This window comes from Excalfactoria chinensis, chromosome 6 (assembly GCF_039878825.1).
Source record: "Excalfactoria chinensis isolate bCotChi1 chromosome 6, bCotChi1.hap2, whole genome shotgun sequence".
In the NCBI taxonomy this organism is placed as follows: domain Eukaryota; kingdom Metazoa; phylum Chordata; class Aves; order Galliformes; family Phasianidae; genus Excalfactoria; species Excalfactoria chinensis.
Genome location: NC_092830.1, coordinates 36954458 through 37025542, shown reverse-complemented (window position 1 = coordinate 37025542; position 71085 = coordinate 36954458). Strand labels below are relative to the sequence as shown.

At 47.0% G+C, this 71085-nt stretch overlaps 1 protein-coding gene across 1 annotated transcript; it reads left to right on the top strand.

Moving 5' to 3' along the window:
• The first annotated feature begins 12651 nt into the window (after positions 1-12651).
• On the top strand, positions 12652-70016 carry TCERG1L (transcription elongation regulator 1 like). Its single transcript, XM_072340668.1, has 13 exons — positions 12652-12957; positions 13887-14033; positions 14563-14743; positions 24164-24328; positions 41320-41445; positions 48165-48259; positions 48952-49040; positions 52239-52393; positions 57066-57135; positions 61248-61383; positions 64742-64831; positions 68019-68137; positions 69043-70016. The coding sequence occupies exons 1-13, from the start codon at positions 12754-12756 to the stop codon at positions 69197-69199; spliced, it is 1734 nt and encodes a 577-aa protein (XP_072196769.1). The 5' UTR covers positions 12652-12753; the 3' UTR covers positions 69200-70016.
• Positions 70017-71085: the final 1069 nt, after the last annotated feature.

Genomic DNA, 71085 nt, shown 5'->3' with positions numbered 1-71085 from the left:
ATGTTAAATTACAATGGTTATGACCCGTTCATAACCATAAGAGACTAAAATGTTACAGTCAGTGAGGAACAGAGAGCAGGAGGCAAGGAAATACCTTGATTAAAATAAAGGAGGAGGGTGCCTGGGTTCAGACTTTGGCTCTCATAAGTTACCTCTATTAGGTGGGTAGGTCTTCCAGCCTGCCCAGCATCATTAAGTAAGGATGCTATTTGTTTATGTCCAGAAGATTTTTGGTGGGAACACTTGTGCGCCTTGCTAAGCAGGTATACAGCCTAGCTCTAAGAGAAGCTGATTTTTGCTCGGGGTACTAAATGTGATGCATTATTATTATTTTTTTAATACCAACGTTTGCAAAGCTTAACAAATGGGGGGTGGGGAAGAAGGTTCCAAATGATTATGGTCTCCATGGCTACTGAATCAAAAATTAATTGGTCACTGCTGTTCTTCCTGGAGTGATGGCCCTGTCTGCCAAGGGCCTTCCCTGGGTAGGAGCTCTTCCCTCTCTCCCTGGGGAAGAGGCACTGCACCCAATAGAATCACAGAATGGCCTGGGTTGCAAAGGCCCACAGTGCTCATCCAGCTCCAACCCCCTGCTGTGTGCAGGTCACCAACCAGCAGCCCAGGCTGCCCAGAGCCACATCCAGCCTGGCCTTGAATGCCTGCAGGGATGGGGCATCCACAGCCTCCTTGGGCAACCTGTTCCAGTGCGTCACCACCATCTAGATGAAAAACTTCCTCCCAAAATCCAACCTAAACCTGCCCTGTCTCAGTTTAAAACCATTCCCCCTTGTCCTATCACCGTCCAACAGAGAGGAGGAAATCACTCAGAGGTTCCCAACTCATTATCTAACAAATCAATGACAGCTGAAAACGCCTCATTTCCCCAGGGTACTCTTACTTGGGAGTGTGTTACTCATTTCTGTAGGTGAGCATCCAACAAGCAGTGTGAGGATGAGCCTTTAACTATCACAGAAATAGCCAAGCCACATGAGCTTAGATATTAATCACTTTAAGCTGCAGTGAAAAACTCTATGAACTGCTTCCTCCAAGATAAAGGTTTGGTAAATTGGAGGAAGCCATCTGAAGGGAAATGCTGACAGCCGTTGGATGAGTCCCTCCTTTGAGACCATTCTCACCTTAACTGAAAAGCAAACAAAACCTTACTGCTCTAAATTACACAAAAAGGAGTTAGATCAGATATTAGTCATAATGAGAGTGGTCATTATGGCTGTTGGTATGCCCTAGTGCAGAAATACCTTGCCTGAAATCCACCCTTCTTGATATCGGTGAATGTCAGCTGCATGTGGAGGAGCAAATGGGGAAGCAGTGTGCAGGTTTTAGTTCTCATTGTCTAATGCAGTGAGGGAAGAAGTTTGCTTGTTTTCTCCTTTGAGCAAACACAGATCAGACAGTGCTATGTCAGCAGGTTACTCTCTTTCTCTCTAAAATGCCACCTGTGACTCCCATTGAGAGAGTCACTGGTTGGACTCTATTGCAATTAACACAATTAGTGTTGCAATATGTTGGAGGCTTCATCAAAACCACTCAGCTGAAAACTTCTGACTAATTAAGTCAGCTGTGCTGGGGACACAAATCCGTTCCCTTTGAGCAATGAGGTGAGCCACAGATCCCAGCCTCCACACTTGGAAGGGTTAAAGGACCCAGCAGTGTGCAGAAATACACAAGCTGGGCAGACAGATAAGCATTGCTTATGAATAACATTACCCTATAACTCTCATCTGACTCTCTTATCCTTTCTCTGATGCTGCTGTAAAGATTGCAAATCAGATAATAGAGCCATTTGTAAATTAAGCAGGGTGGGTTTTGTGAGTTATTCTAATGTTTCAATCTGTTTCTCTTTCTACTCTTCAGCCTAATGTGGAGCTGCCCCTTCTTAGCTTATGCTAGTGCATCCCAGTGCTGGGGTCGCTGTGGAAGCCCTCCCATCCTGTTCTGCATGTGGGATTTTGCTGCTCATGATGCTTTGCCTTGGGCAGCCTGGAGGTGGGCAGGGGGCTGTTCAGGATGCCCCCCATACCTGGGTTGGTGCAGTTACAGCCCAGAAGGCATTGCCTTTCCCGTTCTAATAACCAACAGGTCTGTTCTCAGCAAGCTTATCTCCTTGTGCTGCATCCCTGGCTGCACCCGTACTCTTCATTAGGACACGTGCATGGAAGCCCACCCCAGGTAGAACAGCCCCATATAACCCCAAAAAGCCCCCTATGTGGAATCTCTGCAAAGCAACAGCAGCAGTGATGCTCCATCCCAGGCTGCACTGCCCTGCACATGGCTGCAGAGGTCGGGGAGGAGCCGCTGTGCGGAGGGTGTGATTCCACCTTGTTCTTCTCTAGCAAATTAATTAGGCTATTCTCAGGGCTCTGCAGCAGCAGGTTGCCATGCAGTTCTCCTGTGTGGGTGTAGTCCTGGAGGTTTTCTGAAGCTTTTAATTACTAGTCATGAGCGCGGCGAAGGCTTGTGAAGCGCTGTGCCTTGGAGGAAAACAGGAATGCTCTGTGGATGGGAAGCGGTGGGGGATGTTCCCAGCCAGATACCTGGAGGTAAACCTGCTTCAAACAGTCTCTGGGAGAAATAAAACCAGAAGGAACGATTCCACGTGTTTGAATTAACGTTACAAAAGCAGCGGGGTATATACATTATGGTTTTAATTCCAACAGATTAAAATCTGGCCACTACAGCAAAGGCTTCAGAGGGGCCTTTAGCACTGCCAATATTTTCCTCTCTTATAGCAGCTCTTCATGTGTTCCCTTCAAAAAAAATCCTTGTTCTCACTTGGCTAATCTGGTCTCTTACACAGATATTTAGAGGTTTATTGCTTAGAAACAGAAAACACCACATTTGTACACAGGCTGCGTTACAGTGTCAGATAGGAACAACTACTGAATGTTTTCCAGGTGCCACTGGGGGGGGGGGGGGGGGGGGGAAGTGCTTGTAATAATCATCTCTATCAGATGCTTTCTGCAACTGCAGGGTGGGGGGGAGCAGGGCTGGGCTGGCCTCTACCCCAGGTAACAGCAGTAGGATGAGAGGTCATGGCTTCACATTGCACCAGGGAAGGATCAGGTTGGGTATCAGAGCAATGGCTGCTCCAGAGAGTGGCCAGGCACTGGCACAGCTGCCCAGGGGTGGGCAGTGCCATCATGGAAGTGCTCAGAGCTGTGGGGATGTGGCTCTGAAGGGGTGGGCAGTGGGGGCTGGAGGGGGGTCTCAGAGGGCTTTTCCAGCCTGAATGGTTGGTTCTGTGATTCTATGCACAGCACCAGTCAGGACAGAAAGCCATCCATGCTCCTCAGCATGTGCAGGAAGGCATTGCTGGGGCAGTCTGTTGCATCCTTCATGTATTCCGGAAATCCCTGGTCTGTGATCCTTCTTTATATATTCTAGAAAATGAGAGAAGCATAAAACTTTGAGCTTTTTTTTTTCCCCTCTGTGGCACTGAGATTACACCAATGTTTTTCTCCGGTGAGGATCTGACAGACTTGGGTGCTTTGTTTTGCTGATGAAGACAAATCCCTCCGACTCTCAGCTGCCTGAACCTGATGTCTGAGTGTTGGTTTAGGAACACGGTGATAAATTGCTGCTGTTTGACACGTGTGTGGGCAACTGATCAGTACAAAGTTTGAGGGTAAGGTAGAAGTTATTTACCCATAGGTTGTGTAGGTTGACGCCACGTTTTGCTGCCATGATACCTGCTGAAGCTTCTCCTGACCTCATATTTTCAGAGCAGGAAGGGGCTGGGCTGGAGGAGGTGGCTCAGGCTCTGCATCCACTGGCCATGGACCAGGTAGGTGTCAGCAGAGCTCTGCCTGCTGGTCTCATCTCACTCATTCTATATTGAGATTGAAAGGCTGCTCAGAGAGGTTGTGGATGCCCCATCCCTGGAGGTATTCAAAGCCAAGTTGGATGGGACCCTGGGCAGCCTGGTCTAGTATGAAATATGGAGGTTGGCAGCCCTGTCTGTGATGGGAGGGTTGGATCTTGATGATCTTTGAGGACCCTTCTATAACCCAAGCTGTTCTATTCTATAAAAGCAGGGAAAAAGAGATTCAGAAAGTATTAACTAACAGATAATGTCTGTCCTTCCTGTAAATGCAGCTTGGCCATCTATGGAAGAAATATGATCTATTTAGTTTCATGTTTCAGACTTCTTCAGTTTCAACTAATGCAGCGGTAATGAATCATTGACCCTAGAAAAATATCACTGATTTGATTAATTAGCACTTAAAAGAAATCCTCAGATAGGAAACTTTCAAAGGTTGGAAATAATGCTGGTATTTTAGTTGTCCTTTCATTAACCAGATTCCTAAGAAAAAATCTAATACAATTTTTCTGTGGATTATGTTCTGGTTTGTGCAGTGTAGCTTCAGATTAGGCTGTTTTCATCGGAAATGTTGTGATATGTAGATTGCAAGGGCACTTCTAAGGGAAGAATCATGGAACCATAGAATGGCCTGGGTTGCAAAGGCCCACAGTGCTCATCCAGTTCCAACCCCCTGCTGTGTGTGGGATCAGCAACCAGCAGAACTGTCTGCCCAGAGCCACATCCAGCCTGGCCTTGAATGCCTGCAGAGATGGGGCATCCACAGCCTCCTTGGGCAACCTGTTCCAGTGCATCACCACCCTTGGGGTGAAAAACTTCCTGTTGAGATCCAACCTAAACCTGCCCTGTCTCAGTTTAAAACCATTCCCCCTTGTCCTATCACTGCCCACCCTCGTAAACAGCCATTCCGTTTATAAGCTTCCTTGATGTATTGTAAGATGCTGCAGAGCACCTGTGGCAGCGCTTGGCAGCAGCTCGTTCCTCACTTAGGTAAAAGGGGGCACCCAGATGATTCCCCAGCTGAATGAGTCCACGTGTGCAGTAGCACCACAGTTGCTCCCAATACCAGGAGTGCCGTTAACTTCTCAGCACCTTCCATGTGTGCAGCAGCCCCGTGCTGCACTGCGCCGTGCGACACTCGCACCCGACTGCTGGAGCGTGGCTGCCTGCTGACAAAGCCCAATGCAAGGGATCGGGAGGTTAATCAGGCACAGTGATTTTCCTGTAGGAAACTGCCAATTGCTTTCAAATTAATGGCTTAGAAGAGTTTCTAGTAGATTTAAATTGAAAAAGAAAAGAAAACCCTGAGAAATGCCGGGTTTCCTCCATAGAGCACTCGCAGCATAGCTTGCTGCTAACAAACAAGCAACGAAAAGTCTTTTTATCTTTTTTTTGTCTGCTATGATTACTATTCAACAAATAAAATAATCAGAGCTTCCAGGTTACTCCTGGAAGGTGGAAGTGTGAGACGCTGTGGAGGATTTTGCAACAGAGAGGGAGCAAGTGGGGGTTTCTCTGCACAGCAACCCCAAGCAGGTCCTGGCTCATAGGGTGCGGTGTGAGCTGGGCTGAGCTCTGTGCCTCAGCAAGGTGGAAGTGGCACAGGATATGTGAGACGTTTTGTGTTTGCATGCAGGGGAGTTGCAGGTTAAGGGATGCTCTTAGTTGTTTTTGTTTTAATGCATTGGAGAAAGAGAGCTGCTTCATTTTGCTGCCTTCCCCCACTGCGCGCTGTAGGTCAGCTGAGTTGTTTGCCTTTCCTACAGAGATCTGTCTGTAACTCTGAGGGACTTTAATGGGAGAGCTTTCAACAGGAGGCTGCAAACCTAACGGGGTAAATGATTCCTCAGCAATGGCACTGAACCCTCACCATCTGCTAACTGCTGTTTCCAAGGCTGGCAGTGCTACTTGGAAGTAGCTCTATTTGGGCCCTGCTCAGCTCCCTGCCCCAACAGTGCTGCACTGTGCTCCTGTCTGGGTGTGGGATCTGAGGATCCCAGGAAGGACTCTAAAATGAAACAGGATCAAAGCCAGACAGCTCAGGGCCTTCCCCCCCCCCCCCCCCCCCCCCCCTCTCCCCCCCAGCTCTTGGAGTCACAACAAGAGAAGCACAGAACTCAATTACTAAGCAGAAATCCGGCACAGGACATAATTGCCATCCAGCAGCAGCGCCCTCCTGCATTGATTACTTTTTCCCTTTAGGACTTTACCTGTCAGTTGAGTTTTGCTTTCATTAAAGTACTTTTTTTTTCTTTCAATTTTCCTCTGTTCAAAAAATATCCTGTAAAGCAACTTAGGGGTTTTCTCCTCCCCTCCTCATGGACAGCACTGCCAGCCGCTGCCTGCACTACCGACAAGTTAAACCGAGTGCAGGAATTTTCTAATAAGAAAGGATTTCAATTGCTATTACTCTCCCTTAAAGCCCAGCCTGGAGCAGACTATGCTCCCACTGGAGGAAGAAGGCAGAGAGGTCTGCAGCAACAGCATTGATGGTTCACTCCCTCCCTACCAGCTGTGATGCGTGGGGGCTCAGGAGTGGTGTCTGAGCAGGGTTTGGCTGCTCTTCTGCTTCCCCAGGGCTCATACATCCCTAGGAGGAATGCAGTAGGAGCAGCTCAGCCCTCTCCCAGCACACAGCTGCTGGGGACATGGGGCATCTTGGGGCGGAGGCTGTTGAACAACTCCTACAGCTTTAAGCAGATCTCCTTCCAAGCAACAGGCTTCTTTCTAAATGAGACAGTGACTTTCTGTAGTGTTTTCTGCCTGAATTTAAGAGGCTGGAAGTTGCAGCTCAGTCAGTGTTATTCGTAGCCTACATGAAATGGGGTGATCAATAATTCTCTCTTCCTTGAAAATTTAAGAGGCTGCTGTGAGTCTTAACAAGAAGCCTTTCTGCACGCAGTGCCACCCTGACCAGCTGTTTAGCTTCAGTGCCAGCCCCTCATCAAGCCTCACTGCCCTCCCCGCTCCTGTTGGGAGATTGTGGTGGGGTGGGGAGTCAATCACTGCCCCAGCTAACAGTGATAGGATGAGAGGTGATGGCTTCGTGTTGTGCCAGGGGAGGGTTGGGTTGGGTACCAGGAGAGGTTTCTTCTCCAGAAAGTGGGCAGGTGCTGGCAGAGCTGCCCAGGGGTGGGCAGTGCCCATCATGGAGGTGCTCAGAGCTGTGGGGATGTGGCACTGAAGGAGTGGGTGAGTGGTATGGGAAAATGGGGAGAGCCTGGTTCTGACAGTGCTGCAAAGGGTCCCTGAGGTGTGGAGCAGAACTACTTGCACTGAGCAACTGAATAACAGTATTGGGGTATTTGATACTGGCAAATTTAAATCTGAAGATTCATAGCAGTGAGAAAAAGACGACTTCACATCCCTCCAGGAGCACATGTAAGCAAGCTGGTGTGTGTTGCAGGCTCCTCTGCTATGCCCTGGTATCTCCTACCTGCCCTGCAGTGCTGTGGCTGTGAAGATGTGAGTGCTGCACCTCACCTCCTGGTCATAAGAGAGCTGCTGTGCCAAGGAAGACTGAATCTTCCTACTCGAAAACCTGCTGTTAGTCTTCCTACAAGTGGGTCCATCCAACTGCCCACCAAGATTCTCTTCAGAGCAGTAGGTAGATGGGAGATGCCACCATCTGTTGTTTGTTGCTTTGGAATCAGTTGCTGCTTGGCTGGTAAGATGTTTTGAGCTAATCACGTACATATTTTGCTTAAATCCATGAAGCAGTTGATTTCCAAGCAAGTTATCATGACGGACTTTGTTGATCTTCTGACTTCACTGGGAACCTGGGATGCTCAATGCATTTTCCTGGCTACCTCAGTGTCATACCTCAGGTACCCAGTGCAAGTACATGGCACCTGGTGATGATTAACATATATCAGAGGCTTCCTCTCATTGAGGATGAGCTGTAGCCATTCTCACCTACATGTTTGCTTGTGGAGGGGAGCTGGGCTGGTGTTGCTGCAGACTGCTCAGCCCCAAAGTAGTGTGGAAGCTTTCTGGACTCTATTAAAGGAGGAAGGAACTTGGTTCTCAAGAGTTCTCAGTATGGTCCACTGTAGATGCCTTTATATATTCAAGGTATTTTTATGCTTTTTTTGCTGTGGGTTGGAGCTGGGAATGGTGGAAATGAAGTGTGGTGGTCTTTCATTTGTTTTCCTTTTGCAAGCAATCAGTCTGAAACACTGATATCAGTAACATTATCTTTGCATAAAAATAACTTAAGAATACTGTGTAAGGAACAGGAAAACAGATCAATTGAAGTATAATAGAAAGGAAATGCATATTTTACAGTTAAACTTGCCAATTAATCATCTTTGTGCAATCATGTGCTCTAACAGCTGCTCCAAGTGCCGTTGGTTCAGCTGGCACCCAGCGAGGCTAAGATCAGCCGGATCTCCTCAGGGGGCACTTAAAAACCAGCAGCATGGAGACAGAGAGGAGAAACAATGGCTGATTAGGAACCACACAAGGTGTGCATGGCAGAGCAGCCCTGCGACCAGCAGTGGCATTGCTGGGAAGTGTCGACGCCAGCAGGATCTGACTGATGGCTGATCTGTCCCTTCCAGCAGGAGCAGGCTGGGAATGCAGGAGTTCCCCACTACCCTTTCCCCCCTGATCCTGAGATTGTTTTTGATCTGCTTCTCCATGGTTTGACATTTTAATTCTCCCCATTTGCTCCCTGTTGCTGCTTAGCAGTGCCAGCCCAATGGCCAGCTGCTGGTCTGCTGCTGTGCACCTCCACTTGGTCTCCTGCAGAATCACAGAGTCACAGAATGGCCTGGGTTGCAAAGGCCCACAGTGCTCATCCAGCTCCAACCCCTGCTGTGTGCAGGGTCACCAACCAGCAGCCCAGGCTGCCCAGAGCCACATCCAGCCTGGCCTTGAATGCCTGCAGGGATGGGGCACCCACAGCCTCCTTGTTCCAGTGCATCACCACCCTCTGGGTGAAAAACTTCTTCCCCATATCCAACCTAAACCTGCCCTGTCTCAGTTTAAAACCATTCCTCCTTATCCTATCACCATCCACCCTTGTAAGCAGGAGGGTTGGGAGAGGCAGACTTGCAGGGATCCAGGATCTCACGGTGACTCCCATCCACCACCTTGAGGTGCAGGGAATGATTTTGCTGCAGTGACTTTTATTGCACTGAAAGTACTATCCACGTGACTCCGATTTCTGAGATTTTTCTTAATGGCTTTGAAACAGGGCTTGATGCGCCAGAGATGGAAATTCAATGGGATTCAGCAAGAAATGAGTATGAGGTTATTTCACATGACAGGAATAGAACCAAAAGGTCACTTCAGGATTTTTCATTTGATGTGTTTGCCTTGAGGAACATGTTCAGCAGAGAACAGGGCTGTGCCCTGAGGAGCCATGGGAGCTGTTCTACCACTCACCACTCTCATGGGCTGTCCTTCCCCCCACCTCCCTGTGGGCATCAGCAGCTAAATCATGAGAACTTGATTGCTTTCAGGCATTGACCCTGCGCAAAGCAGGCAGTGGAAACTAGATGATCATTGTGGTCCTTTCCAGCCCAGGTCATTCTATGATTCATTCTATGATCTGGGGTTAATCCTTCCCCATACAGAGGGATTACAGTTTGGTAGTCACCATTTCCAAAAGGGATTGGTCAGGGCTTTAGGTGAGCTGCATGTGAGGATAAAAATAACGTCCATGGTTCTGCTAGGTGAAGTAAAAGACATAGGGAAAATCAGTCCTAGTGCTACAGGTTGAAAGGTGATATTTGCCCAAGGAGGCTGTGGGTGCCCCATCCCTGCAGGCATTCAAGGCCAGGCTGGATGTGGCTCTGGACAGATTGGTCTGGTGGTTGGTGACCCCGCACATAGCAGGGGGTTGGAACCGGGTGAGCACTGTGGGCCTTTTCAACCCAGAGCACTCTGTGATTCTATGGTTAGTTGGAGACATCTCATTTCCCATCATAGCACGGTATCACACAATTAAGTGCATCATGAGTTTATTTGATCCGTTTCTGATGGATTTGCTGTTTACCACCATTGGAAACTAATGACTGATGCAGCAGGTAGGGATTAACCCCAGGGAAGGACTATTAGTCTTGGTCCTTATGAGAAAACTCAACAGAATAATCACCAGCTGGGTCATTTGTTTGGCTGGATGCTTTGGCAGCTCTGCTTGGAAGACATAAGAGCTCCTGAGATAGGGCTCCTGATTGCTGTAGAGCTGTGGAGGGGTGAATCGAGTGGTTTAGTACCTGAGAAGAAAAAGCTGCCTATGTTCATGCTTGCTTTATCAGACAGCTCCTGATAGCAGCGATGACAGCTGAGATTCCCTCTGCTCTCTCCAACCCATCTGCACGGAGTGAAACGAGCAGGTTAACCTGGGCGGCAGGCGTTGGCAAAGATAGCAAGGAGCCTCAGGTAGCATTTGGGAAGCAGGGAGGACTCTCGCATCTACGTGTGTGCATAGCTCTGTGCTGAGAGCTGCACAGAACACCTGCAGGCAGAGCTCTGCTCCTGTTCATCACGGCCAGTGATGTTTGTGCCTCTGATGGCTGCTGTGCCAGCGAGCAGATTTACGTCCCCTGTCCCGTAGAGGAGCGGGATGCATTACCATTAGAATGGTCAGTCATTACCGAGCATCGTCCATTTCGCATGCAGAGAACCCAAAAGAAAGGGCAGTTAATAACATCCTCGGTAGGAAATGTCTGTAGTTTAGATGTTAATGAAGGTGGCCCCTTTTTGAATGTTACAGACCCATTTTTCTAGACTTAAAAATGAAGATGATGGGCCTCAACCTTTTGTTTTAGGGCTAAGCTGACTCCGGGGCTATCCGAAGTGCACTTCAGGGTATTCAGGGGGTAATGTGTGCACCAGGTGTGGCTGATTAACTGCCCGGAGCGCTCCCACAGCCCCCGAGAGCACTTCGAAACCGAAATTAGGAGTAAAAAAAGAAAGTTACGCTCCAGACACTTGTTTCCCCTATGGCCTTTTCCTTCTAATTCTCACATTTGTCACACGGCGTTAAATAAAGCGGCCCCTGACGGGAGCGGTGTTGGCTGTGCCGGGCTGGCTGAGCCGCCCGCCGGAGCTCTGCGGTGCTTCACCGCCCCAAGCGCTGCTTCTGGGAGCTTCGCTGCATCCCTCGCTGCTGAAACCCGACTCAGCATCACTGCCGCTCACTGGCCTGGCCAGGAAAAGCAGAGCGCTGCACGGCTGTATCCAGAGCCTAACAGGGAAGGCTGAGCCCCTGGCGCGGAGTCTTGTCATAGCACTGCCATTAATGTAGATGGGGAGGTGCCCAAAGGTTTCCCCAGCTCCAGGAAGCACCAGAGCAGCACTTCAATCAGTTTTGAACCTGTAAGATAAGGAAGTCGAAGAGAAAAAGCAGCCGTTAGTGTGAGCATGCGTTTAGCCAGGTGATAGAACGCCTCTTATCAGGAGCGCTCCAGCTTTAACTGACACGAGTGAGCTCGGGCTTACTACAGCCACATTACCGGTACAACCATTCCTGACTCACGTTAGTGAAGTACTTAGTAAGACTGGCCACCCTCCCTCCCACCACCAGTAAGTAAATTTGTTCTCTTTTCCATGTGAAAAAGGGCACCTGTGTGTGTGCATTTGAAAGAACACGAGCACCAGCTGCGTCCGGCTGGTTCTGCTCAGCAATCCTGCCTGCTTGGGAGCCCTGCTGCTGCCTTCGGTCTGTCAGACAGGGCTGCACCCACAAGGGGAGGGAGCTGCTTTGAATGCGGAGGACGATGGCCACAAACAGCCTCTCAGCGTCCGCAAATTCCCCTCCAAGTTTCGAGTCCTCGGCAGCGATGACAAATCTAACACAATTTGCTGTTATGTTCGGTATTTTGTAGATGAAATGCTCCAGTTAAGACAAACTCTGTCTTAAAAAAGCTTTGAGATTATTGCGTTTCATAGGAAACAACCATTTTCTCTGTCGTTATATTTCTGTTTTTCTGTTCGGTTACAATTACCACGACAAGAGTTTTGTGTTTAAATGAAATAAAAGAACCCAGCACTACAACATTTGGAAGCGTATTTCTTTTTATCTGATTTCTGTCACTTTGTGGATTACTCCAATCTGTACTTCCCAGATCTCTCTGAGGGGGTCTATAAGCAATGCACAACGGTGTTGTCCCACTGTGGCCAGCTGGATGGAGCTTTGCTCAGCCCTGCTCTACGGGCCGGTCCCTCCTGCCAGCTCTGCACCCAGTAATGAGCACGGCTGCCCCAGGTGTGGGCAGCAGCTTCTGCAGGGGTGTCCCAAGACAGACACCACCACAGGCTTTCCTAAAGTCTAAGTAGTTGGTGTCCTTCTGCTATGGAGCAGAAGTGGAGAGCACAGTGGGTGGGATGTGGTGTGGTGGGGGTCACCCCAACCCTCTGAACGGTGCCACAGAGGTCAGCCTGCACCGCACCTGGCCTTGGCAATGGCAGTAATGGGTTGTGTTCCTGCAGGCTGCAGGTGAGGGTTTTGTTGCTAACAAAGGCAGGAGAGTATTATTCTTCTGCAGCCGGAGCCCTGCACTGCCGCTGGGGAGCTGAGACGGGCTGCTGCCGGACCAGTGGTGGCCACGTGGCAATGGAGACCCACACCGAGTACAACATCTTCGCATAACATCGCCTTCAGAGCCAAAACCTGCCATGCGTTTTGCACGGTTCCGTGTCAGAAAGCCCTTCTGCAGTCTCGTGCAGCGGAAATCTCGCTTTAGGCTCTGAGTGAAGATCGCCCTCCCTCCTTCCAAGCTGCCCCGAACCGCCACATCGCGGCTTCCCCGCACGGCCCCGAAGCTCAGCGTTGCGGTTCCGCCCCGCTCCTCCCTACGCGGGCGGTTCCTCTCTGCGGGGCGGTGCCTGAGCCGCCGTCGGCTGCCGGCGAGGAGCGGAGTTTCACTGGGCGGCGGGCACGGCGCAGCCCCGTGCCATGTAGGATGCTGCCGGCTCCCGCAGCTAAGCGGCAGCCGCCCCTGCTGTGGCCAGCCGAGCCCCCCTGGGCGTGGGCCGTGCCGGGGCTCCTGAGGGTCGGCGCGGCCCCACCGCCGCTGTTGCTCTCGGCGCCGGCCGTGGGTTGGCCCGTTCCTTGCGAGCCGCTGCTGCCGCTGCTCGCCGAGCATCCCCCGCCGCTCCACGGGCAGGTAACGGCTCCGAGCCGATCCTCGCCGGGTGCTGCGGCCGCTCAAAGCTGCGCGGTGCCCCCGACAGAGCCCCAGCGGGCGCCGTGCCGTGCTGGGCAGCGGCCGCTAGAGGTTCTTCGAAGCCCGGGCACGGGGATTTTCCATCGGGTGGGAAACCCGCAGTGCTTTGATTTGGTTTCTTTGGGTTTGTGGTTGGGGTTTTCTTGTTTCGCTTTTTGGGGTCTTTGGGTTTCTAGTTGGGCCGTAGGCGCCTTTCTTACGCGTGCGGTGCGTTCCGTAAGAAGAGGTGAGCGAGGAGGACGCGCAGCAATACAAGCACAGCTCCCCGTGCCCACGGGCTCGTTCCGCTCCCGAGTTCTCTGCCGTGCCGCCGAGCCCAGCGCAGCCCGACGGGGTTTCGGTTATTTCTCGCTGCCGCACTGGGAATAATTGGGACTGCGCTACAGATCGCGCTTTGGCTGCAGTAGTTGCTCTGCTACAGCAGGCGGAGCGGCGGCAGTGCTTGTAGCTGCACCTCTCCCTTCGTAGCGTTAGAAGAAAAGTGCGATGCAAAGCGGCAGTCGGTGTGCGGCGGGGTCCCGGCAGCGGCAAGCGGGGGCTGAGCTCTATGTGAGCCCCTCCGCAAGAAATAGGCTGCCTGCTTTTCCTTTGCTTCTCCCCCTCCCCTGGGGGTGACCGCTAAAGCCGCCTCCAGCCGTTCTGTGCGCGGGGTTCCGTCGGAGCGGAGAGGAACGGAGCGCAGCCGACAGGCGGGCAGCACCGCATCCTTCCCCGAGCGGTTGCCGGGGAGCACGAATGTGTGTCGGGCTGAGGCTTGAAATTCAATGCAGTCACGCCGGAGGCGGCTGGGAGGTGATGGAAGCATTGACTTGCTCGGGGCAAAACCCTTCTGTTAACTTCCTACCTTTTTTTTTTTATTGCCCCCACAGTGGATATTTGGAGCTCATTCTCCAGTCGTTGGATTTTCACCGTCATCCGGTGTGGAATTTGTGCCTGTTTTTCCTCCTGTGTACACATCTGCGGTTCCACCTCACGCTGGGAAGAGCTGGATAGATAAAAGGCTGCCGAGCTGCAAAGTAAGTCTGGTCGTGTTTAACGGTGATGCTCATAAAACTATAACAGCAGAGAAATATTTCTGCTTTTGTAAACTGTGCCTGAATGCAAGAGGGAGGTAGTTTGTCCAGTGAAACCGCATGGAGAAGAAATATCGTGGGGCTGATATGTGCATAAGGCTGCTCCAGGAACACAATGTCTTTGGTTCCTTGAAGTTATGCATAGGATAAAATACCGGAGGAGGTGGCTGCGGTCTGTGATCTGCTGATGGAGTTGTGCTGCAGGAGCTGTGCTGGAGGCTCTGTTGGCTCCAGCTCTTGTTTGCTTTTGGTGGTGCTGCTTTAGCTGACTTGTGTTCAAGGCTGGCTGGGTTTGGGAGTGATCAGCTGAGTGCTGTCCTTACTTACCGAGCAGCAGTCAGCCTGTTCTGGTGTTTGTCTCCAGCTTGAGATCCTACCCATGTGGTAATAATGAGTTAAAAACAAAAGCTCAGGGATAGAAGCGAGAATAAAATCTCTGAAACTTTAATGCTCTATTACTTGTGTTGGACAGATATACCTAAATAATGCATTTGCTCTGGATTCGGCGTGGATACATCCTGAGGAGTCACGTCTCTTCCAGGGAAATGAGAAGCCTCTGCTAATGGCAAATCAAGTGGCTATGGCCATCGCCAGGCCAGCTCCTGCCTCCAGGCCTCTTCCCACAGTGGTGCTGGCACCTCCGCTGATGCCAGGTTAGTAAATAATTGAGTATTTACCGCTATTCGTGCAGCTCAGGAGAGGAATGAGCCATTTCCGAAAGTAAGGGTTTCATTCCATTCATCTGAATCTCTCCCGACTGATCTGGAACCTTGATGGCAGACAGCTTCTCATCCCCTAAATTACTTCCAAAGAACGACAAGAATGTATTAATTGAAGGAGATAGCAGCAGATAGTTCTGTGTCTGGTTGTCTGCTTCCAGAATGATGGGGGCCGTTCATCCCCAAGGTTCTGGGTTTGTTTTCAACTGACTGCCAAAAAAGGACCAATGAGCTTCATGCAGAATTCTCCCAATTGCTGTGAATTTTTGGCATGAGATGTGTGGTTTCCATAGGCAGCTATCAGCAGAGGACAGTAACTGATTGGCCATCTCATTAAAACTCAGTTGTGGTACTTATTAAAGAAATGGCATTAATCTGCAGAACACAGCTGCTAATAGAAGAGCTGGGATTTATACTAGCAATTCCAAGACCAGAACGTGTGTTGCCCAATCTCAGTTTTTGTGTTACGGTGTTAATCTGAGACAGCAGCTGCCTCACAGATAAGGTTAGGAAGTGAAAGGCTGCTGGTACTTACAGAACTGGCTTAGAATCTGAAATTCAGAATTGGAGTATTCTTAATGGCTTGCTGTCTCTGCTCCTGTGCTCCTTTAAACATCAGGTAACGTTCCTCTGTGGGTGCTGCCCTGAGCAGCACTCTGTGTTTGGAAGCGGTGCAGCATGCAGCAGTTCTGTTATTGCAGTAAGACGGAGAGGGTGCTGGAAGAGATGAGCGTTTGGGTTGCTTTGCCAGGTTGATTAATGAGCAATGAAGATGGCTGGGAACGGAAGCATGTAGAACAGTGCAGATCAGCTCTGTGCTGGGATGTTTCTAGCAGTCCTTTACAGAAAGCTGCGTTCTGCTCTTGCCAGAATCAATGCTCCACCGTAGTGCAGTTTCTCTCTGCTGGGAATGACAGCGGTCATAAATAAGTGTGCCACAGCTTGGAAATCTGTTGTTGCCACATAGGGAATATTTGAGCTGTGTTGCGTTGCTCAAAGTATGTTTTTAACAAGAAATGCAATGGTGGAGGAGAAGTTCTGCATAGCTGCATGCATGGCTAGTGGGTTGGTAGCCTGGTAACTGCTAAGCTGGCTTGGGTTTACACATTGGACTGTGTATGTCATTCTGCTGAGCACGGGGAGAGTTCTGTGCTGAACTGTCAGCTCATGTGATGCAGTGAATGTGGAGAGTTTCAAGTAATATGTTAAACATAAAGAGCGAGTCTACCTGGTGGTGGATTGGAAGAGCCTGCTTGGCAGAGTGGTGGGTCGCACATCCATGATCCTGAGGGAGCTGTGCTGTCTGTAAAGGGTTTGTTTCCAGTGAACGATATGTGCGCAGTCAGGGCTGCTGTGACAAGAGAGCTTGAGATGGATCAAACCGGCGCTGATCCATTTTCTTCATTGCGAATGTCTTGCTGAGCAGGGTTTGTGGTAGAGTTGTACTGAATGATGATTTTTCCCTGCTCTGAAGCCTGTCTGCTGCTGCCTACCTTTCAGACAGGACTTGGTGTGCAGCGCTGCTGCACTGTTGCTCTTTGTCATATCACAGAACCATAGAATGGCCTGGGTTGCAAAGGCCCACAGTGCTCATCCAGCTCCAACCCCCTGCTATGTGCAGGGTCACCAACCAGCAGCCCAGGCTGCCCAGAGCCACATCCAGCCTGGCCTTGAATGCCTGCAGGGATGGGGCATCCACAGCCTCCTTGGGCAACCTGTTAACACATCTTAGGCTCTGCCTTCTCCCTCCTTCCATCACTTGATTGTTTTCCCACCACCTTGTGGGCTGATGACTGTGTGCAGCCCAGCATGGCATGGGCTCCTGCTCCTCCTCCAGCAGCGTGCTCAGCATTTATTGCCCTGCTCCTCAAGGAGCATGAGGACCCCAGGCTAACTTGCACTGATGCAATCAATGCGTCTGGCTGATGCTAATCAAGTAACATCCTAAGCAGTTGGTGAGTTCCAGAGCTCATGAAATCAAACCTGTACATTTATGGCACTGCTGCAAGAATGGGAGGCTATAATACTGGTGCGCTGCAGCCTGGATGAGAATCTGCTTCCAAACATACTAAAAGTTCTGAGGAAGCATTATGGTTGTACTTGAAGTATTTAGTGTATAATTTTTATGGTTAATATGAAAAGTAATAAAAATACAGAGAGCAAATTGCTCAGGTAAGTGGCTTAAACAGAGAAGTTAATAAGCTTTTAGCAGGCTGCGTGGCAGTGTTCAGCCTGAAAGCCCATCTCACAGGCAGTTTTGCCTTCTGCAGTTATCAGCAATGATATAATTGTTTTCTCAATTTATCAGCAGTGTTACAAAGATAAAGGAATGTGAAGCGCTGACATTTGGTGAATGATAATGCACATGATTTGGCAGCTGTGAGTACCAGTACCAGCTACTAGGAGGTGGTGTTTTCCACGAGGAAAGGATTGTGCTGTTACTCTCCAGTATATTACACAGCATGAATTTATGTACTTAGAATTTTGGGTATCCAAAGAGAATAACGGCACCTAGAAGTGGTGGCTTCTTTTATGTCTACTGTAAGAAGGCACTGCTTGAGTATTTGTGCAGAGAAAGGATGAAGGTTTCTGACTGCTGCGTTGTGCAGTGCCACATGGTTGGAGCTGGGGCTCGTTCAGACCCAAGTCAGAGGTGCCCACATTAGCTGCGTTGTCTGGCACTGTCCTGCTGGGGGAGCTCCCTGGAAGCCTTCCTAAAGCACTGCAGTTTGGTGCTCTGGGATGGTTCAGGCTTTTGGAACTGCTTTGCACTGAGTAGCTCAGATTTCAGCACTGAGCTTCCCATGGGGGGAAGCAGCCGCAGGCACAGCTCTGGGTTATGGTGAAGCACGCGTTGCCTGCCTTGTGGCATCCTACTGTGCATCCCAGTAGGGTTGCTGGCCTGCAGAAAGGAGCCAGGGTTGTAGCACTAGGAGAAAAGCTATAGGTCTCCAATGGGCTGTTGTATCCCCCTGGATACTCTAACTTGATGACCAAGAATGGTTGAGATGGAAGGAGCTGGAGCTGAGGCAGCCTGAAGGTGAACGTGTTGGTGGCAGAATGGCAAAGGTGGAGGAATTGAAGACCCAAAATTATGGAAGTCAGAATGAGGGACACCTGGGGAAAGGATGGTATGTGGGGGCCTGTGTGGGCTGCCAAGATGGTTACTGCCTCTCCGCTCACAGATCCTCTCCAGGCAGCTGGGAAGCACTGAGTACAAGCTTTACATTTGTGGATATGAGCAGTTAGCTTTGGGGCATCTCAGATTGGATACTTTAGTATTTAATGGCCTTGTATTACAGTTCCCAGTTTGTAACACAAGAGCAGCCCTGCGGGAACCTGAACATCACTGAAACGTCACCCGGCCCTCTTTATTCGGACACTTCAGGGAGGAGAACTCAATGAAGTCTTTGGGAATGCTTGATTTTAGTTGCAGCCTTCCTGAAGTTCTGGCTTTGTTTATTAAGTCTGTGCTTTTTGCTGCTCTCCGTTTCATCTACCCAAATCGAGTACAAATGTCAGCTCCAGTTAAGACCGGTTAATTTTCACTTCAATTATATAAATGAGGTTGCATTACAATATGCCTATTGAAAAGGTTTCTTGTTCCAGCTTGCTTTGTAATGTTGTCCTGCCTGGTCCTAAGACCATTATAAAGAAACTCATCCCTCTCAGTGATTTGCAGAGGCTGTTTTGGTTGGTTTTTGTATTGTTATTTATTGCATGTGGGCATAGAAGTGAGCAGTCAGTGGTGCTTTTACTGGCAGCCATGCAATACCAGGTTACAAATGTAAGAAGCTGTATGCTTTTTTCCCCTCCCTTTTGGCTTCAGAAGACGGGAAAATCAATATGTTTTTCTTTGTATTAGGATAATTGCCCTATTTAAGTCAACCCGTTGCCTCATGTTATTGATTGAGAAGTGCTGCTTCAAGTTGCTCAGCACCTGAAATTCCAAACCACGTGCAGCTCAGGTAGCAGAGCCAGCAGGTTCTCCCAGATCTGAATATCTGCAAATATAGGTGCAGGTGTGATAAATGCATGTGTTGTAGGTCTAACAAGCATTAAAAAATAGACCGAGTTCCTTGCACGAAGCACCTGAAACTCCTGTTAAAATCATGAGTTTCCTCAGGGCCTGCCACGTGGTTGGGCAGTGCTGCCCTTTAGGTGGCCTGCTGGGCCCGTAGAGTGCTGTTCAGTGAGTGCTGGTGTGTGAAGATGCGACAGGAGAGAATTAGCCCAGAAGCAGCCATGTCTCCATCTTCAGGTCTCAAACCTATTAGTTCCAGAGAGTGCTCTGCTGATGAGGGATGGCAGTGTTCTGTTGGAAGTGGCCAGCTGTGGCCAGATAAGCCTTCTGCAGTGCCCACACTGGGCGGTATATCTGATGAGATGCTCAAACAGCATGCTGGTATGATCAGTGGTCTCAGTGTAGGTAATGCTTCCCATTTCCTTCTCTGTAGATGCTTACGTAAGGTTTTCAGCTGGAGCAAATTACCTGCTTCATTTCCTTAAGTTCTTTACTATGAGAGTGGTGAGGTGCTGGAACAGCTGCCCAGAGAGGCTGTGGATGCCCCGTCCATCCCTGGAGGTGTTCAAAGCCAGGTTGGATGGGGCCCTGCACAGCCTGGGCTGGTATTCAATGTGGATGTTGGTGGCCCTGCCTGTGTTGGGGGGGTTGAAGCTTCATGATCCTTGAGGTCCCTCCCAACCCAGGCCATTCTGTGTGATTCCATCTACCAGACTTTCAGCCTTCCTCCACAAAGGTGTTTCAGTCTTTCTGGTCAGTATACCATATGTCAGAGGATAGCTTGTGTGTGTGTGTGTGTGTGTGTGTGTGTGTGTGTCCTGTTCAAAGCAAAACTCATTCCTATGGGATGTACTGAGCTGGAATGTCGTTTCAGTCTGGTGAGGAGTGGTGGTCCCTTTTACTTCATGATGCTGGCAAATACCTGGTGCAGTTCTGAGTTATCTTCCCCACTGCTATAAATTCAGGCAGAATTTTCAAAAGAAAATAATTGGATCCTGGTTGTCACCAAGTTCCTGTGGATGGGAAGTTTACCTCTGCCTTCCATCCTCCCCCTTTTCAGCACTGTACTTCTCTGTGCACCCAGTGGTTTCCTAGCAGATGATGCTACACACAGAGTCCCCAGGGCTATGGCTGGAGCAGCCTGCAGCCAGCTTGTATGCATCCCTGCAATGGCTCGAGCAAGTAGCCACTTTTGTCCTGCTCTGTTCCTCCCTTGTGCTTTAACACACACCTTATGTAGCTGGCCAGGTCTTGAAAGGTGCTGAGAAAGCAGCGTTGTAATCTGCTGGAGCCTGGGACTCTGGGAGGAACAAAATCTAAGGCAGAAATCAGGCTTTTGTTATCCCATTCCCTCCTTTTTATGGCTTGTCTTTGGGGAGGGGTGATCAGAGAGCAGCAGTCACTGTAGCTCATTTCAACTACATTCTTCTCTTTTCCTATCAAGAGACAGTTGTCAGTTTTAATACTGATAACAGCCTAATAAGTTTAATAAGGAACTGTCACATAAAATACTTTGTTTTGTTCCTCTTAAAGGCTCTGCAGATGGAAGGGAAAGGGAATAAGGGATTGTAAACAATAAATTCACCCTTCAAATGCTTCGTTCTTCTGGATTGCTTTTCTATACACATTTAGAGGTGGTGATGAGTGCTCTGTGCTGCCTGTTGCCTGAGTTCTGTGCTTCCTGCAGCCGGATTGGGCAGCCCCAGGGCTGTGATCCAGCACTTGCCTGCTGCCCTGGCCCAGCAGCAGGAGCTGACCGAGGAGCATCCTGTGACATCTGTGCTGCGTGTCAAGATTTACTGCCTTCAGGCTGGTGCAATAAGTGGCAACTCTATGCTGCAGAATGGGTCCCAAGCTGGTGGACTAGACTTGAGAGACCCACTCGGTGTTACCCACCTTCTGCCTTCAGTTTGTTTAAGCAGCATCAGCAGTGATTCAGCAAACAGTTCTGAAGTGTCTTTGCAATCACAAATGATAGACTTCTTACTGTTTCTAAGTAGCAGCTGGGATTGTGCAGTGCCTGGATGTTGCACATGGAGTAATGGGTGGGCTGTACAGTGGTACTGGTGCCCAGAAGCCAATGGGGATCCTGAGGGCTGGGATGGGGGTGAAATCAGCTTGAGTGTCACAGAATGGCTTGGGTTGGAAGAGACCTTAAAGGTCACCTAGAGACAAGGATGCAGGTGCAAGCTGTTAGTTGTTTTATGAATAAAAGTGAAAACAAACAAGAAAACTGTTGCATTGAAAAGAACTGGTAATGATACGCAGCCTTCCGTAGGTGAGGATTAAGGCCTCAGTGTTACTGATTTCACTCACTCTCCTGTGAAAGTGTTTAACCAGCCTCAGTTTAACTGGTATTTAATTTCATACAGCCTTCACAATGTGTGTGTCCAGTGTTGTTCACCGCTGTGTTCCATCTCCATCACTGCATTTCAACACCTTCAGTTTGTTACCTCCGAGTGCCCCCATTGCTCATCCAGCTGCTCTGTGCTTCCAGTAGTGGCACACCAAGATGTGCTGCCCTCCTCATGTGTCTTTCCCTACTGCTGCTGGAGAGGCACTGAGAAGGAAGGCTGGAGAAGAGCATCAGTGTGGGTTTTGTTGTTCGGTGGGCTCAGTGGAAGGCACGTGGTGACCCCGGGCAGTGACGTGCTCCACTATTAACAATTACAGGGGTATCCTCGTGTTGTGGAATTATTTAGTAGGAGAGTGTGAGAGAGAGCTTCATCAAAGGCGGCGAAATCACCCAAACTTCTCTTTCAACTGGCTGATGAAACTTTAATAACAGAGCTGATGAAACTTTAATAGGGAAGGCCTTCTAGCTCCTGCACCAGGAGTTCTACTCAGCTGTGCACACGGAAAACTTTGGCAATGCAGGATTCTGGTGCTTTGCTCGGTAATCCGGGGGTCATGCATGTTCTCCAAAAGAAGAATCAGTGCAGAAGGGAACAACCTTTCTGCTCATGTCCCCTGCAGGAGGCTGGCAGGAAAGTAATCCTCCATGCAGCATTTGTTTGCCAAGCCTCGCAGAAGGTGTTCTATTGGTTGTTCCCATTGAAGGTGGTGGGTTGCAGGCAGTGATCTCACATAGGTGGGGTGTGGAACCCAACCAACACCTGCGGTTCTTCTCAGGTGAATGAATGCAAAGACTGTTAAAAAGTCTGAGTAATCAGATCATGAGATCTTCAGATATCTCCACTGTGACTTCGGGAGAATAGCCTGTTTTTCATCTATCCATGGTGGAACAATTAAAATGTTGATCTTGTTTGTTGGTGTTTCTTTGCCTGCACGCCTGCTGCGTTACTGCACATACAGGTATTGAAATGGGTTCCTCTTGGAGCCGATACCCAGTTGTGTTAATGGAGGCTTTTATTTTTTATGCTGCTTACTGAAAATATTTGACTTCTGTTTGAGCTTATTTTGTTGGCAAATAATTGTTTATTATCAGATTGAGAAGCAGAGCTGCTGAAAGTGAGGAGAATAGCCTCAAGAGCCCCAATTAGCTGTAAGTGGAACAAACTCCTTTCCAAAAGCACAGAACCACTTTCCCCTACCCCAGAGCTGAGAGCAGGAATGCTTGGCAACAAGGGCATCTGGGTGTCTGAAGGCCCACACAGGGCACCTGGCCATGGAGATTCATGGGGCTGGGCTATGTCACCTGCCCAGAGTGAGGCAGCGGTGGGGCTGGCATTGGGGCCCTTTGGTGCTTTCTGAGCCCCCCAGGGCCAGGCATTGGCTGGGCAGTGATGCAGAGGTGCTGCAGGAAACCCAACAGATCGAGGAAATGTCTGCTGTGATCGAGCAGGGATTTGTGCTCTGCTACAGTTGGCTCTCAGTGCCTGAAGGGTTTCCACATGAGCTGAAAACATTTGCTAAATAACATAATAAGCTAATGATTGCTTAATTTTTGAATACATAGCTCAGTGTAGACGGAGTAACAGCTGGTGTTTGTCAAATGAGGTTTTTCCTTAAGATTTTCTGCTGTTCATTTTCTTGTTTATTTAACATATTTAGCTAAGATTGAGCTCCAAAGGTCTTCCCCTTAAGCTTCTTAGTCATCATGGTAAATGTTATACAGTCAGAAGTGAGTTTGAGCCTGTATTTGGTGGGCAGCTGCTGAGTTCCTGTTCAAGGTAATCTAGTGGCAGGACAAAGGGGAAAGGATTTAAACTGAAAGAGGGGAGATTTGGGTTGGATGTTTGGAGGAAGTTCTTCACTCAGAGGGCAGTGAAGCCCTTTCCAACCTGAGCCTTTCTATGATTGTATGAAGTGTCTGCATGGCGTATGCTCAAGGTGAAGGCACCTGCACATGAAGCTTAGGTGTTTACATGCATAGAGCAGGGCAGCAGTCCAGCAGATAACGTTAATGTCTGGTTAATGTAATGGGTAATATAAACCTTCAGATCTAAAATCAGACAGCTTTTATTTAGCAAAAGTCAGATACGGGTGTTTGTGCATCGTTATGAACCACGGCAGATAAAGTGAATACAGATCAATACGTTCAACTGCTTGGCTTCTTCTCTTATTGAGGTTTTCTTCATTTAAGTTTAACAACTCTGCACAGCTTATACATCACTCAGTATTGCCTTGTGTTGTCCCTTCAGGTTTATAAGGGTGTGTTCTCACACATGGGGTTCAAAGAGTTCTGGAAGAACAGCAGCAAGAGGGGCTGAGGCCAAATTGCCAGCACTGTATCCTTGTCCAAGGCACTATATGAAACACAACTTCCTTTTTATAGTGCCTAAAGTTTGGAAAAGACCCTCAAGGTCATTAAGCCCAACCATCAGTGGTGCTGCTACAAGTGCTTCTTAAAGATATTAGCATGGCTTTGTGAGGACTGCGTTCAGTTTTGAGCACCTCAATACAGAAAGGACACTGAGGTATTGGAGCAGGTCTGAAGAAGGCTCGTGAAGGACTTGGATAATATGGCCTATGAGGAGCAACTGTCTTTACAGAAAGTGTTGTTAAGCACTAGAGTGGGCTGCCCAGGGAGGTGGTTGAGTCACCAACCCTGAATGCATTTAAAAGCAATTTGGATGTGATGCTGAGGGATGTGATTTAGCAGAGAGTGGTTAGAATTAAGGTAGGATGGTTGGGTTGTGGTTGGACTTGATGATCTTTAAGGTTTTTTCCAACATGAGCAATTCTGTGATCTTGTTAGAAGCAGCTGGTCATTAAGGTCCCTTCCAGCCTCAGCCATTTCTCAGTCCTATCTCATGATGCTGGAGTTAAGGTGAAGAACGTTCTGTGTGTTTGTGCTGCCTTTAATTCAGAATGCTGGAAACATCCTTATATCCACCCCAATGAAATGACTGCATCTCTCTCTGCAGGTGGCTGCCGGCGCGGTCCCAGCCCAGTGGGCAGCCCCCCAAGCCTGGCGCTGCTGGCAGTGGAGGCTGAAGCCCCTCCAGGACCACCCCCATCCAGGGTCCCGCAGTGCCGCCTTCTCACCCTCTCACCCCTCAGGATCCCGGTGCTGGGCTCCCCATTCCCAGGTAAGGTTTGTTGGGTCGGTGTGGGGAAGAAGCACTGTGTGCTCTGCAGCATGGACAGCCTCCGTGTGCATCCTGCTGCTGTGCTTTGGTAGCCGTGAGCACACAGCTGCTGTGTAAGCACACACACCTGGGATTAAATTGTTTACTCTGGTAGTGCTTACAGGTGTTCTCTGATAGCATGTGCTAAAAGTTTGTGCTTGTTAGTAATTCTTTGGTACACTGTGACAGCTGTGGGCAGTACGTGAACTGAGCTGCACCCTCTGTCAGCTTTGGGAAGGAAATGTGGTCCTAATGGAACTGGGTCTGTGCGGCAGTGGGGTGGTTGCAACGTTGGCAGTTGGAAGGTATCTGTGTGACATAGAGGGACAGAACTACAGAACATCCTGAGTTGGAAGGGACCCCCCAAGCGACACTGAGTCCAGCCCCTGTCCCACATAGCAGCAACCAACTCCAGACCCTATGACTGAGAGTGATGTCCCAGTGCTCCATCAGCTTGTGGCTGTGCCCACCGTGCTCTGGAACACAGCCTTCTCCTAACCCCCTCAACCCCAACTGCTATGGCTGCATGCTCCAGTCCTGTTGCTGTCACCAGAGAGCAGAGCTCAGTGGTAATGTTTGGGATACAAGCAGATTGCTTCCTTGCAAAGCCTGCTAGAGGAACATAGCCTTGTGTTCTGTGTGCTTCCATTTAGGTTTGGGTGTGGATGATGTGCCTGTGGTTGCTCACTGCAAAACCTGTTTCCTCTACATGGCACTGCATGTGGTACATGGGGGGCTCTGCAGCATCCCTGACTGCAGTGTGAGTCTCCTGTTCCGCATCTTTGTAGTCATTTTTGGAGCTAGTGGCGCTTTGGATACTTAGGGTTATATTTTTGAAACACAATGTTCCAATTAAGTTTAAAAATGTAATTTTGATGCCATCTCTTCCATCTTTTTGGTACTTGAAGTGTAACGCAGCACAACGCAGCGAGATTGAAATTGGCAGGAAGTGTGCAGTTACGATATTGGCTGCTCAGATGAAATCTTCACATTAGAAATGGATCTCTAATTATCATTCCTGTTGAGCAGCCATCAGAACGGCGCTGATAAACGGCTGCTGGGGAAGGGCTACACGGTGTGAAGAGCCAATGTCCCTGCAGGGATACGGTCTCTCAGCTGTTACAAAAGGCCACCATGCCAGCAGAGCACAGAGCTCTATAGGTGGTGCCATGGGGTGGGAGCTGAGGGCTTCCCTTGGAGTATTGTCTGACCCACAGAGATCACTTTGCCTCTCTGAAAGCGAGCACCTGATAGGAGAATCGGAGAGTAAGAGAGTTGTTCTTTATGGGTGCTGAAATACAGATTGAGATGCTGGATGTATTCTTCCTTGAATTGAGATGCTCGGGCATTCCTGGGAGAAGCAATCGCAGGACTTCTGATTCACGGCTGCAACACTGAGCTCTGCATGAATTGTATTAGACACGATAGAATATTATAATATCAAGGAGCTATAGCGTTAAGATAAGTGGCTCGGCTCCGCCGTGATAAACATGTCAGGCCATGATAATTGTTGCTTTCCCTTCGAATGACTGTGTGATAGGCTATCAACTACCATGCTCTGAGTGCCTGAGCAATCAGCCCATTATCAATCATTCACAGTACACCACACGCTTCTGGGTGTGTTCTCCTATGGAATATATAGCAGCTTTTTAGGAAAGAAAGCTTGGAAATGCCCGGCTCGTATAAAATAAACTCAAGATTCAGCTAACCATTTTTCTCTATTAATCATCCTCTCTGGAGGGCTGGCTATTTCCTTTGCAAAGGCTTACATAAAACATTTTTATGAAACTCCTTTTTATTGTGCTCACGGTGAAGAGGACTCTGAGGTGTTCACTTTAAATTATCTTTGTCAACACGAGGTTGATGGAAAGCTTCCTGAGCTGCGGCAGAGCACTGAGGATGGTGGCAAGGCCTGGGAGCTGGGGAAAAAAAGGGAAGTAATGGATGGGAGTTTTCATGAGCTCTAATGAATGAATCAGAATTGGGATAGGTGTGAGTGAAAAGAGGGAGAAAGATGTATGGGGTGAGTCCTTAGCACAAGGTGGAGTGGGGAGGCTTGCTGTATGCACTGCAGCTGTTGGGAGATGAACAGCAGAGGGGGAGTGTTGGTGGTCAGGTTGGGTATCAGAGCAATGGCTGCTCCAGAGAGTGGCCAGGCACTGGCACAGCTGCCAGGGGTGAACAGTCCCCATCCATGGAGGTGCTCAGAGCTGCAGGGATGTGGCACTGAGGGGTGGGCAGTGGGCACAAGGGGTGGGTGGGGATCTCAGAGGGCTTTTCCAGCCTGAACACTCCTGTAGCTCTATGACTCTTAGAATGTTGTCTCACATCATGTTTAAACAAGGAGAACATGGGAAGTTCATTAATTACTGGGTTAGTCTATAAATCATACATGAAGCAAGAGGAATGCAGCTGCCCCAGGGTCTGTGGATAATGTTCTCTCACAGATCTATTTTTCTTTGAGATCCGTGAGTTGTCTTTAATAATGTCAGCACAATGATGCTTTTAGCTGAAAGGCAGGCAGGGTTTTAAGCACACACTGTATGCTTGGCATTATCTGTCCATTAAATTACCCTTTCTTGAGGCCTTCCCAGTCATTAACTGTACAGCAATAGTGAAGCACAGCGCTGAGCTGCCTTTGACCTCTGAGGGTGACTTTGCCAACTTCTAATGATGGATGTCCTGAATATTGTTACTGGTCATCTGCAAGCAGTTAAAGCTGTGATTGTTAAGGACTTCTGCTGTGACAGAATGATTGCTTGGCACCACTATACTCAAAGTGGGGAAAGGGAATTTCAGCCAACAAAACCAGTGGTGGCCAGTGTCCCATTCTGGGTTTGAGGGCACAGAAAGAAGCGTTGTATTCTCACTGCTAGAAAACTCCTTATCCCTGGGGAAAAAGCCATCCCTGAGCAGGCAAAGCCAGCAGGGTGAATCAACAAGGTGGTACGTGGCGCCTCAAGCTTTGGGTCCAAAGATTTGGCATCCTGGAGAGTGCTGGGCTTCAGTTCTTTTGCTCACTTTGGCTTCTTCCTGCTTGGAGAACCTGGTAGCTGCTCTGCACTCAGCAAGAGTGGAGCTGCTTTGCAGAGCTCTGGTCGTCACCATAGTGAGAAATCTGAGCAGAGTGTTTCAATGGTTCCTGCTGCACATTGGGGCAGGCAGTATAACACCAGTGAGCCAACATGGGGAACCATCCAGAAATGCTACCAGAGCTCAGCATTAGGTTTGTTCTTCCTTTCTTCCTCTTACCCTTTTCTATCTCTCGGTGGTTCAGCTTGTATGTTCTATTTAAGTATTTAGTGCCATTCTTGCTGTTAATGTGGGTTTTCTGCCAGTGTTAACATAAAGACCAAATAAAAACCTGTGGAAAGCAGCTACGCGGTGATCTGTGCTGCATCCTTGTGTTCATTTGCTCTATTGGTAAGGAGAGAACTTAATTTTCCACTGCTATCAAGCCAAGGCTTTGAAGAGGACTCTCTCTTAAGGAAAAACAAAGGCAATAAAGTCCTAGAATGTGGAGTTACGTGGCACTTCAGGGATGGGATGGCTGGTGATCTCAAACGCCTCTTTTATGGCTACTGTATTAGGAGCTGGGGGATTTATGTATTTTTTCCACATCCCATTTCTTAATGATTCAAATGGAAAAGGTAAGATAGGAGCGTGCAGTTATGGACTCTGTAAATTAGCAGCCAGTACAAATATTAAAAAAGACACCATCTGCCATAGAAGCCATTTGCCACCTGTTCTCTTCCTTTCAGAATTATTTAATGGTTTACTTTTAATGGTTCAGCCTGCCACGGAACAGCTGGGAAGTGACTAAGTATTTTTCCTATCAGTAACTTAGCGGCCAAGCAACGTTGTATGTTCAAAACACCTCTCGGTGCCAGAGCTGTCTGCATGCTCCTTCATGTGTCTGTCAGCTTGCTTCATTAGCAGCTTCTGCTGATACAAAACACATTTTCATAACAACAATTACTCACTTATTTTGATGGTGTTTTGGGGGGAGAAGGGTTTTTCTTCTGCAGCAGAGGAGTGAAGGCTGCTGGCTGTGCTGGAGTGCTGCCCTCCCAGCTGTTTTGTCTGGGGGGCACTGATGGGGTAGGGAAGTTCTAGTATATAACTGAATGGAGAGCTGAGACCTGTCCTGTTCTGTGCCTGCACCTGGTGGGGTTGTGTGGGCCACACAGTGATGGTGGTGCACTGGGTGCACAACTTGCCTTGTGTGCTTGTCTTTTAGCATCACAAGCATTCAACTGGATGGTTTGATGTTTTTGTTGTCCTTCTTTTTACATTAAAAAAGCCTGAAGTTTTGTTGTGTTTATACTTGAACTATAGTTATATGTTTTGTGTGAAGCCCAGACAATTCCTCTTCGCTCAGTGTGGTCCAGGGGAGCCAAAGTGTTGCACACCTGTGGTCAAACTGATACAGCGTGGGAGTTTGTAGTGCAAGGGGAGCGAGAAGTAATGTTTTCAGATCACCAAAGGAGCAATTGCAGGTATTCCAAGCAGATGTGTGGCACTGACATACTGTAGAAGCTTCCCCCTCCTTCCTGGGCTCCTATGTGTCTAGCAGTAACAGCCACTCATCTTGGAGCACAGAGCAGTTCTAACAAGCTTGTTGTAAATGATCTGCCCAGCTTTAATGCTGTGTAACGAAGCAAGCAAATGGATGTTTATAGTTATTAAAGTGATAACTTCCTGCTTGAGCTAATATCCAGCATAAAATTACTTTTCAGCTTCATATCTGTGTTGGCTCATGTGAGTGAAGGCGTGCAGATACAGCAGTTCTTGTGCTAACCCATTCCCATGAGTGCCAGTTGCCTCCTGCTGGGTGGTGCATCTCTGCAGAGCATGGATGCTCAGGTGCCAGGCAGGGCTCTGTGGAGCTGGGAGGTTGGCCTTGGGGTGAGCCCTGGCCTTTGGTGGTCATTCCTCTGGGACAGGGAGGGGCTGCTGCTTCAGTGCCTGGAAAGTGGTATCAAGGTACTGACAATAGCAAGAACTTAATTAAACAGCCCATGTAGCCACAAAGGCAAACAACCCGAATCCTTCCATTCGTTCCCAACTGTTTGCTTGGTAAATGTCATAAAAGTCAGACTTAATTTACTGTATGTTTAACCACTTGTTAAATCAGGCAGCAGGGTTTTTTTATGTTTTCCTTCAGGTAATGCCAGGATGCTGCTGTAGAGAGTTTGAACCATGTTTCAGGGGTTAGGAGCACATCTGCAGTGCTAAGATACCTGCAGAGCACTTGCACCCGGATTGTTGGGGGAGGCTGCAGGCATTGGCTCAGCCCTGAGTACTGGGCTTTGCTGCCCACACCTTGCAATGCACATAAGTCAGTGCTGCTCCTCAGCTGGGAGGCATTGTTTTCCCTCTGGAAGAGTTTTCAGTTTCCATTTCCTACCTTTTTCTATTGCAGACTGAAATGTAGCTGAGATTCTGTTTATTAAAGCGGTCCCTTAAGCTAATCTTGATTCAGTACGGGGGTAGCAGAAGTCTGAAGAGGGAAAAGCCAAATGGCTGCAAGGACAAAACTGTCCCAGTAGGATGAGTGATGGCTCAGGGCTGCGTGGCCTTCAATGGAACTTTGTGTTTTTGTGCGTGCCTTCCAGGCCTTAATAAAGCTACAGCATGTGATGGTGCTGCCGTGCAAAGAGATGGCACAAAGGCATCTGATGTGAACTGCTGCTTTGGTACTGCTGGGGGCTACACGTCCTGCTCCTGCAGGGCAAATGGGGGCAGATTGGCTTCAAATGACCCTTCCAACTCAGATGAGTCTATGGTGCTCAGAACAGAGAGAAGGAGCCCATTTTGCTCTATGTGAAAGTTGGGGAGATGCAGACAGAGGGACATTGCTTTGCAGTTGACGCCTGGGCAGTCTGCCTGACAACAGTGAGCTCACTGGGTAAATGCCAGTGCAAGAAGGCATGTTTCAGTTTAATTCAAGAATGCTATTCTGTTTAACACTGGAAGTTAAACTGATATTGCTATACCTACAGGGAAGGTCATCCAAAAGAATACCAAGTGCAGACAGCAGTTTGGGGCCACAGCAGAAACATGCAGTGATGGAGCCTGCAGGAGCAGCAAACAGGAAACTGGATTTTGGTTACTGGGCTTTTCTTTTCTCCAAGGCATCATCTCTGCCCCTTCAGCCTGACAGGGAGTGGGAAACAAATGGTGCTGATAACTGAAGTCAGGTGTTGGTGGGTGTTCTCCGGTTGGCTGGATGTATTCCTCAATCTGTCCCAGCTATCTAAGTGTAAATAGATTTAACGAGGTAAAATGAATCTGGCTCATTGGCCAGCATATAAATCAGGAAAATTAATTAAATTCCACAATTTAAAATGTGCCGTAGGTGCTTCCCTGGGGTAGCTAAATAGAATTTCATTGATTTCATTGCAAATTCTGCACAGTTTACCTCATCCACAGTGAGCTGGGAGCATTCCTACAAACAAGGTGGGGGTTCTGGCTGTCCCCCCCCCCAAGGACAGCTGCTGCTGACACACACTGAGCCCCATTGATACCAGCCCACACAGTGTGGATGAGGGCTGCTGGGATGCTGCAGGTCAGGCACTCAGCCTGCGGAGCTGTGGGAGTGCATGGGGGGACAAAGATGGAACCACATCTCTACTTTGTTACTGACTTTGGAATTCCAAAGGTAATTTATAACTCGAGTCCTCCTAGAAATAAGAGTTGGAAGGTTTTTCTCTGAAATACAAAGGATTGGTTCATGCAGAAATAATTGCTCTGATACGACAGAGAGAAAGTTCAAGTTCCAAAGGCTTGTTGCTGCATAATTTATTGTATTCTTCCAGAATTACATCCTATTAAACTACAAGATTGAGATTTTATGCTGGAATTGGTTTTCATAAGGAGAAATATTTCATATGGAAATAAATCAGGGAAGTTTTACAGAACGTGAACGTGTTAAGCAGCTTGTGAATGTGTCAATGAAGCACTCAGAGTGGCTGAGCTGTGTCTCCTGCCCCATGGCTCACACTGCTGTCCTTATTGCTCTGTGCTGGCTGCATGGATGGGGCCATCAGCTGGGTGCCCTGCAGCTGAGCAGAGCGGTGTTGGGCATGGGATGCTTCTGGTTGGGTTTTCAGGTCCTTATGCTCTGGTTTCCTTATGCTCTGGCTCCTAGGTTCATAGAGTCAGTCAGGTTGGAAAAGATCTGTGGGATCATCAAGCCCTGCCATCCACCTGGCACTACAAGGCCATAGCTAAGTAATGTTCCTGAGCACTGTGCCCATGCTTCTCCTCTATTCCTCCAGGGATGGGATCTCCATTGTTGCCCTGGGCAGCCTATTCTGGGACCTGGCTGCTCTTCTTTGAAGGGATTCATTCTGGCTTTCAAGCTAAACCTCCCCATGTGCAAATTGAGGCTGTTGTCTCACATGCAGGAGTTGGACTCAATGGTCCTTATGGTTCCCTTCCAACTTGGGGTCACACATGCTTCTATGATCTTGTCCTTTCATGTAGCTCTAGCTCTTGTCTCAGACATAACAGTAGGTATCCTGTGTGAGTAAAGGTGACTTTTCCTTAGTCCTTGCAGCTTCCAGCTGATTTGTGACAGGGTGAGAGAATCGGTGGGGAAATCACTGGGTGGTGCAGAGCCTTCCCTGCAGTGCCCGATGTGGGGACCCTTGGCTGGGAGGGTCCCTGTGAGTGGGGGACTCACCAGTGAGGTGCTGCTGGATGGAGAAATAGAGGAGCTGTCTGAACGCAGCTCCTGTGCTGCTGTGAGTTATTGGTTACATCTCATTTGTGCTCTGCTGCAGAGTGAAGAGCAGTGCCCTTAGGTGCCCTTTATGAGAGGGAGTTAAGGGGAAGTAATCTCTAAGAAGTCTACAGCAGGGAGCTCGGGTATATCTGCTACTATCAGCATTACTGAATACATTATTCTATAAATCAGTAATGAATTAAAATGTCGATCATGCACTGTGTAGGTCTGGCTCTATAAGGGACAATGGCAGAACTAACGGATGCTTGCTGTGCTGCCCAACGTGGGGCAGCAGCACCAAGGGGAGTGTGACAGCTGGGGATATGGGGACACGGGCACCAAGCAGTGTGCTGGGGGAGTTGTATCATTCTGGTTTCTGCCAGTTGTTCTGATTGAGCACAGAAGAGGAAAAAGTCTTTGAACATAAAGGGACAATAAGTGAGCAGAAAAGCCTGGTTTCATTTCACACACAGCTTATTTTCATGGTACATCTAGGGGATGTTATAGCCCAGCAGGCTTTGTGAGTGGCTCCAAACAAGCACCCTGGCTTCATTCCTCTTTAGCAAGCGAGCAGTTTGACTTTCTGCATGATGTTGCACAAACGCTGCATCCTCACCTCGATTTGCTCTGGCAGCTGCATGCTGTTTACTGTGGGCTAAGAGAATTCAGCAGGGTGGATGGTGGCAGGATGCTTTTCAGCATTAGCACACTGTTTGCTTTCCAGAGGGATGCATTCGTTGGGTCGCTTGGTTTTAGGAGGCAGGAATTGCATTGAAAAGGATAAAGCTCTCTGTGCTGCTGTGAACACACAGTGCTGGCCATGGGTACACTCAGGGTAAGATGAGATGGCCAGGCAAGGCCAGCACTGCCAGTGGGGCTGGCTGTGAAGAGAGGATCACACCCATGGTTTCACATAGACAGGTAGGTAAGCCAGTGCCTGGCTTGGCCATGAAGCACCTACCACAACTGCTGCACAGCTGTGATTACTGGAATAGGTTCAGGGAGTTAATTAATGAAAGCGGGACTAGGGAATCTAATTTCACACTTGATGTATGTAGCTGTTCAGAAGCTCTCTTGAAATGCTGTTCAAAAGCTCCGTTGCTAAACATGCTGAGATTTGTTCCAGAGCTGGAATTTTAGGGCTGTCTTTGGTGATGCCCATCTGTGCCCATGGACCCTGGAGCTGCTGGAGGAGTGGAGTGGGGGTTGGAAGCTCTGTCCTTATGGGCAGGAAGTCGGTCCCTAATGGCTCAGGAGTTAGATGTGTTCTACTGTTTGTCTTGAGAATAGGGTGCAGGAAATTCTGGGCGAGGTTGGTGTTTTGCAGCTGCCTGAAGTTGGGCTCTGATGCTGAGCTGAGCATCTGCAGCATTATGAGTGCCCCAGTGTTGGTCAGGCAGCCAGGTGGAGGCAGAGCAGCTCCAGTAGAGGCCAGGGGATCCGTATTGCTTCCTTTTCTATATGCGGGGCTGAAGAGTTGCGATGGTGTTCAGTGCTCTTGATGATTTTATCATTAAGTATGTCACTTTTAATGCCATTATCACAGAATCCCAGCATTGCAGGAGTTGAAAGGGACCTCTGGAGATCCCCCTGCTAAAGCAGGTTCCCTACAGTAGGATGCATGAGAAAGTGTCCAGGTGGGTTTTGAAGCTGTCTGGAGAAGGAGAGCCCACTACCTCTGGGCAGCCCATGCCAGTGCTTTGCTCTGCTGATGGTACAGAAGTTCTTTCTCATTGCAGTCAGAAAGCTGGGAGGTGCCCATGCCCAGCCCTGCTGATGCCAGGTGCTGAGGTTCCAGGTGGGCTCAGCCATAGCCTGGGGATGGGTGCTGGCAGTGGGGCAGAGCTGCTCCAGCAAGGCAGTGAGGGAGGGAACCAAAAGCCCTCTGCAATAATTCCTCTGAGAACTCTTAAATCAGAAAACCTCTGTGATCCCGAATGTGGCAGCAAGACTTTGAAAAGCAATTAGCGTTTTAACAGTCTGCAATTAACAGCTTCTGAATGATGAATGTGGGTGGGCAGCAGCAATGCTCCTGCAGCAGCACTGGGACCTGCAGCCAGTGCCCAAGGCTTCCTGCTGACCTATCCTTGGGTTTCTGTTGTTGTTTGTTTTTTAACCTAGATGCTGTTTACAAGCATGGACAATAAAGCACACTTTGTATATGGGTATATATAAATATATATATAAGGCTAAACAGGAGCAATTTAGCTATAAATATTTAAGCTTTATGACTATTTCCTGACTTCTCTTTGAAGTCACTTTGATTTGATTTCTTTCTCTGTTCATCCCCTGGAAATTAAAGGCAACAAAAGCAGATTGCTAAAAGGAGGCCAAACAGCAGAAGGGATAGAAGGGGTCTTTCCCTATCGCTGTTCATTGGCTGAAGATGCGCGCTGACATTTAGTGCTTCTGCTGCAGATTTACTGAAGTATTTGCTGAGCTGCTGTCTGTCCGTAGAATCATTGAATCTCTAGGACTGGAAAAGACCTCTAAGATCATCAGGTCTGACCATCAGCCCATCCCCAGCACGGCGCTGGGGCACAGCCATGCTGCCTTCCTAGTAGGGAAAAATAAGGAGAGATGATCTTGGAGTTTGGGTAATGGAAAATGTAGAGAAAGGCCCTTGGACCTGCAGTGCAGTGGGTGGGGTATAACCAGGGGGAACACACATTTGGTACCGAATCAGATCCTTCTGAAGGAAACATTTCTTGGGATAGTCTTTAGTAGAGGAGAAGTCATGTAAAACAATGCCAGCCTAATGCAAATTGTAATCTAATACTTGCAGCCGTGCTGTCTTGATGATTTGTATCTCATAAACATCGGATTGCATGAAACGAGATGAAATCGTATTTTCTCTTCTTCCCTAGAAATCAATTGTCCTCTTCAAATCACAGAGAATGAAAATGATACATTACAGAGTAGCTCCATAATCTGCAGCCGTGCAGTGCAGCCTGAGCATTTTGTGTGCCCATAAGGACAGTTGCTGTGTTTCTGAAGGAAAGATGAGCGTGGGTTGGATGGGATGGCCGTGGTTGGGCTGTGAGCCTGCAGCACAGCCACAGCTCCTCAGCTCTGGGAAGCCACCCCTTTGCATTTCTGGAAGCTCTTGAGATCATTTAAAGCCCAAGTTGAAAGCAAGACAGTAATGAAGATGCAGGAGGAGAACGTTATGTGATTTTGACTGGGCTCCGTGGAAGTAATTGCCACATTATCAGCATTTGGCTCCGCTCCAAAATACATCTCACTTAATTATCTGAAACTGGTAGTGACACGCGGCTCGCCAGCACTCTGACGTGATCATTTGTTTTTGATTCTATCTTTAAGGGAACAAGTGATAATCATCCCAAAAAGGAGGAGCCTGAAGCCACTTTCCTTTACGTTTCATAGTCCTATGAGGGCACATCAGGTTGCCTTTCCCACATTGCTTTGCATTGCAGTATGGGTCCAGGAAAGAAATTAGTTCTTTGGGTATGTTTTGTCAGACTCGTAATTCATAGGAGTGCTTCCCACACAGTTCCACTTCAGCAGAGGCATCCCAGGGCCTGTTTGAAGTCAATCTTGCATCCTGAAGCTGCTCCTCTCCCAGCAGCTATGGACAAAGTGAGGTCTGTGCTGCAGAGCACCTGCAGGAACCCAGCCCTGGGAGCCAGCTGCAGTGGCTGCCTGTGGAAGGAAGCAAGCTAATGGAGCTGGCTGAGACTCAGATAGCTCCCTGGGTAATTCATGGAGAGCATCTTTAACTGATCCTAATGACTGTAAATTACAGAATTCTGTGATTTTTGGGATAAGCATCAAGTGCAATTAAAGCTAATGAAGAATTACAACTCTTATTTGTTTACTTGTTTCCACATAGTAGTGCTTTGCACTGGAGCTACCACCACACAAAGGTGGCTGTTCATCTTGGAAGCATGGCATACTGGCCACTGTGGCTTCTCATCTGTCTGAGATCAAACCTTGAGATCCAAAAAGCATCCATCCTTGCTTCTAGCACTTGTTTAAGTTGAAATTGAAGCTGGTTGAGATCTTTCTGGCTTCTGGTAGACCTATTTTGCATGATTGATTGAGGGCTCTTTGAGCTTCTGAAATCACTCCTGCTTTTCCAGCAGCCAGAGCCAACCTGTTCTGCTCTTGCTGGGAGGCAGGAGCTCCTGCAGGCAGCTGTTACCATGGATGGCTCTGGGGCCAGGAGCGTCTCTTTTTTTCCTAATCCTTCTGGGGAACTTGTATGTGAAATTCTGGTACCACAGAAGGTGCCCACACAGTGTTCTGTTGCTGATTCTTGTCTTCCAATAAATGTTTGTGTAGCAGTGAGTTCAGTTTGAGGAGAGCAGCTGCTGCTCAGTAGCTGGGAAGCCAGCACATTTCTTTAGGTGTTGCAAATAAGCTGATGAGTTCCAGTTCTCTGTATTACCAGGTACTGGTGGTCCCAAGGTCCCTGCTACAAGCAGCCACAAAGCAGAATGGGCTCTGTATCACAGCATGTTGGCTGGTGCAGGCTTCAATGCATTGTGCCCATCCTAAGGTTGTGTGGATACAGAATTCTAATGCACATTTTTAGGCTTGTGAATGGAGAGTCATTTCACAGTGGGGATCTCCATGCAGCCAGTAGGAGCTGTGCAGCTGTCAGTCTGCAGCACTTGTGACTGTTTTTCTATGTGCAAAAGTTGCTTATTGGTTTTGTTTTCCCTTAATTTGATATTACGCCCCATAATATGTCCTGTCCTGCAGGACAAGGGGAAATGGCTTTAAGTTGAAGGAGGGAAGATTTAAGTTGGATATCAGGGGGAAGTTCTTTACTCAGAGAGTGGTGAGGTGCTGGAACAGCTGCTCAGAGAGGCTGTGGATGCCCCATCCATCCCTGGAGGTGTTCAAGGCCAGGTTGGATAGGGCCCTGGGCAGCCTGGGCTGGTATTCAATGTGGATGTTGGTAGCACTACCTGTGGCAATGGGGTTGGAGCTTCATGATCCTTGAGGTCACTCCCAACCCAGGTCATTCTGTGGTTCTGTAATAAAGGCTGATTCCTGGTTTGCTGTGCACAGGTTGGAGTCTGCACCAGGAAATCTGGAGCTCCACTCTGACTCCTGGGACAGAGAAGAAACCTGAGGCTGCTTAGGGCTGGAGATCCTCCTCCTTGTCTCCTTGGGATTCACTGAGTTTGTCTTCTCTGTGAGGTTACGGACCTTTGGGGTTGTTACCAATGACAAACGAGGAATTAATGACAAGTTGAAGAGGATTTAAGGTTAATATGCTTGGGTCCCACAGGAGTTGCTTTCTGTCTGCACTTACTGCAAGGAGAAATGGCAGCGAGGTCTGCCTCTGCAAGCAAAGCTCTTTTGGGCATTTAAATTCAATATTAGAATTCCGTATTTAATGTGTGTGTCCTGGTTTGGGCTGCTGTCGGTTTGGCTGGTTGGTTTCTTTTGTGCAGGAGAGGAACTGTACTGGTATCAAAAGGGCAGAGCCCATGTGCCATCAGCACAGCAACACTGGTCCCTTGGAAGCTCCCACGCAAAGCCTTCCCCTTGCACAGCCTAAGCACTGAATATTTAATGCTCTTTGTTAATGCATTCTCTCATTATGTTTCAATTTGGATGTAAAAAAGAACCATTGCAGCTCATATTTGACTTAGAAATAAACATAGCGTGGAGTACCTGCAGGGCTCGTTATTAACTCTGGGCTTTTCAGTGTTGCATCAGTGACTTGAAAGTCAACCAGATTGTGCTGTTAATGGGTTTTCTGCTCTTCAGTGATGGGTACGCTTTTGAAAATGACATTCTTGGGTTCAGTATCACCAAAATATTCTGTGGTCTCAAAAACAGTCAAAGGTGATCCAGTCGTTGTCTTCTGCTCCTGAACTGTGAGGATAGAGGAAAAATTCCTTCTCAGAAGGAGAGCAAGTTGCCCAAGGGGGATGGAGAGTCCCCATCCCTGGAGGGGATATCAGTGGGGATGTGGCCTTGTGTGTTGATACTGGGGATCTCAGTGGGCTTTTCCAACCTTAATGATTATACGATTCTGTTTTAAGCATAAACATTCAGGATCTTGTCCTTTTTCTGAGGCTGTCGATGTGATTCCATTGCCTCCGTTGACACAAAAGCTTTTTAGTAACAACACCAAAGTTTTAGTTTGGGTCTCAGCAGCCTTGCTGGGCCCTGGGCAGCAACAATTGCTTTCCTCCCTTAGTTCTGCTCAGGAGGCTCCTCCTGTCCCAAGCAGCTCCTGTCTGCTTTGAGTAATTGCTTTGCCTCTCTCTTATTGGCATGATTTATTGAGGACATGCCTGCTGTCATTTCATCCTAGTCAAAATAAATGCCCTTATTATCTTTGTTTTCTCTTAGCAGCAGAATGCAGTGAATACAGGCAGATGTTTCTGACTGAAAAAGAACACAAGGGATGATCCTTTCTTTGTGTTCTGGTGAGGAGACAACCCAGATGAACACGGTCCAGGAGCATGCAGTGCCCTCAAGAAGCACACTGTGACACACAGGGTACAGCTGGTAGCAGGATCCTGCTGCTCCCAGCTCGGAGGTACCCTGCTCCTGAAAAAAGCATGCACCTTTTGGAGCTGAGTTTTAGGAACTCCTGTCAGTGTCACCTGGGTTTGCCCTCCCATAGGCTGGGAACTGCACTGGGATGTGCAGGTGGCTGCATGCTGCTGCGTGTGCCGCCATCATGGTGTTTTGAGGCCGACTCCATTTGGTGAAGCAAAGGTACAGTGCATGTGTTCTGGTAACACCATTCCTGTGGGTGCTTCAAGGGCAGCTATAAGCAGTCACAGTCAGGCCAGCTCCCCATGTTGTAGGCTGACCAAGGAGCAGGAGATGCAGCTGACACCAAAGCAGCTGTGCCTGCAAGCAATGGAAGGCTTAACCATCTGTCCGTCCACTGCAGGGATCCCATCAGCATCACTGCCTGCATTCTGCAGAAATCAGGGGAGGAAAGCAGCCTTCTGTTTGGGGATGAGCCCTTTTTCCTCCTTAGCCACCACATAGTGATGCCTCATTCTGTTTGCTCTGTCCCTGCTGTCATGTTTTGGATCTCCCCGTGAGAAACTCCCAGTGATTGTTTCTTTAAGCTCTTCCCTCCCTCATTCACAACTTTTTCTCTTCCTTCTCTGCCCCTCCACAGCTGGAGCTGCACTGAGGCTGCTCTGTCACAGGGACGCTGGGGTATCCAGGCTGCTTTCACTTGCCTTAGTCCTCCTCTGTCCTTGCAGTGTCGTTGCAGTTACACTGAGACACGGGCTGCTTAGCTTTTTAAATGACAGTGAAGTGCATTTGCACTGAAATAGCTTTTAAAATGGAGAGGTGTTTCCAAACATGCAGCTTACGGGTCAGTGCTCCTTGGCTTTAAGGATATCCAGAAATGTGTCAGGTTCTTTGTGGCTCATGTTTGGGTGTTATTCCAGCCCAGGTTATGTGGAGTTCATACTGAAAGCTTATATTGCATTATGACATACAGCGAAATCCACCGAGTTGATTTGTATTCCAAATCCATCCATTGCCAAGACTGCTTTTTCATGAGCACAAAGTACTGGAAAGCATAAATATTTATTTCTTAAAGTTTATGATTGCCTTAAATCATTCGAGCTTATTTAGCAAGCATAAGTTATAATTGAACTGAGCCACTGAACCTGATCTGCGTGCATTAAAAATATCTATATGTCTGTGTATATATATCCATGTATATACTTGAGTCAAATACGGATGGAAGCTCTGAGCTAATTGCTTCCATCACATTGAAAGACGCGCTGATAATTTCATTTTTCCTCCAGGTGATAATAAATCACTGCAAAGAGACACTTAAAACTACAGCGCAGAGTCATGCTTCAAAGTGCAGTGTGTTTCTGATGGATAAAAGCTGAGCTAATATGCAGTGCTGTATGTCCATCCATAGGGAGACAGCTCAGCACACCGTGATGTTATTCCAGGTTGCTGGGTGTGGAATTGCAGGCTGCCATACGTTTGCATACATTAAAGGATGCTTCTGGTTGTGGGCTCCTTAGAAGCATCTGACTTCAAAGTGCTCCAGTGGACCTGGATCTCCTCTGATGTGCACTAACAGCAGGTCAGAAGTAACGCTGGGTAAAAATAGATGCTTTGACATGGTTGGATGGTGAAAGGCGAGGAAAAACATGATGAATTTCACAATTAACATTTTAGTTTAGCCACACTGACAGTTCCAATTATGTTCAATAGAATCTATGTCTGCCTAATGGCAAAGTGCCATTAGGGTCACAATTACTGTTGCTACTTAAAGAGCCTTTGAATGTGTCAGGGCTTTTCAGTGTGTGCTGGGGACTGTTGGCCCTGGCTGAGCATGGCTGCCACTGATGCTGATGGACATTTCAGAACCATATGGAACTACTTGGGAAATATGGTGCTACTCTCAGTCTGCCTTAAACTAGGGATGTGTCTCTTCTGTTGGTTGGACTTGATGACTTCAGGTCTTTTCCATCCTGAGCAATCCTATGATTCTACCAATTCAGCCTTGAAATGGTGCTTGTGAGCAGGAGATGGAGCCTGCTAATGGGACACCTGAATTTGTGTCTGAGTTGAGATGGTGGGATGTGTCCTTTAATTCTGGAAATATATGTGTTGTCTGAATGCAGTGCTAATGGGAAACCGATGCTCCAGATTTGACCTCCAATTTGGCACTAGCCACAAATTCTCAAGGTTTAAGTAGTGCAGTTTAATTAGCATCAATTTAGCAGCAGATCTGGGTTTCTAATTTATCATGAATAAGGCTTTTGAGCAGTTTTTGTTTTATGAATCATCTTTGAGCAGGCTGTGATTCACTGGGATCAAGCTGCTGTTTGAAATTGTTGGCAAAATATTTCCCATGGCTGGGATGGGACACAGGTGGTTTGTGGTGAGTAATGGTGGGAAATGGATGTGTGCTGTTTAGTCTTAATTAAGAAAACTGATCTTGCTGTGCGTGCCTTTTCTGAAGGCATTAAGATGTCCTTGCACATCGCATTTGTGTTAATGTACAGTATCTGCTTACTTGCTGAAAGTCAGTGGATGAGGTGGTCAGGCTGGACCATTCACTCGAATACACACAAACCTGATCACTCGAACCAGCCCTGGGGGTGTTGGGCAGAGAGTTCACAGGAGGTTGGACAAACCTTCTGAGAAACAAGGCTGACAAAAGTGCCTTGTTTAATGGCAGTTGTGTCTTCCGGAAAGAAAACATGATTTCATTGTGGTTTCAATGCAGGTTCAGCCTCGAGAATGGATGCTCGCCTGAGTCCTTTGATGCCAGCACAAGTCACCAGGGTGACTGCTGTAGCCGCACCAGCTGTGACAATCATGGCAACCAACTTGGTGGAGCAGGCACTGAAAGGTGTGTATGTGCTTCTCTAGACTGGTTATATCCCTGAGGCATACGTTGTGTGTCTGTACTGCTGACCAAACCCTGCTTTCCACACTGCACAGGAACAGGGAACACTTCAGAAATGGGCTCTGATTTTGGCATTTGCTGTAGCTAGCTGTGAGTGCTTTCAGTGTTCAGTGTTGACTCGGTCTGACATTTGGCAACAGTTTGGCATCTGGTGACATAAAAGGCAATTTCTGCAGTGTTTGGGCTTTCCATTTCCCATGCCAATGGCATTCACAAGTCTGTGGAGATAAAGTGGTTTCTTTTGGATAGTTGCTCCATGAAGCTCCTTGGCTGATGCCTCCAAGGATGCTGTATGCTGTGCTGTGTGATAAAACTGTGTTGTTCGTTCTCATGTCACAGTGTGTGTGTTGCAGAAGGGAGCAAGCCCTGCTCCCAAAAGCTGGAAGGAGCATTCCAGCTCTGTCTGAGGCTTTCCAAACATGTTATTACACAGACATAAATCTGAAGGAAACCTCCTAAGTGTTTCTTTTGACATGCTTTGTTTCAAGGTTTCTTTTTGGTGTGGTTTGCTTTTGCAAAACACCTGCTGCTCTTATCAGCAGCGTAGTTACAAAGACCTGCTTGTTCTCCCCAGGGCCACTGAGGTGTTATTGACTTGCTTCCTTGCAACAGAAGAAATATTAGAACTGTATAAAGAACTCACAGATGGAAAGACAAAGACCATAGAGTCATAGAATGGCCTGGATTAAAAAGGGCCACAATGATCATCTTGTTTCAACCCCCTGCTATGTGCAGGGTCACCAACCACCAGACCAGGCTGCCCAGAAAAGATCTGTGCTAGAATCATTCTGCTCTGCCCCTTGTTGCTTGTGGGAAGGTGAAATCATGGCTTGTGATATATTTCATGTCAAATGTATTTGCTATCCTCCTTCAGTGGACTTGCACAAGCCCTCCTGTCCTGCTGGGTGAGGATTACCCTGTGTGAAGCCTTTGATACCTAGATGACTGCTGGTGGATGGGCCAATAGAAAATCAAATGGTGACACTGCTGAGAGCTTTCAGAGAACCATAGAGTGCTTGGGTTGGAAGGGACCTCTAAGATCATCGAGTTCCAACTCCCTGCTGCAGGCAGGGACACCTCCCACAGACCAGGTTGCTCACAGCCCATCCAGTGGTTTCGAAGAGCAATCATTGTATTTTTCCTTGCATGCAAGTAATGCAAATAGGATGAAAATTGTATTTTTGTTTCTGGCTTTCCCTTGAAAATGACAAACATGTTCATCTTTCAGTATTCATTGCTGATTTCCTGCTGACCACACTGAAAGAAGAACAGCAGTTTGACTCCAGTTTTTTTCTGTAAGGTTTCTCAGGAGATCACACTCCTTTCTGCAGGCTGCTACGAGCTGTCCTCATTTCCAATGGAAAGCAATCAAAGAAAGAGTGATAATTAAGAGGAATTGGCAGTAATGCAGGTGATCTCGGGCATCAGTCCCAGGTGTCCCAGGAAGGGAAGCTGGTGGGAGGCAGGGAGCTGGTGGGGCAGTGGAGCTGGGGCTGGGCAGCCTGGGGTGCATCAGCTGCAGTGGGTTTGTAAGCACATGAGCTGAGCACTTCATTGTTCACTTGGCATCCTGTGCCACTGTTCTGCACTTGCAGTGCCCGTGGCAGGAACAACAAGCCAACAAATGTCTTTTCCAGGACATTCCAGCCATGCTTTCATTTTGCACCACAGATAAGTGTTTCTCTGACTTTGTTTCTAAAGTCGAAAACTGTGTGTTCATGGAGACTTAGCGCTGTTGTATTCTGCTCATGATAGCACAACAATTCTTCCTTCCTCAAGACTAAATTAAATTCTCTTTGGATGTCTGGGGCAGAGGTAATAAACTCTACAGCAGTCCTGGCTTCCACTAAGCATTTATTTTGTGATAGAAGCTGGAAAAATCTAATGCCAACTACAAATCATATTTGTTCCCTGTTGTGGTTTAACCCAGAGGGGCTCATCACCATGCAGTCATTCACTTCATCTGGTGGGATGAGGAGAAGAACTGAAAAAATGAAAGTAGAGCTCATGGGTTGAAATAAAACTGTTCAGTAAGGTAGAGAAAAGGATGGTAGTTATGACTATATTTGTATGTAGGAGGAGGATCAGGGAAGTCAACTCTTAGATAGGGTAGATAACAGCAGGACAAGGGGAAATGGTTTTGAGATGAAGGAGGGAAGATTTAGGTTGGATGTCAGGGGGAAGTTCTTTACTGTGAGAGTGGTGAGGTGCTGGAACAGCTGCCCAGAGAGGCTGTGGATGCCCCATCCATCCCTGGAGGTGTTCAAGGCCAGGTTGGATGGGGCCCTGGGCAGCCTGGTCTAGTATTAGACAGGGAGGTTGGTGGCCCTGCCTGCAGCAGAGGGGTTTGAGCTTCATGATCCTTGAGGTCCTTCCAACCCAGGCCATTCTATGATTCTATGATATATATATGAATGTATATAACAAGCGATGCATAAGCAATTGCTCACCACCCTCAGCCAATACCCAATGAGATCCCAAGCAGCAGAAGAGAGTGAGAAGAAGTCCCAGCCCTTCAGAACTCCTTCTGCTCCATGTCCTATGATATCAAGTATCCCTTTGGCCAGTTTCAGTCAGCTGTTGTCATGGTGCCTGGTGCTGCTGCATGGACAGTGTGTGGGATAGGAGCACAGAGCAATCAGTGCTGGGGGGTTGGGTGAAATGCCGTGTGTTTTGCTCACTTGCTGGGGATGTTCTGGATACTGCATTAGGTCCCCTTTAAGATAGAAGTTCAGTTGTTAGAGTAGTGGCAAATATCACCTATGTGAGCACGTAGGCTGTGTGTTTGAGGAGCCCAGGAGCGATGCTTGTCTGGCACCTCTGCACCAGACACAGAGCCCACTTTGGTACAGCAGACAAAGAACATGCTGTCATCATCCTACTGCTTCTGTTCAACACCTTCAGGAAAATAAGAGTGAAAGGGAAGAAACTGCTGTAGAGGCAACAAACTGCTCAAGGAGAGGTATTCTAAGGAGGGAGGGGAGCAGAGAGTTTGACAGATCACAGTGGAATGTGTCAAAGCAGATGCAGACACTCATCAGAGGGTGAAATAAGATGTACAGGAGCAGATCAGGAGATGCCCATTGCATTAAATGGTTGTGATGGGTTGAAAGTGGGACCCACATTTGTGGGAGTGGGACATAGAAGCATGCACACCTGCAGCAGGGACAGCCCGGGGTAGCCTGAGGGCTAAGCTGAAAACAGACACTTTCAGTCTGTCAGGACAGGAGGTATTCGGTGCAATAATGAAGCACTGACTGCCTACAAGTGTGCACTTGAAGGAAGCCTGATCCTTTGCAATATTTAGAGTCAACATTTTAAACCTATTTAAGCTGCCATTGAGAGTAACAGAGTTCTGGCCTCTAAAACCCTTAGCAGAGCAAAGCTTCTTTCTGTCTTTGTCCGTATCGTTTCACATAGCGAATCAGTCTGCTCTAATTCTGCATTTAATAACATGTTTATCATCACACTCTTCCATCTACGGTAATATACGTAGGATAATTCTGCTACTTCACCTCTACTTCTCGTTCTGTGAATTATTCATGTCCATTACCTGCCTTGGAATATCAGAGAAATCCCTTTCATCAGGTTTCCCGATGCAGGCACGGCATGAGCGCATCTCTGGTAATTGCACCGCTAAGTTTAGGGGCAAAACTGCTGTGTGATTATGTTGGAAAGATGTCACATGGCTTAATTGTCTGCCTGCAGTGCGTTTCATGCACGTAAGTTAAAGAGGAGCAAAAAAGTTGATTAGTGAGAAAAGAGTAACCCTGAGCAATGATGCACGCCAGCTGCCAATGGAGGGTGATGCTGCAGTTGCCAGCGGGCCTTTCCAGCATGTCTGGAGAGGTGGCTCCTCATCCTGCTGCCCAACACCATCCCAGAGAGCGCTCCCAGAGCCTGGGGTGTGCCTGGGGGCTCAGAGCTGGCTGGGGAGATGCAAGCTTGCAGCTTCAGTCTCTCAATACAGTAATGTTGGAAAACCATCTCAGTGTTTGCTGTGGGTATACAAATAATTGACTCCCGATGTGTGCAGTGACTTACAGCACTTCTCCCCCATTTTTCTTTTTTCTTTTTAATATATATATATTTAATTTCCATTTTATTTCATATCAATTCAGAATGTTGGGAAAGTCCGTGCTGTGTGTGAATGCTTAATGAACGTTGCTGCAGAAGCTCAGTGGTGTGCTGTGCTGACCGTGCTGTTTCAAGCAGAGATGCTGCACCCACGTCCCTCGGTGAGGTCACTGCTCAGACAGTGTGAGAGCTTTTCAAAGGAGAAGAAATGAGAGGTTGCCTCGGGCACTGCCAGCACGGAGCATCTCTGAGAGAAGCTGTGTAAGGCTAAGGAAGCGAGAACAGCTGCATGGCTCCGGCTCAGTCAGTGCTGCTGCCCCTCTGCTCCGTGCTGCAGCTAACCTGCAGCTGTGGGCAGCAGGGTGAGAGCAGCAGCAGAAGCAGTACAGCCACCCCTGTGCTACCTGCCTTTGCAGCAAGGCAGCATTACCCCAACTGCCAGTGTTTCAGGTTCTGCCAAATTTCATGTGTGCAATAGAATCCTAGAATGGCCTGGGTTGAAAAGGACCACAGTGATCATCTCGTTTCCACCCCCCTGCTATGTGCAGGGTCGCCAACAACCAGACCAGGCTGCCCAGAGCCACATCCAGCCTGGATGTAGTTTTGTTAAATCTATCAATTGACACTAGTATGTTTTTATTATTGTATGTATGTTAACAAATGGTGACAGCTTGGTAAATGTGTTCTCTTGTTCCTCGTGTGTGCATACACTGTGTGTGGGTGAATGAAAGATCTTGGCTTCCTCTTAATCAGAATGCTAATGAAGACCATAAAGACACTGAACCAGCTTTTCTTTCTAGGATTAGAGAAGGAGATAGGGAGAGGCAGAGCTGCAAGTGGGGTTAATGTGATTTCTGTGCTGAAAGAAAGATAAGCCCAAAGTCTCTTAAGCATCATCCGAGTGTGTTGCTGCATGTTCAGCTGCTCCTTTGCATGCCAACACTGGGGCTTTGCCTTGTCAGGGCAGCACTTTGGGGCTGTGTCACCAGCAGTACCATGGGCGTTCTCTTGGCTGAAGATGAAGTGCTCCTGGGATGTGCCCGGCTGGTGTGGCTGTCCAGGCTGGATGCTGTGACCATGGGGAGCTTGGGAGGAAGGCACACAGCTTACATGGGGCTGATATTGGATGTTGCTTGACTGCAGCACGGACTGAGCTTGGCCCATAGCGCAGAGTCCCTGTAACAGATGTCTGGTGAACAGGGATACATTTAGAGATGCTCTTGATACTCATTAGCCGCTCCCTTCTCCTCTCTCCTTTAATGTGGAAATGAGTTGATGTGATTTGTAAATCCTCTTCTCTGCCACCTGTAAAAATTAACTAATTCATCTTTTGAGAGAAACGGCATCTATTTACATTGTTATTATTGTCATATATTCAGTGGTGAAGCAGAGTCAGACCCTTGACAGGTTCAGCCTTCTCCACGGTGCAGCCGCTGTGTCTGAATAAACTTCAGATTACTGGAATAGCATTTTAGGTGTGAACTGACATAGAAGGGGCAGTCCTGGAAAAGCACCGCTTGCAAATAGAAGAGAGTTTGTCTTTTGAATGATTTCTTACCGTAAAAGCCACTTTTTCCTGATGGTTTGGGCTGTGTGATACCTGCTGCCTTTTGCCTTTCCTGCTGTTCATTATGGCCCCTCTGTTCTCCAGATGCAGTCATTTTGTAGCAGAAGCACTTTTAGCATTTAGCGTTTCAGATGCGGACAACTGCTTTGTAAAGGGGAAGAACTTGTTCTTACAACTGCTTCCAATTAAAAAGCAATTAAGAGCTCATGTGCAATTAAGAGCTTCTGTGGCAATTGCTACCGAATCGAAGCCAGCACATGGCAATGCCTCCAGCTTGCAGGCTCTGCTGGACGTGTCTGTGCACTGTGCTGGCCTTCCTGGAGGCGGCAGGGCTGTCCCTTAGGAAAGGTGTCCTACTGGTCTCTTATGTCTGTCCTGCATCCACCCTGCATCCATCCTATATTCATCCTGCATCTGTCCTGTGTCGGGGGGCACCTGAATGACACAGTGTCCCCATTCCCCTCTTCATGACCTCCTCTTCTTCCACACTGCTCCATTTTCCCTTTTCCTGAGCACAGCCTGGCTTTTTCTTGGGCTTTGGCTGCATGAATGCCCATCTCAGGCAGTACTGACAGTGCAAGTGCAGTTAGTGTATGGGAGGTGCAAGCGTTTGTGCAATGAGCATATTTTGAGTGTACCTCATTATGACCCTTTTTAAGGAAATTGTTGAGCCTGGTTTGGACTTTTCACATCTCTTGCTGCTGTCCCCACCATCAGTCTTCTTGCTCTGTCTAGCAACCAGGTGATGATCTAGCAAAGTGAAGGGAAAATCCATTTCCAAAGCTTTTGCAGAATGCAGCTGGGGCCCACAAGGCAGCTGGCAGGTGATGGGGAAAGAAAATATGCTCAGTGTGGGCAGAGATCTCTCTGAAGGATGAGCACCACTGAAACAAGGTGTGAGCACCATGCTCCTCATCAGGTGTGTGGTGCTGGGGTTGGGAGCTGGGGCCTGGACCTGCAGATGGGAGCAGTCCCAACCTTCTTGCGTGTAACTAATGGACAATGCTTCCCCTTGCAGATAAAGGCAGAGAACGCAGCAGGGCTTCCTGCCCCCCCACTCTGATCCTGCACACCGACAGGAGGAGCGCCTCTGTGGAGAGGGATGGCGACAAGGTCTGCTGTGCGTTCCCTTCTTCCCTTGATTCTTCCCTTACAAACCATTGCACGATACAGAACAGCACAAATCAGAGCCGGTACAAAGGGCTGCTCTGTGACCAGGAGATTGGTTTAGTTGTGCTGTGGAGCTCTGTCAGGCCGGAGCATCACGGGGCTGCCTGCAGTTGGTACCCAGCTGCCTCAGGAGCTCCATCCTGAGGAGGAGGTGTGGATTCGTTCCCTTAAGTTGCACAAGTAAATAGCTGTGCTGGAGCCATTAAAATGCTTGCAGGCCATACTTGTCAGTTGTGCCATACCAGTGCCTTACTTGGTGCCTGCATCACAGGACAGGAGTGTTGCTGGGTCCACATGTGGGACTCCCACCTGCCTGGGGGCTTGTTAGCATTCTGTCTTTGCAAAAGAGAAGTACACAAAAGCAGACAGCGAGTGATGCTCACTGTCCCATGGGAGCCATTGGAATGGGCAAAAGCACGAGGCTGCTTTTTCATTTATGCTCCTGAAAATGGGGCAACACGTTGATTATACCCAGTTGGTCCTGACTGTTCCCAAAGCACTTGGCTGTCCATAAAGCTGCTAGTGATATAATGGCCACGTCGGTAATCCACTTCAAGTTTAAGGGAATGATTTGTAAGACAATAACAGTCTTATGCATCGGCTTTATTTGTTGACTAATCTGTCTCTCTTTCAAGGATCATTCTTTTAAACTAGTAAATGAGGATGACAGTACTTCAAATGGCAACAAGCCCGTAGCATCCACTCCAGTGCCAGGATCTCCATGGTAAGCAAATGCAATTAGAGCTAATAAAAGTCATTCATCAGTGCCGTTTCTCTCGCCAGACATGCATTAGTGGTCTCTACGTGGGGAAAATACACTACCCTGGATGTTAAACAGCAGCGCTGTATTCCTTTTCCACTGTAGCTTTCCCTCATTAATCACATACTTAGCAAAAATGAGAGGACGTTGTGTGACTGCCTCCCTGGGATCCATGCGGTAAGTGCAATGTGCTGCTGTCAGGAGCAAAGCTCAACCAGAAACGGCTTCTGGCAGAACGTTCCTGGTGCTTCCTTCTGATTGCATGGGTGCTTCACTGCTGGTGTTCTGCCACACGGTGCTGTGCTCAGCCAGGCTCTTTAGGGCTCAGGTCCTGCTGGAGCTCTCACGTATTGAGATTCTGGATGGTTGACATGAAGGATTTTTCACCTACTGTACCCATATGCTGCAGAAAAATCAGTTCATTCTCATTGACTGATGTCTGTGGGATCTTTGGCCAAAGCACTCCGTATTGATACCAGCCATTATGCCTTGTTATTACTCCATGCCGTTTTACAAACCGATGCTATAAATACAGTGTGATGTCATATCAAATCTCAGCATCGTAAATGGGACATTAATCATTCCTCTTTCTGGTTAGTTGCTAATACAGGAAATAGTGCAGGGGAACCATTTGAGCCTGGGTGGCAGTTCCACATCTCCTGCAGCAGCGGCTGCTGGCTGGCTCATAGGCAGCAGTCTCAGATCCAAACCTGTGATGCTGGAATCTCTGAGGTGAAATCATAAGTTTCTGAGTCTCCTGAGAACTAGTTGGTGACCCAGCGAGTATTCATGTGACAGATAGGGCACTGAAACCTCATCCCTGGGACAAGAAGGAAATTGCATAGTCCTCATGCCAACAGTTGGCCTCTATTCTGAGATGAGAGTCTGGTTATTACAGGATAAATGTTTATGTAATCATCTTGTTCCCTTTATCACACTTAAGCCACTATTTCTATAAGGGAAAAAAATGAGCACAGCAATCACTGCATTTCCAGTTTATGGTCTGTGACTGAAACAAAATATCATGCGTCCCCTATGGATAATTGAAACTGTCATTGTACCATGGAGGAATAGGTGATATGTTACGTGGGGAAAGGGACATTAATTTTAAATTAAATGTCAAGTGATATTAGTCACACAAGAGGCAAAGAAGGGCCACAAGGGAGCACAGAGTTTCTCACTGGGGGTGGCTGCACACAGTCCTGGCAATACTCAGTGGTTAATGAGCACCGTCAGCATCTGTGCCAGTGGTCAGAGGAGCGCTGAGCATGGCAGCCTATCAGCAGAGGCAAAACACACGTTTCCAACAGCACTGCTTCCAACCTCAAGTCAAGTAATAGCTGTGGCCATCCCATGTACGTGGGGTGGCATTACTATTACCAGATAGGGTGCTGGATTCGAGCTCCGCAGGGTTTATGTACGGCCAATTCCCCTCACAGTACTAATTCTGCAGTATGCCTGTTTGTTCATAATGTGAATTTCAGTGAGGGACATTTCAAAGCAGGCATTTACTCCTGGACGGGATTGGGCCTGTGCCCTGACAGTAGTTCTGATATTTAATAAAAGGGCAACAACAGCCTGCTTACATTAATCAGCTGAATCTGTCCTCTTCACCTAAATGCCAAGGGCTTTTTCCCTTCCCTCTGGGACCACTGTGGTATTTATGGGAGTGCAGAGCCTTGATATGGAAATGTTCCTTTACACTTCCCTCTTGCTATTTCATGCAGAAGAGACTTGGGGCCAATGGAACGGTTCTTGACCTAGCTGTCAGTATTTCTGTTAGAGCAGAGGTTTCTATAGCTCTGAGACACAAAGTAGTGAATATACCTCATTTTTGCCCTATAAGGTATGAGAGGTTTGAGGGGCTGCTTTTTGATCTAGCGTGCTTGTGTATGAAAACAAATGGAAAGTTACTAAAATATTGGTCACCCCTTTGTTGCTGAATTCAAGCCTAAGATCGTGTGTGCTGTAAATATAAGCGAAGACATCAGCTGAGCTGGTACAGCTGGTTCTGTGCTCCTGTGTGGTGTGGGCATTTCACCGTGCTGTGTGTGCAGGGCTGTGTACACACGCTGTGCTGAGCTGCTCCTGCGCTGTGCTCAGCTGCCATCTCCTGCAGGCTGTGTTACATGAATTCTTTGGGTTTGATTTTGTGTATGGGCGAGGTGAGCGGTGGTGCTTTACTTGCGGTAAATGGGAAACGTCGGGTCACTCTCTTATGATACTTCCCAGCGTTGGACCATTTTTCACATTTGTAGTCTTCTATCCAGACCAGGTTTTTTTTATAAAACCTTCTGCTCCCTTCTCTCTATAACAACCAACCATCAAAGCTTTTGCTAACAAGATTTAGCCTTTGCAGGTGTCCATGTGTCAAACAGAGCATTTTCCCATCATAGAATCATTGAAGTTGGAAAAGCCCTCTGAGATCCCCACATCTGACCCCACCAAGCCCACCCATGTCCCTCGGTGCCGCATCTATCAGTGTGTGTGCACGTGTCTGAGCAAGTCACAGTGAATGGATGCTGCTTATTAGTTTTCTTTGCCATTCAGAAAGTGCACGCTTTGGGTCAATATTCTGCTAGTTTATTTACTTATAAATTCAGTGAGCTCTTCTGAATGTACATCATGGTGGTATGGGACTTATTTTCCTTATTACTGTAGCTGTTTGACAATGAACTTCAGGTAAAAATATTGCTGTCATGCAGAGACAACTACTTGAACTGGTCAATAACCTGCCTTGTACAATGATGACTTGGTCATGTTTCTGGCCTGGATCCAGAGCCCCCAGCTCTCTACTGTGGGTTGTTGCTGCTGCCATCTGCACTCCCCAGTGCAGATACCTGTGACCAAGAGGCACTTTAAAATATGAAATGTGCTTTCCCATGGCTTCTTTCACTGTGGACATCACTGCCTTCCTCCTCCCCTTGCTCTCTTCCCTACCATGATAGAGTAGTTCTCCTCCTGCTTCTGAGGAGTCTTTAGACCATTCATGTTATGTGGAGGGAGTCACTCTTCCCAAGGTGACTTGCATGGTGCAGAGGAACCTTGCGCGGGTGCCACTCATTCTCATGGTTAATAAGATACAAGAATTAAGCTCGGAGTTAATTGCTTGGTCACAAGTGTACTTGGCATGATCTAAGCATAGTTTATCACTTGGACTAGGTGTGTAGTCTGGACTGGAGATGACCGGGTCTTCTTCTTCAACCCTACAATGCAGCTGTCGGTGTGGGAGAAGCCGGTGGACCTGAGGCACCGCGGCGACATTAACAGGATCCTCGAGGACCCTCCGCACAAGCGCAAGCTGGATGCTGCAGCAAGTAACTTAATGCGCCGCGACTGTGCCTCTGTGCCAACACATACCGGGTCTCTGTGTTCGGTGGAAGTGTGATAACCACGATTCAGTGGCTTTCCTTAAGACACCATGTCAAGTACCCTGTTAAAATTGGTGTTTATCACAAAGTACTTATTTTAACTGGAGCAGTGAGCAAGGGGACAGAGAGTGCTCATTACTGGCAATAAAGAACCAGGTGGCTTCTTGTACTGGAGGAATCTGTGATGTATAAAATACATCTCAGAAGACAGTATGTTTTATTACTGTTATTTCCAAGATGTACATTATGGGCGCATTACCGATGCATTATTTAGCTATTGCACAGGAGCAGATACTCCAAAGTTAACGATTATTCAACCAAGTTGTAGAGAGGGAATAACTCCCAATAGTAAATCTCTAATGGCTGCTAAAAGGTTTGATGGAAATGTGGGTGCTTCAATCTCAACATAAATCTACCAGTCCCCTTTTAAACACTGTACTGTTAAGGGGGAAATTTGTGGTGCTGGCTAACACATACCATGCTGATCTGCAGTAATATGTGCTGAGTGGTTCAAAGTACAGCCTAAAGGAACAACCTGGCCTGGTTGGATAGCTGGAGTTTGTTGGCTGTTCCTCTGCAACATGGCCAGGTTGCAGAGACAGTTCCCTCATCCCCACGCCCCTTGCTGTGCTATCTATTTGCTCTGCTCTCTGCTGCCTTGTTGCCCAGTCCAGATGTTGTTCCCACTGGTGAGCGATCCAGCAGTACCCAGTACCCGTGCTCTCCCTTGTTCTGGTGACCCCACAGCGTTCCACCACATAGTTCTCCAAATATGTTGTTACACAAGTTGTTGGCTCCCTTTGCACTGCTACTGGGAGCAGTTCAATTCAGTTTTAGTGCTTCCTTTATTCCCTAAATCTTCATGTCAGTTTCCATGTCTGGGCCATGCCAGTAAGGTCTGCCATTGTGGTGGGACATCCAACCATTGGAAGCGCTGCTGGTCCTGGTCAGTGCTGGTGACTCCATGAATGTCATCATGCTTTACAGAAGTCTCACTGGAGAACCTTCTTCGGCTGACGGTGAGGTCTAGAAATGCAGAGGGGGGGTGAAATGAGACTTCCATCATTCCTTTAAAACACAGTTATTGTAACTAAAAATCAGACAGCGTGGCGTGTCTTAAGAAATAGCCTGTCTTGTATACTCACTGTTGGGAGCAATAGCATAGGCACTGATCCAGAGGCAGGGCTTGCAGTTAGCTACTGTGCCACAAGTTGTGAGTGTGTGAGTGATAACTACTATTTATGTCATCACTATTAGCAGAAGGTTACTGAAGAAATACCACAGAGAGTGGTTTTCTATTCCTATACTCCTTAATATATAACATCATTACTTGCTTTCAATATTAATTTAAATGGTCAGGGGTTTGAAATTTGCATCATTTTTTCTTTTTTTTCCTGTATGATTTCAGTAACTTTGGTTCTGTATCTTGTAATTCCAAAACGTATCTGCAGAACTTCATTCTTCAGGAGAAAAGTAGAACATACACTTTTCATTATGGGGTATATTGAAAGAGTCATTAATTACTGACGAGGGAGTGTGGTGGCCAAAGACAAAAGCAAGGGTCATTGCTCAAAATCTCTACTGAATTACTGAGAAGAATCTAAAGGCACTGCTGATAGGTGCCACTTCACTTTATCATCTTCACCCTTTATCATCTATATATTCCACCAGGATTTGATTCACGCGCCGATTTCTTTATGACCATGGTTTTCATTGCTGCTAATAGTCTTCATCTTCCTTGATATAATTGGGACTCAGTATTTGAGGCAATCAGGTTATAATTAGTACACATTAGCTGCCAAGGTGAAAGAAATTATTTGTTACCATTTCTCTTAGCTTGTAATCTGATTAAATAAATAACACAAATGAGCCGTGTGTTAGCAACAATGGCTGCCAAATGGATTTAGCTTAGTTGCCACTGCTGAGTTTTAATTAGAGTTTTTAAATCAAAGTCACGAAAAAAGTTAACAGGCATAATTATTCACGGGGTGTTGTAGGTTATCTGCACATCATTCCACTGAAAGATCAAGTGCATTTGTAATTCAGGCGTAAATGAAACATTGCTCATTTGCCCATGGTGCTGCATCCACGCCGTGCTGGATTTGGCAGAGCTGTGAGGCAGACCCACCCTTGGTCTCAGCATCCCCCAACCCATCCCTGCAGCTCAGTATGGTCTGACCCCTCCAGCCACCCACTCCATCACAGTTACCAACATTCCCATCCATGTGTTGCAAATGCAGCGGAAGCCCAGAAGTGAGGGTGGCAGGAAGCTGTCAGTGCTGATCCTTTAAAGGAAGATTCAGTTCTTCAAACCCAGGGGTGAGATTTGGAACGTAGGCCCACGAGTGTGGTACTCATCTAAGTTGAAGGCGGGTGTGGGCAAGGCAAGGCAGTGGGAATAGGTAGGAAAGCAGAATAAAGTCTGAAGTTGAAAAAGGGCATTTTCTTGACAGTTTTTGCAAATTGATTGCCTGGGTATGAGGGTCAGGAGGTCTTGCTTATTTCAGATGAAGAAAAGCAAATTGGCATTTTAATTACAGAAATTTGCATGTTGATTCATACTCAGTCTGATAGCTGTTCACAATTAGGGATGAGTTAGTCTGCTCTTTTCTGACAAACGCTTTTGAACCATTCATTGTAGTGTTCAGACAAAACTAAGCAGCCTGTTCCTTACAGAGAATTATAGAATGGCCTGGGTTGCAGAGGCCCACAGTGCTCATCCAGTTCCAACCCCCTGCTGTGTGCAGGGTCACCAACCAGCAGCCCAGGCTGCCCAGAGCCACATCCAGCCTGGCCTTGAATGCCTGCAGGGATGGGGCATCCACAGCCTCCTTGGGTAACGTGTTCCAGTGTGTCACCACCTGTGGGTGAAAAGCTTTCTCCTAATAGAGAACAGCATTGCTCAGCTCCCTCTTGCATGTGATCTGCATGCACTGGGGCTCCGCAGAACCATGAATCAGGTTTCTGTGTATTGCCAATGGATTGGCAGCGCTTTGACGCACCTGCTAAATAGTGATGTTTTCTTTTCGTTCTGGAAAGTGAACCGAAATTCATTACATGGTTGGGATTAGTGGAATGATTTAATTAATCAGCACTAAGCCTGGCAGACCATCAGACTGTGGCGGAGCTCCGCTTCATGATTTCACGGAGAGATTACTGTCAAGTAATATTCTTCCTCAGCGCTTTAAGTTAATTACTCGAAGCTGTGCTCGGCTGCCTCTCTCCCTCTCTGAGGTGGCTTCTGGCCTTAGCGGTACACTGTGATGCAGCACGTTCCTGAGTGAGGCTACAAACACCGTTTGTCATCTTCCACTATTTTCCATTGCACTGAGGTGTTAAGTGATGCTGTTGACTCTGTGTTCCGTTTATTCGAGGCCGTCGATGGTACAAGCAGCGCAGGGAGGATCTCGTGTCCCCGCTGTATGTGAGCTCTCACTGTTTGCTGGGAAAACCTGAGATAGGTCAGGAACTGGCGGATAGGAATTTGGGCAGATTGTACCAGGTTCCTTTTATCTGAATGTTATGTGGTCGTTGAAAGTTGGGTTTTAGAAGTGCACATGCAGTTCAGCTATCTGACACAAAAAGAAATGATACAGCCTGCTTTTCAGAGAGCTGTGGTAGATTGTTCCTGAAGATAGCTGCACGTGGAGTTCAGCCTCGGGTGGCTTGAGAGCTTCATGGGGTCGTTTGTCATCATCGGTGGGCTTTTGTCTCATGTTATGGAAACCACAGCTGGGTAGGAGCAGAGCTGTGTGTGTGGTTGGTGCGGAACTGAGCACCGTCTGCACCTCCCGTCATCTTTGGGAGCAACACCAAGTGCTCTCTTCTTTCATATCATTGCCTTCAGAATTCATTAAAGCTGAGATCTCTGCAGCTTCCATAGCTTTATGATATTGCTATTGAACTACATCCCACCATCTAAGTCTGTAGATTTTTTTTTTTTTTTTTTTTGGTTTCTCTGTACTTTAAATTGGAGGTCTTGAAGACTTCAGCAAGAAAAGGTAATAGTTTCGCAGAATCTGTGTCTATTTAAAACATGATTAAATGATGTGTGTATTCTTAACACTTCCATCTAGTAAGTAACGCTGAGATCAAGCTCTCCTTATTTTAGAATGCCATTCACTTCTTGTTATTCTCATGTTAAGCTATAGCTACTAAATATCAAAAGCATTTTTGCATGCTGTGTATCTGCTCCTGATGGTCTCCCTCCAGTCCTCGTAGGCTGCGGTGTTACAGCTGGCATCTGTCTCATTGTTCCTTCTGCAGTGATGTAAGGCATGCTGCACGCATGCAATGCCAAAAGCCCACTAATACACTGACATACCACTAATTTCCCTCAAGTAGGGAAAGGAAACAAGTGAAGAACATGATTACACTGAAGCTTGAAATGTCCCGATTTCTATCAGCTTTGGTGATATAAAGATTGGACTTGGGAAGTAACAGGAACTTGTAATTGGTTGATGAGTTTCAAATAGTCTGCGCAGAGAGGAAAGCAGTAAAGAGCTGAGTTGGAGCAAAAACTGAGGAATGAAGAGTCACTTTGGAATTGGAAATGGAAATGGAATTGTCTTCCCATTTATCTCGTTCAAGCCTAACTGCTCTGTTTGTCTCTTTTTAGCAGATAAAAACATTAGCTCTTGTCCAGGAGATGAAAACGATGACATTAGCATCAAAATTAAGAGAAATAAGTAAGTCCTAATGTTTACTTACCTGTATGTAATGTTGGGAACCTAAACTCTGGTATTGATTAGTGCAAAGAGAATCACCATTATTGTGTCTGTATGGTAACTTCCCAATGCCTAGTGAGGGACATCCTTGAGGTATCTGCTCTTCATCCAACTTCACCACTATTTTTAAAGTATCTATTTCCCATAGGTAGCATTTTTGTATTAGTAGTAACCGATGCTTGTCTTGAATTGAAAAAACCACCATAACGATATGCATTATTTTAAAGAGATGGGATAAAAGCTTTATCTTCATAAAGTGGGTTGTTTTGTTTTTCTCTGGCTTTGGGCTTGCCATGGTTTTGGTCAGCCTGCTGGTGTTGCCAGCTCAGGGGCATCTGGAGGCAGCTTTACTGCTGTGCTCCTATTTGACCTTCATTACCATGTTTGTTTCAAATCCTGGTGGAGAAACAGGCTGAAAAACTTGTGCTAGATGAGCAAGCCGCTACCCTCACCAGTGGGTGAGGGTTAGAAAACAAGATATGCAGTTCAAATGAAGTGATGCCTTCGGGACATCTCATTGTGTGTGACTTTAGGCCAGTAACTGCAAGCCAGGGTCAGCTGTTTGCATGGTTTGGAGCAGTAAAAATATATATCCATAAAATAAATATGTATAGATACTGTGCTCGGTATGTGGGGGCATTTTGATTAGGAAATACAACTTATTCCTGCATTTTCCAAATGGTTATGTTGACGGTAATAGTATTCTCTTTTATATTGCCATTCTTACCTTACATTGAGTGGTTCTTTGCTCCTCAGTAGAGTTTCCATGGATTTATATTATTGTGAAGAAAAAATCAGATCCTTTGAGTTCAACACTCAAATGTATATTACTTAGGATGTAATAAAGTATATGTTTATACTTAGTACAGAGTAAATATGTACTCCTACTATTTATTTTGTATTTGTAAGCTTAGTAGAAGTTGATGTTCAGCCTAAAAGTATTTAAACATACTTTTATTAAAATCCATGGGCCTTAAAATAATGGACCCTTCTTAGAGCCTATTAGTAGGAGCTGTTATATGCAGATATGATTATTCCTTCTAATGATTGAGAGATTGGAATTCCACATACAGTGAACTCTAAAACTCAAGAAACTCATTCATAAACTCAAGGAATACCCACTCAATGATTTCTGCATCAAAGTGGTCTTTGGTTGGCATATGAGGATTACAATGTCAGCTTGGCTGCATTTCCATGACTTGCTCTTGGGATGCTAACTTTGCATCCTTCATTTTCTCCATATTCTAAAGGGTGCTGTCAGAATTGGCAGGACCCAAATAGGGACCATATTTTTCTCTGTTGCCGGAGTTTGTTTTCTTATTGTTTTATTTCCATCAGGATATCCCTTTCCAGAAAATTATGTCATATGGGTTAAGCTGGGCAATGTCAGTCCGGCCCAGTGCTGCTCAGCGCAGCCATGCTCAAACGAGCACAGCCTGGGGACCAGAACTCTGATCCTGCATAGCATCTGATGTATGGCATGATCATCATTTAGCAAGTGTCGGATGCTGGGAACTCTGTCATTAGTCCTGTCTTCATTTAACTTTTAGAATAAATCCCCAGACTAGAAGGAACCAGTTCACATTTGTTGTACTTGGGCAATTAGTCCCATGATAGTCAAGGGCATTAGTCATAAAATAAACAAGCAGGATTTAGCTTGACAGCACAGCAGTCTCTCAGACTTCGTCGTGGTGATCCCAGTTCCTCAGAAGTTTGACCTGTCACTGGAGAGCCCCAAAGTGTTTATTTTTCTGTCAGCAGGGCATATAGCCCCCAACCGCTCCGTGCTATCTGCAGCTGTTTTGAATTTTAAATTCCCTTTTATAACATGTAAAGATTTCCTGACATCTTGCTTTGTGCCCTGAAACAACGGCAGAATGCAGAGGTTTGTGGATGGAGCTTTAGAAACTGACCTTTTGCTACAGAAGCTCGGCCTCAGTGCTTGTTTAAATGTATGAATATTAAGCTGCAGCTAACAGTCCTTGACATGTAAAATACTTGAGGATTTTCATTTCAAATCAGAACGTAGTTATCCTGTTATCTTTTTCATTAGTGGGACTCAGACATCCCACAGTAGTGGGCGGGATAGCACCAGTAACCCATGTCTGAAGTATTCCCATTGCAGCTGTAGGTCTGTGCTCCCATGTTGTCTCCCTGCTTCCATGTGCATTTTCATGTTGATGCTGAATAGCCTGAAAAAAATATTTACATACAGGCAGTTATTCACTTCTTTTTGCAATATTAATGATTTGGGTTTGTTTTTTTTTTGTTAAATGTAACTAAAATGAGGTTATGTGCTTTCAGGATCTGTTTTGAAACATGCAGCAGTTCCTATCCTGTTTTAATTATGCTCCCACTCTGGAAGTTGTTGCCTTAGTAGATGATAGGGATGCTCTGACACACAATAAATCATCTGCTCTGGAGAGAGCCCCATGCTGATGATAAGACGTGATTGCATCAAAGTTCCAGCACAGTGCATTGTAATTCAGCTGGAGGGGTCATCACACAGCTACATGGTAGAGCCTTCTGACTCTATTACTTCTGTCAGTTGTCATTTCGGATGTTCGCACTGATGTCTGTCTTCACGTTTATGCATTACATGTACATCAGTAAGAACAGAACTGCTCCCACGGCCAGTGGGGGACCTGGCCCAAAGTTGGCTGCAGATTGGAGTGGGACCGTTCTGCTTTCATGGATTTACACAAGCCTGGTGCGGGCTGTGAGCACCTGATGAGCTGTGGGTGTCCCTGCTCACTGCAGGGAGTGGCACCAGGTGGCCTTTGAAGGACCTTTCCAACCCAAACTGCTCTATGATTCTGCTATTATTTGCTGAAGAAAATTACATTGTTCGTTGTAATCTCTGGCGCGAGACAAAAGCAAGTCGGTGTAATGTTCAGCATCCATTTCAATCTCCTGAGAAAGACTGAAGGAAAGAAGGGGCTCTGGTGATGCTGAGCTGATTGAGAGCATGCTGTATTTCTGCAGTTTCAGCTGGAAGAAGCTCTTTGCTGGTGGTAGAAATTGGATTGGGCTTTTCATGGATCATGTTACAGGAAAACATTTGCTGTGGCAATATGAAATTCACTGTCATTGTGCAAAGGAAAACAATTTGATATCTTTGAAATCACTTGTAATATAGCATCGTTTTAGGGTAAATGGAAGTGTAATGTGATTATTTGTAGAGGGAAGATAGCGTACTAGAACTCGTGTTACATACCGATGTAATCCATTTGCTTGGAAATAAGAAAGTGTTTTCATGTAGAGATTCCAAACCTAAGTGTTGAACAATACTGTATAGTAAATTGCATCATGAACAAATGCAGTTATGCCTAGTAGGATGCTAAGAATCAAAGCAGCTCATTTCCATCAGCCATGAGTGTACACTGTGATCATTCCTAGATTCTTGGTCTCCCCAGAAGGCACCTTCATGTTATATTGTGTCTGCTCTGCTGAAGACATTGACAAGCAGTAGTAGAAGGACCTGGAGCAGGAGTCTGAGTTCTGGCTTGAAGCTAAAAGATGGAAGATTTAGCTTAGATGGCAGGGAGGATTTCTTCCCTTGGAGGCACTAAGGTGCTGGCACTGCCTGGAGCTGTGTTGCCTCATCCCTGGAGGTGCCACAGGCCATGGCTGGGCCTTGGGAGCCTGAGCTGGAGGGCACCCAGCCAGTGGTAGGGGTGGTATGGGGGGGGGTTGGGGTCCCTGCCAACCCAAGCATGCAGGGTTTCCGTGATTCTGGGATTCTATCAGCTCTTCACTGAGGATGCTGAAGGCATGACATGACACATGAGGGCTCTCCAAACAATGACATTTCCCAGAATGGGGTGAGGATGCAGTGTTAATCATCTCTGATAAAATGATGTAAGAAGTTATCTGGTGGAAAAAAATGTTGGTTCCAGTGACTGAACCAATGATTACAGCTGAGGAGAGCATCACCCTCATGCTGCAGCAGCAGGACCAGTGGTGCTCCAGCACATTTGTACACGGGATGGATTGCCAGGCTGTAAAGAGGGTTAAAAGTGCCATCCCAAGGCTACAACTGCTGAACTGTTTTCTGTCTTGCCTTGTTAAAGAACAGAAGATTGCCAAGTCACTGACCAGGGGAAGGCAGGCACGGAGGAGAGGAATGAGAAACCATCAGCAGCAGAGGTCACACCACCCCTCGAGGAGCGCATCACTCATTTCCGAGATATGCTTCTGGAGAGAGGGGTAAGGAACACGTCCATGGGTCAGCGTACCTGCTTGGTGAAGGGAGAGCATTATGCCTGATGAGTGCAGGAACCACGGTGTGGCTTGGCATTCAAAGGAGGAATTATTGAAAGGGTGTTTTCTATTAACTGTGTAGCTTCTGCATTTCTTTACTTTGACTTTTCCCCAGTGCCATCCAGTGAAATGTGGCCATTCAGAACTGAAAGCCCTTTGCAAGTAAATCTCTATGTGTGCTCCCAAAGGTGGCAGCTCCTTCTGCTGGGAACTGCAGCTCAGCGCTGTGCTGAGCAATGTGCTGGGAGCCCTGGCAGCCCTGCACAACCCCAGGGCTGTGTTATGTGATGGACAAAAGGTGGAAGATATCTTGCGTGTCACCTGGCAGGCAGCACAAGGGGTATGTCCAGCCTGTTAGGAATGGGCATCTGGAGGCTTGGAAAAGAAAACTTGCTTGTGTCTTTGGCCTTCCTTGGCTGTACTTGGACCTGCTGGGAAGACCTGGTGGTCCCAGGGCCATTCCCCTTGGCCATTTCTCTTACAGTTTCCCCAGGGTCTGAGCAGGGTTAGGAGCAGTTAGATGGAGCATAAACTCAATTTACAGATAGAGTCCATCAGCACTGTGAGCCTCACCACCAAAAGGGAACTACGAGTCACAGATCACAGTAACGGCATCCTGTTAGCAGTTTGGTAAAGAGCTTCACCCTGACTTTTATTTTCTGCCATGGCACCCATAAACCTGTGTGTAACTGCTCATATGAAGGTTACCATCAACAATACAGTTGCTTTTATACATAAAATTGCCAGTGCAAACTTTTGTCTCCCAGTGCCCCTTCATCTTCAAGGAAGCAGGGATGGATTTAATGAAGGTAATGTGCTTCAGCCCTATGCCTGCAAATGGAAATGTGTGTGTAGTGCAGCTGTGTGTACAGATTATATATCTTCCTCCAACACTCTTCAAGTACGTACTGTATAGAAGCTTAAGGAACTTCTGTGAAGAAAAGAGAGTCATAAGTGTGTGTTGTTAGGCAGTAAAGCAGAAGTTATCATTGTTAGTCAGCAGACTTCACAGGTTCAGAAGTACAGCAGTAAATTATCTCCACACCATCCCCACTTCTATTCATGCATTTTGTTATTTATGCTTGAGAACCGCAGCTATGCCATAAAGGAATACGGCTTGAAGGCTCCTGCTGACATACTTTAAGTCAGAGGACAGTAAGTCAAAGTTTAGAGGTATTCGGTTTATTTGGTAACAGAATTTGAGTGTTAACCCCTATTCAAGTGTGGGTTGGTGTGGGGGCTGGCAGGCAGGGCTGTGCCTCTTGGTGTGTACTGGCTGTGGGCATCACTTTGCCTGGGTCAGGGTCTCCCTCAGGCTAGAAAGCCTTTGATGATAAAGATAAATGCACCTGCTGGAAATAGCAAGCACTTCACTTTTCTTATCAGCCTTTTCATCAAAGCCAAACTCTCAATGAGCTGGGCTTTCAGAGAGAAGGAAAAAACCAAACTCAGCTATTCAGGTAGGTGTCCTTTCACTTCTAAACATACTTCTCCAACTTGATACATTGCATTTTCATGAGATTTTTCACTGCACTCCGGGCTCAGATTAAAAAGCAGGAGCTCTGAACTGGGAAACAAAGGGAAGCTCCGCTCTCATTTCTTCTCCTCTGGGTTGGTACTGGGCTGCAAAGGTCCTTCTGTATTCTGGGAAGAGCTGCCACCCCCCACCCCATGATGTGCAACTGGCTGAGGAAGAAGGAGGATGCAGCACTAGTATGGAGATGGGTCAGAATATGAATGTACATGTGCAGAGCTCCAAAATGAACACTGTGTGTACCTAGAGATAAATTACAACTGCTTGCAACCAGCAGTTATTTCAGATGTGTGCCCGAGGTTTGTGAAAGCTGATAGTGACTGAAGGAGCAGCCAGGAAAGTTTGTCTGAGTTTAACTAGTGCTGAATTTAAACTGGCCTTTGTATTGGGAGCAGAGCAGATGTCCAGGAGCAACATTCCTGGAAAGGAATTGCTCCCTTTGACCTCTCTAAAGCAGCAGCAAATGCACGCCTCAGGCTGCAGCCGTGGGCATGGAGGCTGTGTCACAAGAAGATAACACTTGGAACAGGCTTTGCCCGACCTACGGTGCATGGGTATGGTCTGGATTCAGCCTGACTTAACCTCACGACTTAAGGAAGAACATCTGTGCCACTGGTGGTTTTTCAGCACACGGTAGCTGCATAATGTCCTCGTCCTAATTAAAATGGAATGTGGGATGCGCATTCCTATGCTCCTTTATTTGCCCTGCAGATACCAGCTGCAGTGATGCACAGCCTGGACTGTCTTCCCAGCTAAGGTCTGTAGCTTCCCCTCTCTGCCCCCAGGCACTTGGTCCCATGGCATCTTCCAGTGAGCATGCCCTGTGCCCCAGTAGCCCACCCCATTCCCATCCCTGCACCAGAACTGGCTGCTCCGCTTCAACCTATTTGGCATCACGAAAACCTTTGTGTCTGATTGTTAATTAGTCAACTTTAATTATACTCCACATACTTAATTATTATATTTCTTTTCTTCATGAATTTACTTTTCTTTGCAATTAGGTGGAGTGATTGGAATATTTTCTCTTATGAAGGAGTTTTCTGTAGCAAAGTAATCAACAGTGATTTTGTCTGAGATACCGGAATCAGGATGGGGTGGTGCTCATAACTCACCACCTCGAGGGGCTTCCTGAGAACGTGGAAGAACCTCTGTGAGTGCTGCCTTCTCATTGTGCATTGCAGAGGGTCTATAAATGATGCAGCGATCTCGGATGCACATCCAAGGTCCCATTGCAGAGGGCTGAATTCAGTAGAAAGACGTGGAAGCCTCAGAATGCAGATGGTGGCATCTACCCCCTTGGATGGAATTGGCAAATTTAATATGTCAATGTGATGTTTTGATGCATATCACTGTTAGCTCTTCAGTGTGTGTGTGCATTAACAGCTTCATTTGGGCTAATAGTTCAGTTTTGCAAGAGAGGGGAGCTAAAGCTGAGGTAGCGAATAAAATGGAAATTGATACTTCTGTCTTAAAAAGCAGGTAATGAAACGAGCATTTCTCTTTCTGCTGCAGATTCTTTCCATCAAAAAATGTGGCATCAGAGTCTTCCAGATACTCACTGAGATGTCCTGGGGCAAATCAATACTGATGGTGTGGGTGCAACCAGACCATTGCCAGAAACAGATTGAAATGCAACTTCCAACTGCTCTGAGGCTTCTTGGGAGGGTTCATTCACTTTCTGAACTACACTTTCGTCTCACCTTGGAACATTTCCTTGTTTTCAATCCCTATTAAAATTCCTTATTGCAGCTGTCTTTGTGTACTTCACAGGTTTCAGCATTTTCAACATGGGAAAAAGAGTTGCACAAAATAGTGTTTGACCCGCGATACCTTCTACTAAATTCAGAGGAACGTAAGCAGGTGAGCATTACCCCAGTACAGTTCTGGTTGGTGGCAAACGTTTCCCAAATTAACAGTGATAGTCTTAGTAGGATAAAAGGAGCAGCATGCAATTGGAATTTCCTTTTGGAATTTGCCAGTGTGGCTTTTGAAAAGGCAGAGCTCCAAGAGAAGTGTTGTTGCCTTTGGAAAGCAAATGGCAACACGTCTGTCAGCCCGTAGCAAAGAGCTGCAGCCCCTTAGGCTGTAGGAGCGAGTCCCACTGGTGCCTAGGGGCTCAGCTCTTGAAGGCTAATGGCCAGAAGGTAACTTTTCCTTTCTGGTTTATGCCGCATATTGTGGGGAGGGTGCTTTCCTTTTATTACTTAGGAAAATTTCCAATGAGTTTGACACTATTTATTGCTGTATTTTGCAATAACTAAGTGGATGGGGCACGTTGGCTGTGCTTTTACCTGTTTGAATGAGCAAGCCACAGAGGGAAGCAGACTTCTTTCTGCCCTGTTTATTTGGGCATTAGTTGTCACAAAGGAGCTAAAAGGACTGCAGGGATGTAGATTAGTCTAAAAAAATTAGGAGAGACGCAGGGATGTGGTGGGGAAGGGGAACTCTTTTATGCTATGGTCATTCATCTTCCTTCCCACTTCTTTGTCATCCTGGAAAAGAAAGAATTTTGAATATGGAATTATCCATTTTTGAACTAAACATGATGAATAATGTACTTCTCATGTCTTTTCCATTGCACTGGGGCCCATATTGTCTTGTGGTTTCTCCAGGGAACCTGCTGCAGTTATTTGCCGAGGGCCTGGGCACATACATCTTCATTTACTGCCTTTCCAATATTTTCTTTCCTAAGAAAAAAAAAAGTGAAATAAAATAATAATGAAATACGGGAATGAAAATGTGAGCAAAACCACTAGAGTGGAAAATACTGCTAAGGAAGAGGCTAAGCAAAGAGCCTTCGTTTTATTTCAGGGAATCAGCAAGGACAAAACCTAGACCTCGGTCAGTCCATCAAGATACATTCATCCTTTATTTTGTCAGCCAAGGAGGTGATGTAATAAAAATGCATGATGAATACACGTTATGTAATATGGAGCTTTGCTTGAAGCCCCACAGACATGGCCCCATCTACAAGGTGCAGTCAGTGCTGGTGGATGGGCCAAGTGCTGGCGCTGGTTGTGAGCAAGCTGGGCTGCCAGCTGCAGAGGAAGAGGATAAGCATTGGGTGTGCTTCGACTAGCCAGGGCCCAGGAGAATTCAGCCTGGGAGGACGTGCCATGTATTTAATCTATTTTCGCTACTAAACTTCACATTAAGAGTTGTAGACGTTCCCTGTGAGTGCTTCCCTTTAATTAGACCTCGTTTTCCTCTGGGAAGTGGTTGAAGAAGAAAGGTAGGATTGGGCAAGGCTAGATGCCTGATTTAATGAAATACTTACTGAAGTACAGCCTAAATCAGTAGAGGACATCATTTAGATACATGGAAACGTTTATAGTGCAGATGTTGCCTGTGGCCCACGTAGCGAGCATCTCGAGTGCTTTGTAAGTTATAGCAATGAATTAATACCGGAGGTGCTTAGGGATGAAAGCTGGCTTGGAGGAGGGTGAGGAGTGAATGGTGAGTGTGTGCCTGGCCCAGCCCACCCCTCTGCAGTCAGCAGAGCAGGGGCAGCAAGCTGCAGGGGCAGTGCAGGCCTCGGGGGGGGGGGGGGTGGGGGTGGGGGGGTGGGGGTTGTCCTCCTGCCATGGGCTCTGGTACCTTTGCACAGCCTGAGGAGTGTAATGATCTGCTATTGAGTATTTGTTAAGCACTGGAATAGGCTCCCCAGGGTGGTGGCCATCACTGGATGTGTTTAAAAACCATTTGGATGTGGTGCTCAGGGATGTGATTTAGTGGAGGGTTGTTAGAGCTGGTGTAGGACGGTTAGGTTGTGTTGGACTCGATGATCTTTAAGGTCTTTTTCAACCTGAGCAGTTCTATGATTCTGTGATTTACAGATAGATTGAGCCACTTGCTGACTCATACTCTCCGAAGGGTTACAAGTATCTGAAGGATGCTGCTATGTTTAAGTCTAGGGATAACAAAGGGTGAAGAGGCAACTCTATTAGGTAATGAGCTAGCACTTAGCTTTGATTTATTACTATTGTAATATCTTCAATGATAATGGAAAGGCAAAAAGTAACAGTTCTCATGTTTTCTTTATTTCCTTTTCCTGCCTTCTCTTATGCTTAGATAATGCAGTTGCATACAGTATAATATATTCAGGTTTCCTGTGTTGTTACAGCACTTCTTGCACAGCCGTTGTTGTGTTTTGCAGTTCAGATGCTTACACTGTCCTGAAATGTAGATTTGCACCTGTGCATCCCCCCGGCTGATGAGAAAGCAGCCCTGATAGTAACCACAGTAATCATCTGTGATGTTTATAATCTGTGGTGGAAAGAGATGGATGGTGACTATGGAAAGCCAATAGCATTCTGCAGAGCAACTCAGTGTGCAATGCTTCGTAGAGCGTGAAGCCAGCAGGGCTGGAGTTTTGGTACTCAACGATGTGATTAAAGGAGGTGGCAGAGATTTTAGACATAGAGCCTTTTCAAGATGCCCACCATCCACTGCTGAGCACTGTGAGGCACATTTAGCTTCCAGATGCAGAAGGTTGTTAGCTCTTCCAATAGGGTTCAGACTTTTGGGTCCATGCATGCAGAGAGCCGTGTGTAAACTCGTGTTTTATGGCAGCTGAACTGAACGGTTTTTGGGCTTTTTTGGGGGTAACCTGCAAAATATTGAGGACCATGCCATGATATATTATATCATATTATATCATGGTAATACATTACCATGGTATTATCAGGAATTAGAGCAAGCTGTGAAAGATGTGAGGTCTAAACTAAGTATGTGCAAAGTACAGATACAAGGTGGAAACAATAAATAATGCTATAGGAATGAAAATGAGCATAACACTGGAGTGAGGAAGTCCTGATTTGTGTTTTACTGAAAGTATTATCTGTGCAAAGGATGCCTTTCTCCAGCTGTGTGTTTCCTGACCACAAGTGCTCAGAGCTCCTTGAAGCAGATTGAGCTGCATTTCAGTCAGCAGATATTGGGGGTGGATAGGAGCTGTGGTTTTTGAGATTGACAGCCCTTCAATGAAGCATGAATGCCACAAAGCCTTTATTAATAAATACTATATCGTTTTTCCTTATTTTGAAAGATATTTGAACAGTTCGTCAAGACCAGGATAAGAGAAGAGTACAAAGAAAAGAAGAACAAATTGTTGTTAGCCAAAGAAGAATTTAAAAAGCTCCTCGAAGAATCCAAGCTATCACCAAGGTATGGCATCGCCTTATGAAGATTTGTTAAGATAAAGTTTCTAATTCAGTCTCTGCTTATCAGCCCTGGAACGCTGTAGAACAGAATGCTCTCTTCATGGCAAGGTTTTACATCTATTGTTACAATGCTGTGCCGACGTATCCTTACTAATGTTTTGTAGCACTTAGTTTATTTCACTGGGAATATTACTGAGAATGAGAGATACTGTTTCTCTCTGTTTCTTTTCTTTTTTCTCTCTCTCACTTTGAATGTGCAATATTTTGCATAACGTGCGTATTTTATATTCATATATGTGGTAGAATTATGTGGCACAGGTGTTCTCCCTCCTGTTTACGTGCTCCTTTCAAATACTGGAATGCCAAAATGAGGTCCCCCCTCAGCCTTTTCTTCTCCAAGCTAAACAAGCCCAGTTCCCTCAACCTTTCTTCAGAGGAGAGGTGCTTCAGCCCACTGATCGTCCTAGTGGCCTCCTCTAGACCCATTCCAAGAGCTCCATGGAAACTCACCTTGGCAGTAACCTCCGGCTTAATTTGGATGTGCAGTAAAGATATGCAGTCTGCACGGTGCTTAAAGCCAACAATAAATACCACAGCATTCATACAACATATCCATCACTTATCATAGCGCTGTGAATGCAACCTAAACCAAAATTATGCTAGAAACCATTGCTAGAACAATGCAACAGTAAGGTTTTAAAGCTAAGGGGTTGAAGGGGACAGGGGGCTGGCAGGGAGCTGGGCTGGGCTCCCAGCAGCACTTGTGCTCTTGGTGCAGGGTCTGTACTCAGCAGCTGGGCCTGGCCACAGTTGAAAGCATGATTCTGTTTTCAGCTGCCGCGTGGCCTTGCCTCTCCTACAAGGCACATCCACAAGGCTGCAGCTTTCAAATCTCTGTCTTTCCTGCAGAACGACATTCAAAGAGTTTGCAGAGAAATACGGCAGGGATCAGCGGTTCCGCCTGGTGCAGAAGAAGAAGGACCAAGAGCATTTTTTCAACCAGTTCATACTTATCCTTAAAAAGAGGGACAAAGAAAACAGGATAAGGCTACGGAAAATGAGATAAAACTGCTTGGAACTGGCAGTGAGTGCAGAAGCTAAAGCTGGGACTGCAGGAAGGACCCCAGGTGAAGGCGAAAGCAAAGGCTGACCTCACAGCAGCTGAAGGACAGAGTGCAAATCCCTGAGAAAAACTTTCTCTGAATGGCGTTTGTTGAACACGCGGAGCATTTGTGAAGGTTGTTCTGCAGGAATCTGAAGGATATTTGTTCCCAAGGAATTAATGTTTCATATTGAAGCTCTCTTTTGTAGAACATCCAGAGTTTGATGCATTTCTAATTGCCGTGATATGTCAATCCCTTAATTGTTTTAATTATGCAAATCACTTGTAATACACACAAGTTATGAATCCGGTGCAGATTTGTAATTAAGCAGAAACAGATGCCATCCATAACAATCTCAAGATATTCTGATCATTTAGGGGAATTACCTATCGCAATCTTATGGCAACTTTCTGCATTAGCACAAGTTGTTCGGAGGGGCAGCGGGATGCAGGGATCCATTGCCGCGTTCACATGTCTGTGTCCAGTTCTCTGAGTAGTACTATTAAATATTAATTGTTAATCTTAGTGACGAGTGTGAAAACCCTGGCCAGTGTTCCATAGGAAACTCTCCATTCCAGAAATAGCTTTCCTGATGCCATGAGTGGTGCTTTGGGCTGATAGCAGCACTGCTCTGTCACAGTTCCGTCAAGGCTTTCTTTTGTACAACCATCGCAGTCTGAGTTACGTTCCTGTATGTGGAAAGTCTGCATGAGATTTTTCTCATCACCTTTGTATAAATTAAATATTTTACTTTTTTAATTAATAAATATTTTAAGCCGATTTTGGGGCCTTATTTTCTTTTTTCTAAGTTTCTAAGCCTTTGGAAACGCTGGATAAAGCAGCACAGGTCTCACGGTTCCGACTCGAGATGTAAAGCACTGATTGCTCCTGGGGCTCCTGCTTTGCATGCACATTTCCACTGATGCCAGCTGCACTCGAGAGCAGATTGAAAGCACATGGTGTGTACACTGTGGTAGCACTGGGTGGCTGGGCTGAAGCAGTGCAGCTCCATGCCGTACCCTCACACCCCCCACTTCTCTATGCTCAGAACTATTTGCTCAGTTGACCTCATTTTTAAGTTACTACTCATTAGATTGATGGATTTCTACTTCATAGGGGTGACTTTTATATTTGTTCCTATTAAAGGTGAATATTTTTAAAGGCGCTCCAGGTATATCTTTATGATCGTGGAAACAAATGGGATTTTCTAATACTTCAGACAAATGGACTCAGAATATTTCAAACAAGAGTAGTTCAGGTGATAGTAGGTGATGTATTGGAGAAAGTCTGTGACCTGAGAGCAGATCCGTTTCAGGTCGTTCGTGTTCTCCAGTTCCTTCTCACTTCTGAGGGATGTTTTATACCCTACTTTCCTGGCTCTTTTCCATTGCAGCTTCAGGAACTCCCTACACATAGAGCAGGGCATCACGTGCAGAGGGTTCACTCCTGCTGCTTTATTTCTGTGAGTTGGAGATTCTGGATGAAGGCCACGCTTAGAATTCTGTGTCCAGTTCCGGGGTCCCCAGTCCAAAACAGACAGGGACCTCCTAAAAGGAGTCCAGTGAAGGGCAGCAAAGATGGTGAAGGGCCTGGAGCATCTCCCATATGAGGGAAAGCTGAGTAACTTGGGTCTGTTCAGCCTGGAGGGGAAAGAAGACTGAAGGGGGACCTGGTAAATGTTTATTTATTAATATCTAAGGGGAGATGGGAGGTAAATGGATGAGGCAGTGACTGTGATAGGTAATCCTTGGGCTTTCTTGTGTAATCCTGTGAAATGCAATGAGTGACCAGTGCAGGTGGTGCTGCCTATTTGTTACAGTGCCTCTGAACATGGCTCTGTTTTGTTATA

Coding starts and splice junctions, on each gene's coding strand:
- TCERG1L (XM_072340668.1), top strand. CDS start 12,754: ATGCTGCCGGCTCCCGCAGCTAAGCGGCAGCCGCCCCTGCTGTGGCCA. Junction 14,034..14,562: donor AAAGGCTGCCGAGCTGCAAA/GTAAGTCTGGTC, acceptor TGTGTTGGACAG/ATATACCTAAATAATGCATT. Junction 24,329..41,319: donor GCTGGGCTCCCCATTCCCAG/GTAAGGTTTGTT, acceptor GTTTCAATGCAG/GTTCAGCCTCGAGAATGGAT.